A 72,089-nucleotide genomic window follows, 5' to 3' on the forward strand; every position below is an offset into this window, starting at 1 on the left:
GTTAGGCGGGCGGCCGGCCATATCCGCATAAGAGGCCACTTGGGCTTTAATCCCAACATTATGATCATGCATGCAAAAGTGGCAAGAATAAGAAGCATGACAACCTTATTATGGATTGTACGATAGAGCGTATGGAAGACATTACAGCTTACCTTGTTTTGGTCCTTTCAAAGAGAATGAGCAGTGTATATTTTGGTAATCTTTACCTACCGTTATTTTAGCAGGTGCGCATCAAGATATTCCACTTATGAAGTGTTTATGCTACAAGCGTTTTACATGTTTACATCTTTTGTTTTGATATTTATGAAATTTTTGGACAAGTGGAAGGACAAATCTCAAGAAGGTTCCACTTAGGAGAACATTTGTGTGGTTAAGATCACTTTTGTTTTTGAGGACGAAAACTCTTCTCCAAGGGGAGAGTAGTGTGAACACAAGGGTCTTAAGTAGGGCTTGGGCAAGGAGCTACCAGTCCACATGGCATGCATAGTTCATAACGCTTGTATAGAAGGCTACTATAAGTGTAAGGTTGGTTGGAGATTATCAAACATTACCCCTTTGTCCTTACACATATGTTTAGATACGTTTTGCACATGAGTAAGACATCGTTGAGGTGACCGCTAACCAATTCTTCTCTTCTACTTCAAAGCTTAGGAAAAGTTGCAAATTGAGGACGTCATGTACATTTGCGTCAGTTACACAGAAGAGAGAGGAATGGCTTCTCGGCCAAAAAGGCATTGTTGAGCTCCTTTGGAAGAGTAAAACTTTGCCATGCACACACTCTTATGTGAGCGTGTGTGTGTGTGCCTTGGTCTACAGATAGTGAGCGCTAAGCACTTAAAAGCAAATGTAAACGTGTGAGTGTTGTGTAAAAGCAAACGCTTGAGATAATTGAGATGCATATAATATTGGATAAAGCGCCCATCCTGGATATGTGGTGAGACAAAGCGCCTTGTATAAATGGCAAAGGTGGTGGTGGAGAGCAGTGAAAATGCAGCGTGTGTGGAGAATAGCGAGCGATGAGAGAAGCCACGCACGCAGAGATGGATAGCGCAGGTGGAGCTCGTAGCTTGGAGTAGAGAGAGAGAGAGAGAGAGAGAGAGAGAGAGAGAGAGAGAGGTATATCATGCTTGAATGTGCCTGTGTGTGTGGGTTGTAAAGTTCAGCTATGGAGGCCATGGGTAGCAGATGTTTGTGGGCTCCATTGAAGCCTGTTGAAACTTTTCCGAGCTCTTCGAGCAATTCTGTTCAACCCTGCAGCAAGGTGAGCGTGAAGGTGCTTGCCCAAGCTCATACATCAGAATCGCAGCAGGTAGAGATATGTCTCTCGCTACCCCGCATGGATTCTCCTCCTCAAGCTCATCGAAGGTATGCTCTTTCCTCCTTATCTCTTCAATTTTGTGTGTGTTTGCACGCCCGTGTGTGTGAGTGATTTAAAGGGTTTGAATGACGAAAAGTCTACGTCCTCCTGACATCTCAAAACTACAGGTATGATAGTAGCTATACTAATAGTGGCTGCTGGCTACACGAATGCTGTGTGATGATTGTCATGATGATTTTCTGTTTTGTTTATTTTTGGGGGCGGGGCTCGGGGCGGGGAAGACAGAATACTGAGAGGCTTAGTGGGGGGAGTGAGAGAGAAAGAGATAAAGATCATATTTCCGTCGTTTAGAGGCCAAATTGGGCCTATGAGACTAATCAATATATAACGATCATATGGCCTCTGGTATCCAGAAAGTTAAATGAACAAGATTAAAAGAAAGGATGGAGCGTTTCTTTGTCATGCCTTTCCATCAGTGCTGCCATCTGTGTTTGTATGATGTGCAGCCCCTGGAGCCCTGTGCCTGCTTGCAATCGGCCAGTGGTTTTCATTTAAGGTAATGTTTTGTTTTGTTTTTCTTTCTTTTCTACATGCTTCCTGGGAGCTTGTATCCTTTTGCATGACATAAGTCGACCATAGGTCACAATACAAGCGTATGGAAAAAGCCCTACAACGGTTTAAGTGGGAAAAATACCCACACAACCACATGATACAGTTAGTATAAAATGGCACGAAGTCCAACAGGCTGTGGAAAGCCTGCATTAATCTGTTGAATGCTCTACCCACACCCAACAATGCAGTGATAAAAACATAAAGCATCATCTTGTAGCCTCCCATATGCTTCATGGGACTGAGTAGCCCCTAATTGTGTTTGAAGCATGCTTTGTATCCGCCTCATAAGATCTCTATGTTGGATCCCCAAATAAGGTACCATCCTCTTGCACAGCGACACAGACGAGAGTTGTAGGATGAGCCCACTTATCCTCCATGATTGATCCCAAGGGGAGGTACCAAGAATCATGAGACTCTGACCATACAAGCCTCCCCAAGGCGTTATAAAGCTGGCACTCAACCATCCAAAAGAAAAACTGATATGCAATGAAGCTTTGCGCCTCAGCAAGGTCTTCTCTATGACTGCATCTATCACTACTAGCTTTGTCCAAGGGTGGTCAACAATTGTACATTGATGTCTCCTAGGCCAAGTTGGGCCTCTCTCTCTCTCTCTCTCTCTCTCTCTTTTTGATCTCATATGTCACTTTGGCCTTTTGAAGATGTTAACATAACATTTCATTTCATTAACATTTCTCTCTCTCTCTCTCTCTCTCTCTCTCTCTCTCTCTCTCTCTCTCATTATGCCAGAGAGAGCCAGAGACAGATCTGCACTACATATGTCATTGCACAGTGTTCTATGAGATACGGGGGCGTTTCCACTGCTTATTCAGAGAGGGTTTTGGTCCTCTATCTAGGGTCATGAGTTATGAGGATCAGAGATGTCTTGGACTATATCTACTTGAGTTACACAGGTATAGAGACACTTTACTGGGGAGAGCTAGAGAGAGGCAGTCCCAGAGACACATTACAGATTTCTTTTCACTAGATATGGGACAGCCAGAGGAGCAGCCACCACTGCAGAGCTCGTCCCACACTCATTCGACCACTACTGGCACTCTCATCGACCGAGCATTGGAGCTACAGAGATACAGACGACCGCGACTGAGGAGAGGAGCTACACAGCATCGACGGAGACTACAACAGAAGATTCGAGCCATACTCTCTCGACATCCAGAGTGCAGATGAGGATGGATCCTCACCATTTCTTCCATCTTTGTTTCACACACTGTTACATCCAGTTTACCGGGTACCTATTGTATCAGCTGCTACACCCACGTAGTTTTAGATTGTAGTAGTAGTAGTAGTAGTAGTATTTTGTTCCACTTCTAGTTCTTTTCTAGTTCTTTTGTACCCAGACATGGTATTAGATTCACTATTTTGTAACTGATTGGTCTCATAGGTCATTTTGGCCTTTTGAAGACGTTAATATAACATTTCATTTCATTTCATTTCTCTCTCTCTCTCTCTCTCTCTCTCTCTCTCTCTCTCTCTCTCTCTCTCGCTCGGCTAGCCTGTCTCAAAGACGGATAACGGACTTTTTTAGAGCGGACATGGGTCACCCGGAGGAGCAACTACCACAACAGAGCTCACACTCGTTATACCAGAGGCCTGCTGATCGATCGAGCGATCGAGCTAGGGAGATCTAGATGCCCACGGCTGCGGAGGACTACACAGCACCGCTGGAGACTACATCAGAGGATTCGGGTCACTTTGGCTCGACATGCACGCAGACCGGTCAGACTACTGACCATGGAGGAGCTTGATGAGATCCGCCAACGACCGATGATGGGTCTCCTGTGATGTGGCTCTTTTGCGGATTGTACACCCTGCTCTTCTTGCACCACACACATACCCACATTGTGTTATATTAGCCCTCATTCACTACTTTCGAGTCTCGATCCCCCCCCCCTTATTTGCTATTATGATCAAATAATATAAGAAGTGGACGTTCGTCCGCCCTGCGCGCTCATATCCTACACAGTTCCATTTCAGTACCTTTTCTTTTATTTTCGGTACTCTGACATTGTATCAGGTTCACCGCATTGTAACTTTCTGGTCTTATAAGTTATAGGTCATTTTGAGCATCATCGACATCCACTTTGAGTGGCCTTTTGAAGACGTTAATATAACATTTCATTTCATCTATCTCTCTCTCTCTCTCTCTCTCTCTGACTTTGTATCAGATCCACCACCTTGTAACTTTCTGGTCTCATAGGTCACTATGGCCTTTTGAAGACGTTAATATAACATTTCATTTCATTTTTCTCTCTCTCTCTCTCTCTCTCTCTCTCTCTCTCATATGACATTATCAGATCAAAGCTGGCCACACCACCCATGGTATGGAGGCCCTCTTTCAGACAGTATATGTTTCACTTAGAGAATGAGGGAGCTATTGCAGGATAGACTTTCATACAGAGCTTGAGATATCTAGGCAGTTGGAAGAGACAGGTGAGAGCAGATCATGTTATGCATAGATGACAGTGGTTCAGCACACATGGTTTGCATATAGAGTGGCTCCCGCCTCTTCAGTACGACCCAGACTCACCATGTATACACTTCTGAGAGGAACCGGGTCCTCAAACAGGCTCTCTGCAGTTATACGTCCCAAAGACATGGATTACACCTAGACAGCCTTTCGTCGAAGATGAAGTATTATAGAGTGCAATTCATGACTATTCTAGAGGGTGGCTTCGTCCAGCAGCCACAATACATGGACACATAAATACCACATAGTGCTAAAGTGGCGATTAAATAGCTCAAGGTTTCGCCTCTTAGACTAGAGATTGAGGTTGGGAGGGCAGCATAGATTTTCAGAGACCAGAGGACATGCAGGGTATGTGGACGTGGGAGGAGAACAAGGAGCCCCATGCATGCAGACGTCCAGCATATGTGAGCATACGAGGCTGATATGCATCCCTTTTTGTAGGTCAGTCCACACTTTAAGAGTGCTCTTAAGAGTCAATAGACTAGAGACAGCTTGTCCGCTTCTTGGGAGACTCTCCTCCAGTCACCCACACACACCAATGGAGGATGCCAATCACAGGGGATTGCTCTGCTCACAAATTTCTTTAAAAAATCTGGTCAAGCTCCACCCATTGGCACTTGGAGAGGGGTAACATTATAGTAGACAGATTGTTCGACCCCGTAGATGCCCTGGAGCGCCAATATATGAGACTTAGAGAGTACATCACAGGGCCATCCAGGAGGTTTGACTACTACATGAGCAGAACATACAGAGGAAGGGAGACCGTGCTGCTATGCGATGCAGACTCTTCACTCCCTACCCATTTATGCGTGCCAAACTACACCCCTGGTTTGCATATCATGGTTGTACATCCCTATGTATTCCACATCCATTAGTTCCACCCCTCCTCACCCCTCGTATACATTTACACATGTCACACCCCCCTCATGGTTGTTCTTATTTCCAGCACTTTTGTCCATTTTGGTAGACACCCAGAGGACACACACATGTAATGCTGTCCTTCCTTATGATTTCTTGATGCTCTATTGTTAGGCTTCAAGACTGGATTGAGGAGCTTGAGACCTTGAATAAAGAAGGAACTTTAAAGATGAGACAAGTAAGAAGGTTATTTATCTATCTTATCAACAAAAAATATTACTTCTGTGCATTGGAACTTATGGGATTTTTTTTCTGTAACAGGTAAGGCATAAGAAATTTTACGATACATGTAAAAAGCACAAAGCTGTTAATGAAGCTTTCAGATTTACTCGGCTGATTAAAAAGCCTTCTCTTGTTCACTTCAATCAGCTTCTCTCTGTTTGTGCATCGGCAAACAATTTGGATGGTAAAGCATATGTTTTTTGAAAGCTGATTGCAAGTCAGAATTGTTTGAGTCATGAGCTGTGGTAAGTGCCGATGCTTTTTTGATACCAACAGGAGCTTTTGAAGTATTTGAACTCGTGAAAAGGGAGGGTTTGAAGGCTGATTGTGTGCTTTATACCACCTTGATATCAGCATGTGCCAAAGCTGGAAAAGTTGAAAGTATGTTTCAGGCATGTTCATTCACTTAATAATTCCATGCTTTATTCCGCCTTTTAATTGGTGTATGCTGTAGCTGGAAAGGTGAAAAATAGGGCTTTTAAAGCAGCTTATTGAACTAGAGCCATAAAGTTTTGAGTTTTCCTTTTTCTTTGCAAGCATAGCAATTAGTTTCCTTGAAGAGAGGAACATGGGTGTTCATTCAGCGTGGTTGCAAGGGGTGACATGGACAAGAGGATACACCTTGTTCCCTTAACCTTTTAGAATGAAACCACTCAAGTGTAAGGTTAAATGTCTTTGCAGGTATTCCACGAAATGACCAGTAATGGTGTTGAACCAAATGTGCATACGTATGGTGCTCTTATTGATGGTTGTGCACGCGCTGGTCAAGTTGGAAAGGCTTTTGGTGTCTATGGCATTCTGAGATCTAAAGTAAGGGTTTAAAGTAAGGGTCTTTCATATTTCAAGACATTTTCACTTAGATGACTCTTTTATGTTTTGGTTGTTGTGCCACTCATCTTGTTCAAACGTCTGCAGAAGCAGAAACCAGATCAGGTTATTTTTAATTCTCTGATCACTGCATGTGGACAAGCAAGAGCATTGGAACGAGCGTTTGATGTGCTTTCTGAAATGACTTCTGATCCTACAACTGTGAGACCCAACCATGTAACACTTGGTACTTTGATCAAAGCTTGCACACGAGCTGGACGGGTAACGACTCACTGCTCACTGTGGCAGAGAGTTTCTGTAGATAGTTTTGTTTTCTGACTGCTTCTTTACTAGGTTTCTATTTTCTGTGTTGAATGTTCTGTGCAGGTGGAAAAAGCAATGGATGTCTATGCAATGATGGAAAAAGATAAAATTGAAGGTTCTATTGAGGTTTACACAGAGGCTGTCCACGCTTGCAGTAAGATAAACGATCTTGATACTGCCCTTTCAATTTATAAAGATCTGAAGAACAGCTCCATTCGGCCAGATGAGGTAACATAGCGCTTTTCAAAGATAATGCTTCTTTTTCTGAAAGGTAGCATATGGTATTTCATGAGAAACCATGCTACATGAATTAGCACTGGTAGGAAAACATTTGGTGAGAGTTATGGGGAAAGAATGACAATGTTTATGAGCTTTACCCTGATAAATTGTCTGGTAGGCAGTTCTTCACCTTCATTCTCGACAAACATTCTTGACACAGCTGCTGCAACCACATTGATTTTGATTAAGTCTCAATAACTCTTCATATGTAGCATCAGTATCAGTAACTCTATGTACATAGAATGGAACGATCCTTTGGTTTCTTGGCACTGACTTGAGGAATGGAAAAGGGTCTGTGTTGTAGTGTTTCTGGGTTTTCGGGCCTCCCAAGACCCATGAGTTGGTTAGAAGGGGAACTCATAAGTGGGGTAAACAATAACAAGACAATCACCACACAAAAAGTGATATTGGCGGCTCGAAAAGCTCTGAAAATCTTGGGAGGTAGATTATATGCTTTTAGCAGCAATCATATCTTCTTAAACCAAACAAGAACCAAGTTTTCATTAGTTTACGGACCTAATATCAAGGGGCCAGGGTTCGATTTCAATTTTCATCACTGAAATGCAATTATAACAAGAACATGGACTCAAAGAGTGAAGAGAGAACAATCAACATGGCTTCAACATTCTGAACAAAACGAAGCATAAGATGTACAGTTCTGGCACTTTACACACCCCAGAACTTTTTTATCTACCTGTGTGAGACCACATTGAGTGGGAGTTCTCTCTACGGAGGCAAAGAGTTTGATGAAATGGGGGGGAATCTACTGTGGTTGTGCACCCCCATATGCATTGCTTCTGGTCTCCTAGCGAGCATCACAGCAGGGGGAGATAGGCAGCCGACCCTGATGGGCTCCTCATGCTGGTGAAGTCCCACTTACGGTGTTGTCATGCAGTATTGATAAAAGCAATTCTGCTTGTCTAATGTTGAAATAATTATCTCGTGACTAGAGAAGGCTCCCATCCATGGAGCATTGGGGAGGGCTTTGGGAGTTGCTTCCTGTCATCATTGATGCTGACTTTCACGGTCTTTTAATACTCACATATAAAATGCGAACTTGAAATTTGAGAATTTGCATTCATGTGGGGCTATGTGAAGAACCATGTATTCAGTCAAGGTATGCTGAGAACAACATTCACAAAGAGGATTTGTGAATGAGAACCATCATCCATGTTTAGGGTATACCGCAAATACCTTTGGTACCTGATGCTGAAAACAATATGAACGTTTAATATACCTCTGGTATAAGTGGAAGTCTTCTGTGGAGCATACTCATCTGGCTGCTGAGTCCTTGCTCTAAAGAAGTCAGTAATCTCCCTCTGTGAATGTCTCCCATTGCCTGATCTCCTTAAGAGACTCTCCCTGTGTCTGCGCAGCCCTAGGAAAAACAACCCAAGGCATCTCTGATCCTGATATCTCATGACTCTAGCCAATGGCCCAAAGCCCCCTCTGAATAGACAATGAAAGCGGCCTCGTATCTCATAGTATACCCGACAATGACAATTGTAATGTAACTCTGTCTCTGGCTCTATATGACACAACTGGCATATCCTGGCCTCTGCTGGTGCTCTCCTAAATCTGCCAGTCTCAATCTCTAGCTGATGCGATGATGTGTGCATTTGACCAATAGCACATCGTATCCCATAGGATAAATGAGTGTCCATATAGGCAGGTTTGATCACATATCCATCTTCTGTTAGTTGGAGAAGATGCTCTCTATAGAAAGCCATCTTCGTGCCTAGATCCTGTGTCGGTTGTATCCATGTGCTCTTGATATCTAGCCGAATCAAATTGTGACGTATGAGTCCAGTGATCTCTGTCCGTGTGTGAGAGATAGGGATGGTGCATCCAAGGAGCACTGGAACGGAGGCAGTCTATCCATGCTGAAACCATGTGACTGAAACCATGATGTCATCTGCCCATACCAGCATGCTGTGTCCCCCTGTAGCGCTAGCTATTGAGACGACTCAAGGGCTAGCCGAGCATATCTATCTCTGGGAAGGTCCCATAAATTATGCATGAAGGATACTGATCTAGTAAGGGCCTCGACCATGAGAGGGGGGGCAGCTAGCTCGGCTCGAATAATTTCATGTGGCACTGAGGCCTTAGCCCGAATCATCCGAGAGATCATAAAGACTAGAGGCCTCTTCAATGTCTCCATACATCTCCATCCATTAGTGCTACCAGATCTGCCATGGTGGTCCACCGAGGGTCCTTAAATCTGAACCCCATAGGGCATAGCTGAAGTCACTAAAGTGTCAAAAAGCCACAGCTTTGTTCGAGGTTCTTGAAATTGAACCTTCGAACACATCTTCTCCAGTCCTCCTAGGGCTGCATAAGCTCTCGTCAATCTAGTTCCTGTTGCTCTCCTCAATTAAAACACCAGTTCACTGAAGACTACCCCAAGATAGGTGTATGCATCTGTATACTCCACCGTCTCCTCGCCATATGTAAAAGTGGGTACTGGCCTCCTGACCCACTGTGGTGTGGTGTTAAACACCATAACCTTGGTTTTCCCCAGGTTAAGCGACAATCCACTATCATGGGCAAATGTGTACAAAGCATCTAAGTGACATTGCATCCCCTCTGGGGAGCCAGAAATCAGTTTATAACAATAGTGGGATCCATGTACCTGCCAACTGTGCTCCTCTATCACCATCCCTCTCAATGTAGTTAACAACCTCATCCACATACATGCCAAATCGTGTAGGAGATAGCGGGAAGCCCTGTTTCACCCCAATCGTGGAGTGAACCAAATCAGAAATCCCCTCTGGAGTGCGTACATGCCCCACTACTGACTTGTATAGAGCCATGATCCCCCAAATCAACTCTTTGGGTACCCCCATCTCTTGCAATCTAGATACGCATCGATCTAGCTCTGGGCACTGTATCGAGGGCTTTGAGGAAATCCACAAAGAAACAAGAGCCGTCTCCCACGTGATCTCCCCTCCTCAATAGTGGCTTTGAGTGTCGGAATATGATCAAGAGTAGAGAAACCTCTCCTGAAACCCGCCTGTCTTGTTGTCCGTACACCCTCTCTCTCTACCCATCTACTCAACTGCTACTCAAGGATCGATGCTTACAACCGTGCCAATGCGTGTCCAATCATGATAGTGCGGTAGTTCCTAGGCTCCATAGGATCCCCCGACTTGAAGATAGGTACGATAGTAGACAAACTCCAAGTATCAGGTAGGCCCTCGCACATGGCACGGTTGAACATCACCGCTAGAAGCTGTGCAAGCAGATTTCTGGCATGTATGAAATGCTCTGCTACCAGGCCCTCATGATCATATGCTCTCCTGTTGTTCATCCTGTCAATGGCTTTGTTTACCATCTTGGCGGTAAAGAAAGCGCGTGTGGGCATGGCTCTGGTGGATCTTGAAGAGGTGGCTGTCCTGAGACTATGTAGAGGGATGATGCATACCGACCCCATACCTTAGTAGAAGTGATGACTGGTGGGGGAGAGTGCTCATGCCTTGCCTGAATCCTGGCTCAAAAGCAAGTGATATAAATCGTGCCTAGTCGAGCTATAAATGCCCTCTTCTTTCGTTGTACCAAACGCTGAGAAGCAATCCATGATTGCTTGTGAGCAATGACTCCTAGAAGTACCTCCGTCTGATGTTGGGCTATGGTCTCTCTGCACTCCTCGACATGCCAGCTATTTTGGGGTATGCTCCCAGAATGTCGTCGTAGCCCAGGCCCAGTGTGGGTATGCCTCTGCTGCTGCATCTTGTAGTGTCTTTGTCAATATATAAGTGAGCTATCCTAGAGGTCTCCCTGGATCCTCTGTGCATAACCGTGTGTAGATACCATCTAGATAGACAAAATTAGTCTCCGAAGTAAAAGTGTCGGGTATGCGTAGATGTCTATGCCAGTTGAGCTTTCCTAAACTGGAATGAGACGGTAAACGTAAGGAAAGCATGGGCTTGACTGTGAAGTCCTATATAGAGGGTATGAAACTAGGTTGAGCCAAAACGTAATCCACTGTGCTAGCCCCATGTCTATGAGGAAGTGAACCCACTCGACGCTGGAAATCTCTGGAGGCCATTCTAGATGGCAAGTCCATGTGCAATCCCCAAATCTGTCAGATATCCCCAATATCCAATGTGCTCTTCATTCGAACACCTAGCCAATCCCATATCAATGACATCCAATTCTCTCAACATTTCCTCTAAGATATTGTAGAGAAAGCTGTCTGTTGAGACTGGCCCATCCTGGCATTAAAGTCTCCCAAAAGAATGACATCTCCATCTTGAGAGAACTCCCATATGTCCTCATCCAATATCATGTAGGGTGACTTCCCTTCGGGCGATGCATAAACGAGAGGTGTTGGGGGCAAAATAGAATATTGCAATGTAGAATGGCCTCCCCTGTCTTCGCTCTCACTCTAACCCACATATATTTGGCATGCTCATCTCTCCACGAATGAGGGGTTGAAGCTCCTCCCTGAATAGGATTGCCACACCTCCTGACCCCCGTTCTCTATGCGTTGATCTCACATCCTGTCTACAAGTAGTCTCCCAATGATATCTTGACACTCTAGGTAATGTGCCTCCAGGAGTTTGATGCGTTTTCGAGTAAAAAATAATGTCTCTTCTATTAAAGCTATCCTCAAATGCGCCTACATCTAGCTTCATTGATCCATTACAATTTCATGCTGCCATTTTAAGGCTAGTCCCATATGTCTCGCAGCCGCATGCGGTGCGCTTTTCCAACACCACTACTCTCCCTTCTCTGTAGAAAGGAATTTTCCCTTTCTCCCTTGCAGCCTTGATCTCTGGCATCAGCTCTTGCATGTGTGCTACGTGTGTTAGAGTGAGGTCATCAGCCCAAAATTTTGTAGTTTGCTTGAGTGTCAGTCTCTTCTTCAAGAACTCCTTCCAGCTTCCAGCATAGGGAAACGTATAATGAGTGCTCTTTCCTTGGGACTTCCTTTCTCATCACTTCCCTTTTTGGCAACTCTCGAAGCACTATGTGTGTGGGTTCATAAATACCCATGCGCTTCAAGAGCTCTTGCACTTCTTCTTCTACTTTCCAATGTCTTTGAGACCTGTAATGCGCACATGAAGGGCTCTAGTCTTTCTCTTTTTCTTCTCCTCAATTGTCATATTGATGATAGTGGATGTCGTTGCGGCTTAGGCATCTTATCTTTTCCTTTCTTTGCGTCCTCGATCCACTTTTCAGCTTTATCAACCTTCTCCTGTGTTTTGAATAGGTGCTCCGCCCATGAAGAGGTTGTTCGTGCCTTCTGCTCTTCCTCTTCCTGTAGATTTTTCACTTGTTTAATGCTTTCGAGCTCCTTTATGATTAAGGGTTGATTTTCTCTCTCCTTTGCGGCGGTATTTTTGCAAGTTGTGAGGTCTCCCTTAAGTGCTTTGATCAATGCATCCTTTTCATTCATGCGTTCTTGCATTTTTTTATTTTCAGGATTAAAACGTAGCAAGTGCATCCTCTAATCTTTTTTGCATCACGCATTCCATTACATTCACTTCTGCCCTCACATTCGTCTGCATTTCAGCCTTCAATGATGTGTACATCTTGGACTTTAATGAGAATGAGAGAGAGAGAGAGAGAGAGAGAGAGAGAGAGAGAGAGAGAGAGAGAGAGAGAGAGAGAGAGAGAACGAAATGTTATATTAAACGTCTTCAAAAGGGCCAAAATGACCTATGAGACCAAACCGATACAATCTTGGTGGATCTAATCCAATGTCTGGGTACAAAAGTAAAATGAGGTGAAGTAAAGTAAAGTGAAAGACTAAAATCATCATCATCATCAGTGCCTGAGGATGCCACACAGAGAGAGAGAGAGAGAGAGAGAGAGAGAGAGAGAGAGAGAGAGAGAGAGAGAGAGAGAGAGAGAGAGAGAGAGAGAGAGAGAGAGAAATGAAATGTTATATTAACGTCTTCAAAAGGCCAAAATGACCTATGAGACCAAAAGTTACAATGTGGTGGATTTGATACAAAGTCAGAGTAACAAGATGACAAAATGACAAAATGAAATACTATGGAATCCTAAGCTGCTAGGTGTGAACTAAGCAGCTAGCTGGGATAGCTAGATCACAAGAGATCCAGCATCGGTCGCTGGCGGATCTCATCAATCTCCTCCATGGTCAGTAGTCTGACCGGGCGCCGTGCATGTCGGGCCAAAGTGATGCGAATCCTCTGATGCAGCCTCCGTCGATGCTGTTTAGTCCTCCGTAGGCGTGGGCGTCTGGATCTCCCCAGCTCGATCGCTCTGTCGATCAGTGTGCCTCTGGCGTGAGGCGACGAGCTCTGCTATGGTAGTAGCTCCTCTCGGTGTCCAGTGGCAGCTCTAAAGAAGTCTGTGGTCTGTCTCTGAGACTGGCTAGCCTCTCCTCTCATCATCAAGCTCTCTTTGTGTCTGCGCAGCTCGAGCAAAAACAAACCCAGGCATCTCTGATCCTCATACCGCATGACTCTGGAGAGTGGTCCAAAGCCCTCTTTGAACAAGCAATGGAAGCGGTCTCGTATCTCGTAGTAGACGGGGTAGTGGCATGTGTAGTGCTACTCTGTTTCAGGCTCGATGTCACACAGGGCGCATGTCCCGGCTTCTGCTGGTACTCCGTTGTATCTCCCAGTCTCGATCCGTAGCAAGTGTGAAGATGTGCGTATCTGGCCAACAGCACATCGTATCCCATGAGACAAGTGGGTGTGCATGTATCTGGGCCTCCTCACAAAACCATCCTCCGTAAGCTCGAGAAGATGCTCTCTTTAGCAAGCCATCTTCGTGCCCAGCTCCTGTGGTGGTTGTATCCATGTCCTCCTGGTGTCTAGCTGAGTCAGGTCTTGGCGGATGAGCCTGATGATCTCGGACTGTGTAAGAGTGCATCCAGTGAGTACTGGAAGGGAGGGAATCTGTCTATGCTGACCCCATGCGCCTGAAACCATGATGTCATCTCCCCATACCAGCATGCTGTATCTCCCTGCATGGCTAACTGTCGAGAGGACTCAAGTGCAAGGCGGGCATTTCTGTCTCTGGGAAGTTCCCCCATGCGGTGTATGAAGGAGACAGATCTGGTGAGCGCCTCAACCACTAGTGGGGGAGCAGCTAGCTCTCCTCGGGCAATAGCACGCGGTACTGAAGCCTTAGCTCTAATGAGCCGCGAGATCATAGAGACCAGAGGCTTCTCCATGTCCCCCCATCCATCAATGCGGCCTGTCCTCCCATGATGATCTAATGAAGGTCCCCAAATCTTAGCTCCATAAAGCAATGCAGAAGCCACCAAAGTGTCAAAGAGCCAGAGCTTCGTCCGAGGCTCCTGAAACCGAACTTGTGAACACATCCTTTCCAATCTACCCAATGTTGCATGGGCTCTAGTCAATCTAGTCTCTGCTGTTCTCCTCAATGAAAATGCTGGCCCACTAAAAACCACTCCAAGGTAAGTGTAAGCATCTGTATACTCCACTGTCTCTTGGCCATATGTGAATGCGGGCGCTGACCTTCTGATCCACTGTGGGGTGGTATGAAATACCATGACCTTGGTTTTACCAAGGTTGACGGACAAACCACTTTCCAAAGAGAGAGAGAGAGAGAGAGAGAGAGAGAGAGAGAGAGAGAGAGAGAGAGAGAGAGAGAGAGAGAGAGGAAATGAAATGAATTGTTATATTAACGTCTTCCAAAGGCCAAAGTGATCTATGAGACCAGAAAGTTACAATGTGGTGTATCTGATACAAAGTCAGATTAACAAAATATATTAAACTAGGATAACAAAATATAAATACTGCGGAATCCTAAATTATTCCCTCTTATAATTCGTGAGTTCAGACTATTCTGAACTTATGAAGGTATATAAATACTGCGGAATCCTAAATTAAGCTGATAGGTGTGAAAGGTGTAAGGCATGAAATGTGTGAACTAAGTGGTACAATGTGTAGACAATATGGGAGGGAAGTAGAGATCCATCTTCATTTGCACTCTAACGAAGAAAAAGTATGGCTCGAATCCTTTGCCTCTTCTCCATCGGGGTCATCTAGATCTCCCTAGTTCTAATGCTCGGTCTATGAGAATGCCAGTAGTGCGGGCAGACCTCTCCACTGTTGGCTGCTCCTTTGTCTGTTCTTCTGGGTGTACAATATCTAGTGTAAAGAAATCTGTGATCTGTCTCTGGGGTTGTCTCTCTCCAGCTCTCCTAAGTAAAGTTTCTCTATGCCTGTGTAACTCAAGTAGATATAGCCCAAGACATCTTTGATCGTCATAACTCATGACCCTAGATAGAGGCCCAAAACCTTCTCTGAATAGACAATGAAAACAGCCTCGTATCTCATAGTACACTGTGCAATGACATATGTAATGTACCTCTGTCTCTGGCTCTAGATGGCATAAGCGGCATATCCTGCTATCTGCTGGTGTTCCTCTGAATCTGCCAGTCTCAATCTCGAGCTGATGTGAGGACGTGCGTATTTGGCCAATGGCACAACGCAAATCATGAGAAAGATGCATGTCCATATAGCTAGGTCGAATCACAAACCCATCCCCCGTGAGGTGGAGAAGATGCTCTCTATAGAAAGCCATCTTTGTGCCCAACTCCTGTATCGGCTCTATCCATGTCCTCCTCTTGTCCAGCTGGATCAGATCATGACGAATGAGTCTATTAATCTCTGCCCGCGTCAGAGACGTCAAGGGTGCTTGTAGAGAGTATTGAAAAGGAGGCAACTTGTCCATGGTGAAACCAAGTGTCTGAAACCATGATGCCATCTGTGCATCCCAGCATGATGTATCCCCATTAAGAGCTAATTGTCTGGAGGACTCTAGAGCCACCCTGGCATATCTGTCTCTGGTAGTATCCCACAGACTATGTATAAAGGAGACTGATCTGGTAAGCACCTCAATCTCCATAGGGGGGGGCAGCTAATTCCGCTCGAATGATATCATGCGGTACGGAAGCCTTGGCTCTAATCAGCTGAGAGATCATAGATACCAGGGGCTTCTCCATACGCCTCCAACCATCCTGGCCTACAGAAGGTCCCCAAACCTGCGCCCCATATAACATAGTAGAGGCAACCAAAGTATCAAAGAGCCATAACTTTGTCCTAGGTTCCTGGAACTGAACCTGCGAACACATCCTCTCCATTCCTCCCAGAGCCGCACCAGCTCTAGTTAGTCTAGTCTCTACTGCTCTTCTCAAAGAAAATCTCGGCCCAGTAAAGACTACCCCAGGTAAGTGTATGCATCTGTATACTCCACAATCTCCTGACCATATTTGAAAGTAGGTACTGATCTCCTGACCCATTGCGCTGTGGTGTTAAACACCATAACCTTGGTTTTACCTAGGTTTACACACAATCCACTATCCTCTGCAAAACTTCGTAGTGCATCCAAATGTCGTTGCATACCTTCTGGTGAGTCAGATATCAGCACAATATCATCAGCATATAGCAACAATGGGATCCACATCCCTGCCAGCTAGCTGGGCACCCGTATCACCCTCTCTGTCAATGTAATCAGACACCTCATCAACATACATACCAAATAGAGTAGGAGACAATGGGCAGCTTGTCACCAGCGTGTGACTACTATCTATCCTTTTTGTTGATTTCTTTCTTATTATCTATTTACTTTCACTTTATGGAAACACCCCTCAGGAAATCTAACTGCCGTGCATTGCATAGCTAGTGTGGAACTGTCCAGAGGGAGTCCAGGCCTGAGGGCAAGAGAGCACTAAGGTTGGACAAGGACTATGGTTAGTTAAGTGGGGTCATTGACTAGCCAAAGTGGAATCCTTTGCTACAGAGGCTACATTTCAGTTCTGGATGTGGCCACAGTGTACAAAGAGGGTCGGATGACCTAGAAAGATACAACGGCAGCATCTCCTAAAATTTAGGGAACTGCTATTTTGGGACCTAAAAATGTGTTTGCGTCATTACCTCCGGAATGACAAGGGGAACATTTTCTTACTCTGCCGTGAAGTCAATTGGGCAACCGGTTGGGATATTTTTAGGCGGCAACCCCGAAACGGGAAAATGCTTATAAATGTGCCAAGTGGCACCTTCTGGTGCACTTTCCTCATGCAAGAGAAGGGGGTGCTGATTTTTAAGCTGGGAGAGGCTCATTTTCAGATTTTGTCACAGGTTAAGAGCTATGGAGTGCTTGCTTTCCCTCCCATGTACAGTGCGGTGCTAGGAGTGATGCCCTGCACGCTACGCACTGCCCTCTCTCTCCCCTATGGCAGTATGTTATGCCCCTCTAGTGGGCTTTTCATTTGACCAATGTACAGTTGTGTGGGTTCATGCGCGATTGCCGAGGCAAGAGCCTCTTGCACAGGTACTGGATTAGCTAGCAGCTAATCCCCCCGCAGGTACAGGTGAATTCGGAGAGGTTTCACGCCAGAAATCTCGTCCGATTCAAAGGGCAAGTAGCCCTACAGGTGCGGGAGCTTGAGGACTTGCTACGGATGCGACCGGCACGTGAAACGGAGCCCGAAACAGTAAATTACAGCCTGCTGTGTATTTTTGCAGGTTTAGGGTTTTGGCCCTAAACGGACCCTAATACCCCCGGGAGGTTCGGGGACGCGAGGGGACCACTGTGCAGGTGATCTGGCGCATTTTCGGGGCTGAAAACAGAGAATTCAGCGTGCTGCAGATTCTCGCCAGGTTTTGCAAAGTGCCCGTATGCGTCGGGAAAGTCAGTCAATGCGTGGGAATACTGACTGTGAAGGGTTCTAGTACAGTTATGTTGCCGAAATCGGGCTGGAACAGTGGAAATTCAGCCGAGTTTGTGCAGGGCAGCTTGTAGGGATCCACAACGTTTATTCCCTCTATTGAACAATAAAGAAATACTGAAAGGGGCGCCTAAGTTAGGGGCCAATCTGGTGTCGGTCTACTCATACACGTGCAATCTAGCAGCCTGTATCCCTCTCCCCTTTGTTGTGTCTTGAAAGTACAGGTAAAATAGACGACTAATAATGGGTGAAAGCTAAATCAAGGTTTAAAGTAAAGTCTACCGCCCTTTTTGGATTGAACAGGCCGGTTTCACAGCCCTGTTCCACTCCAATAGTAGAGTGAACTAAATCAGATACCCCTTCTGGAGTTCGTACATGTCCCATCACTGATCTGTACAAAGCCATAATTCCCCAAATCACCTCTATGGGCACCCCAATCTCCTGCAGTCTGCGCATCATTTGAGCTCTTGGTACCATGTCAAATGCTTTGCGAAAATCCACAAAGCTACAATAGATCCGTCTCCCATGTGCCCTGCCCTCCTCAATGATAGCCCTGAGTGTCAGAATATGATCAAGAGTGGAGAAACCCCTCCTGAAGCCGGCCTAACCCTTTGATCGTACACCCTCGCCCTCTGCCCAATTACTCAAGTTGCTCTAGAATAGATGCATACAACCGTGCCAATGTGTGTCCAACCATAATAGTGTGGTAGTTCCCAGGCTCTGTAGGGTCACCAACCTTGAAGATGGGCACAATATTAGACAACCTCCAAGTCTCAGGTAATCCCTCACACATGGCACGATTGAACAACACTGCGAGAACCTCCATTAGCATATCCTTGGCATGTATAAAGTGCTCTGCTACTAGACCGTCATGATCATATGCCTTCCCGGTCCTCATCCTGTCGATGGCCCTTTGTACCATCTCAGATGTAAAGAAAGTGCTCGTAGCTTGGCAAGGCTTGGTAGGGTCTGGGAGGGGTTCCTGTCCAAGAACCGTATATAATGATGTCACATATTGGCCCCACACATCAGGTGAAGTAATCACTGGGGGAGGGGAGTGCTCATGGGAGAGTCGCCATGCCTCTCCTGAGTCCCTACTCAAGAACATCTGATATAAGTCTCGCTCCATCTGAGCTAGGTAAGCTCGCTTCTTCCGTCGCACAAGGCGTCGGAAAGCAATCCGAGACAGTCTGTAAGTGATGACTCCTAAAAGAAGATCCCTCTGAAGCTGTTTAACGGACAGTGTCAAGAGAGCATGATCTACTGCTATGCCCACTGGCCTGGCTCCCACTGTGAAATCCTAAATGCAGGGGACAAAGCTCGGTTGTGTCATAACATAATCCACTGTACTAGCCCCATGTCTGTGTGGAAAGCATGTGAAACCGGCTACTTCAGGAAATCGCTGTAAGCCAGTAAGTATGGCTAATCCATGTGTAGTCGTCATTTCCATGAGGTATCTCCCATACTCCGTCTGCTCTCTGTCATCTGAGCATCTATCAAGTCCCAACTCACCCACATCGAGCTCTCTAAGCATCTCATCTGAAGTGTCATAGAAGACTGTCTGCGAGTTGCCCGTTCGGGCATTGAAGTCACAAACGGGAGCGCATAGCAATATAAAATATACTCGGATAAATAAAATTTATCACTTAATATGAAGCCAGAGGATATAGAGAGAAATAAATAGAGAGAGAGATAGAGAGTGAGAAGATCGACACAGTACTGGGGACCAGAAGATGGGCTGGTCCCCCCCCCCCGTAATAGTATCTTTATTACTGAGGAGAAGTCTATACAAGCATTTGAACCGAACGTATTACCACGTTCGTTCTAGAATAAGACTTGATGGTTCCTGGAAGCCTCAGCTTTCGATTCTTAGGGCAAAACCCTATTCCAAGGAACTTCCGTTCCTTATTCCAATTCCTCGAGAATCAAGGTTCTCGCCTCTGGATCTCACCTTCCAGACTCAGGGCATAGCATCCCTGCAACTCTTTTCCAACTCTCTTTCCAGAGTCATCTTCCCGCAGAACAACTCTGCTTTCCCGGACACGAAGTCCTTACTTGGGAATCCCAACTTCCGGATCACAACTTGAGAGACTACCTCTCTCCGATCCGTGGATCTACTTCGCAAACTTGGGTACGAAACCCCTGGGCTGATCTGGCTCTAGTTCCTCAGAGCGCTTTTCTCCTGCAGAGGCTCATGCCTTCCTCTGCTCGTACTCCCTCACGAAGAGGAAGTACACCTGCAATCAAATACTCAAAGATCAGAACATGAAAATCATTACCTTCAAAGTCTCGACGCTCGAAACGCAACTTGATTCTCGCAAAGCAATTCCTCGGAAGAGATCTCTCCATAGAAAATCCTCTCTTCCAATCCTACACACAAAAGAGGTGTGTTCTCGGGTTCCTTCTCGTAAATCAGCCCCGTCTACGACGTTTATGGGCTGAAAACAGAGAAAAACAGCAACTTGTCGCGATGGAAACACGCTTCGTAGGCACTTCGCGAAGAGGGAACTCGCGCACTGAGTCTTGGCGACATCTGGTACACTTGGGGCAGCCATGGCCATCACCGGCAACGTCTTCTTTACGGCTGAAATTTGCAGCAGCATCTCCTCCTTGCAAAGATTGGTCCTCCCCTCTGAGTGAGGGCATGTGATGCTTTTATAGCTCCTAGCCACAGGCACGAATAGCTGCTCGCGTAGAGATCGTGGCTTTTTTTTTTTTTTTTAATAATAATTTTTTCCGTTCTACCAGAAAAAGAGAGAGAGAAAACGTTGGCTGATCTGTTGCCTTATTTATCAGATGGCTGCCCACTTATTAAATGGGCGGCCGGCGTATTTTAAAAATAGTCTGAACCTGCCCAAAAACTCAATAAAACCTTATAAGTTAAAAACAATGCTTTCACAGCACTTCCCAGGCGTCCCTGGATGCAATCACACGCACAATTCCAATGCAAACATAAACTTCCTCGCGGGAAAGTATCTGCTTTCCCGAAAAGCAATCCCGCTTTCTCAAAAAGCATCCGTTTTTCCTCAAAGTTTCCTCTGAACCCATCTTCATTCAAGTGCTTGCTTTTTCCTTGTGCACAATTTTAACACAGTTCGGAATTTCCTCCCGACTATGGATATTCCCTTTCCGATGCACCCGTCACCCACCTTGTGACGCATCAGGAATACCCATCACCTAGTCCTTTCCTACCGAACTTACGGTACAATCTCCTTCACGATGCTCTATGTCACCGATCCTATGACGCATCAGAGATGTCCGTTCCTGGATGGTTGGATACTTCTTCCCGATGCTCCCTGTCACCCATCCGATGTGACGCATCAGAAGTACCCGTTCCTGGTGGCATTACAGATATTCCCTTTCACAATGCTCCCGTCATTATTCTAAATGACGCACTAGGAATATTTCTACAGAATCCGTCTCCCGTGTGAATGTGTAGCGAGTAGGGGCTGCTACTCGTGGCCTGTGTGCTACACTGGACTGGAAGGCGATGGTCATCGACACCAGAGCATGATCCACTTCCACCCCGATCGGTCTGGGCTCAACTGTGAGATCCTGGATACTAGAGATGAGATTCGGCTGTGCCATGACATAGTCTACTGTGCTGGCTCCATGTCTGTGTGGGAAGCATGTAAAACCTCCCGAAGCAGGAAATCTCTGTAGGCCGTTCAAGATGGCCAATCCATGTGCAATGCCCATATCTATCAGGTGTCGCCCATACTCAGTACATTCCACATTGTGTGATAGTCTGGAAAGGCCCGTCTCTACAACATCTAGCTCTCTTAGCATCTCCTCTGAAGTATCATAAAACACTGCCTGGTGATGGGCAGTCCTGGCATTGAAGTCCCCTAGGATGATAATGTCACCGTCCCTAGAGAACTCCCATATGTCATCATCCAAAAGAGAGAAAGGGGACTGTCCTCTGGGTGATGCATAAACTGATGTACTCGGGGGAAAGTAGCAAATAGCTAGATAGAGGTATCTGCCTGTCTCTGCTTTCAGTCTCACCCACATGTACCTAGCCTGCTCGTCCCTGCGGGCTATATGTATCAGTGGCTGCAGATCCTCTCTAAATAACACTGTCACTCCCCTCGAGCCCCGCCCTCTGTGCTCTGAGCATGTCTCCTGTCTGTAGGCCGTCTCCCACCTGTATCCACTGATGTGAGGCATGGATTGCCCTGGGGCCTGGTGTGTCTCAGAGTAAAAGATGATGTCTCTTCCAGTAAAGCTATCCTCAAAGGCACCCACATCAAGACGCATTGATCCATTGCAGTTCCAGGCAGCTACTTTGAGTGTGGTCCCATAAGTCTCGCACCGTCATGTGGAGCGTCGTTCTAGTATTACCACTTTTCCGTCTCGGTAAAAAGCGATCTTGCCTTTTTCCCTTGCCGCTCTAATCTCCGGCATTACTTCCTGCATATGAGCGATCTGCGAAAGGGTGATCATCCCCGAGAAAGATGCCAATCTCTTTAAGAGTTGGTCTTTTCTTCAAGAATGACTTCTTTGCTTCCATGGAGGGAAAAGGGAGGATGAGTGCTCTTTCTTTTGAGGTTTCTCCATGGCTTCCATTTTTCTTTATGTTGCCCACTCTCCATGCCCTTGTGTGCGTCGGCTCATGAATCCCCATCAAGGCTGCGAGTTCTTTTACTTCTTCGTCCACATTGCCTTTGTCTTTAAGACCGCAAATTCTCACATGTAACCCTTCTCGTCTGCTCCTCCTCTAGTGTCTGATTAATGATGTTGTTGGGTGTGGGCGTGGGCGTTATCTCCTTGCCTTTTCCTTTCTTGGCCACCTTGATCCATTTCTCGGCTTCGTCCGCCTTCTGTTGAGTTTTGGTAAGAACATCGACCCAAGAGGTCGTCATTTCTTTATGCTGCTCTTCTCCTTCTTTGATGGGCCGTACTTGCTCCTTGATCGTGTTGATTTCTTCGATTACTGAGGGTTGCAGTTCGCCCTCTTCCAGTGTGTTTCTTGCTCGTGCTTCGGCGAGCTCTTTCTTGAGTGACGTGATCTCTCCTCTTGGGTCGTCACTTGGTCTTCCAGCGTGCTTATCTTGCTCTCTTGGATCAGCACGCGTCCTTCGAGCATGTTTATTGTGCCCTAGAGGTTGCGGTTCATCTTGGTCATGATCTCCGTCATCTCCTCTTTGCATTTTTGAATGGCATCCTCTAGGGGGTCGGCTTTATCGTTCATCTTCCTCATGCTTGATCGCCGTCCGCAAGGGAGTTAGGTGTACGTGTGTACCCACCCCAGCAGCGGGCGCGGCGGCTGGGAGTCACTGGATGTACGTGTGCACCCACACTGGCGGCGATCGCGACGAGTGGTGGAGCGCGAGGCGGTGTGGCCAAGTGCCCTCAATATGCTCAGTTGTGTGTGTGTGTCGAAAACAAAAGTAAAGGAGAGGGGGGGAGGGGGGGTAAAGTATGGTAGAAATGAAATGAAATGTTATATTAAAGTCTTCAAAAGGCCATAATGACCTATGAGGCCCGAAAGTTACAAAGTGGTGGGGGGCGAAAAAAATAAAATAAAAAAATTTTTAAAGACTTCCTACGCGTAGAAGAAGAAAGGGGGACATCCTACGTGTAAAAAAGGGGGGGGGGGGGGGGGGGGGGGGTAAGGGGACGCCATACGCGGGGAGCGGGGGAGTGCGGGTGAGCAGAGGACAACGCGGGTGAGCAGGGGGGAGTGCGGGTGAGCAGGGGATGGGAGCGGGGGGGCGGGGGTGCAAGGACAGCTCGTGAGCGGGGGGGGGGGTAAGGGGACGCCATACGCGGGGAGCGGGGGAGTGCGGGTGAGCAGGGGGGAGTGCGGGTGAGCAGGGGATGGGAGCGGGGGGGCGGGGGTGCAAGGACAGCTCGTGAGCGGGGGGGGGGGGGGGGGGGGAGGTGTTGGGGAGCAGAGGGCGGTGGTGCAGGGTCAGCGCGCGGGTGGGGGGCAGGTGTAGGGGCAGTGGCAGCACGAGAGAGAGAGAGAGAGAGAGAGAGAGAGAGAGAGAGAGAGAGAGAGAGAGAGAGAGAGAGAGAGAGAGAGATGAAATGTTATATTAACGTCTTCAAAAAGGCCAGAGTGACCTATGAGACCAAACTGATACAAAAGTGGTGAATCTGTTACAATGTCTGAAAAGTGTGAAAGTGTGAAAATAAATGCGAAAAACTAAATACAAAGTATTAGATAAACTTCTTAGGAGCATTCTGGGTGTCTGGCTAGAATGCTTCTAATCCTTTGTTGTAGTCGCCTCCGGTGTAGTGTGCTTCTGCATCTCGGTCGTGGTCGTCTCGATTTCCTAAGCTCAATCGCCCTATCAATGAGGGTGCCTTTGGTATGAATGTGGGTACTCCTTTGTGCTCGCTGCTGGCCTCTTGCTTCTCCTTCCATTCCTGCTTCTCTCGATCCGAAGAAATCTGTGATCTGCCTCTGAGGCTGTAGTGCTCTTTGTCTTCTCATTAGATTATCCCTGTGCCGATGTAGTTCCAGTAGGTACAGGCCTAACCACCTTTGATCTTGGTATTGTATGACTGTATCTAGAGGTCCAAAGCCTTCTTTAAATAGGCAATGGAAACGCCCACGTATCTCATAGTATACGGTGCAATGACATACGTAGTGTAATTCTGTCTCTGGCTCCATTCCGCATAACTTGCAAATTCTGCTCTCAGGTGGGATTCCCCTAAATCTGCCAAATTCAATTTCCAGCTGGTGTGAGGATGTACGAATCTGACCAATAGCACATCTCAAACCATGAGACAGGTGGGTATCCATGTAGCTCGGGCAAATCACAAAACCATCTTCAGATAGCTGTAGGAAGTTTTCTTTGTAGTCGGCCATCTTTGTGCCCAATTCTTGTGTAGGGTCTACCCATGTCCTCTTTGTGTCCAACTGTATAAGATCCTGGCAGATGATTTTATTAATCTCCGTTCGTGTGATTGTGAGTGATGGAGCCTCAAGAGAGTATTGGAAGGGGGTAATCTTTCCATATTGAACCCGTGTCTCTGAAACCACGAGGACAGTTGTGCATACCAGCATGATGTATCTCCTTTCATTGCTAATTGTCGAGAGGATTCGAGGGCCAATCTAGTATATCGGAAATTATTTGTATCCCATAAACCATGTATAAAGGACACTGAACTGGTAAGAGCTTCAATTTCAATCGGAGGGGCAGATAGTTCTGCTCGGGTAATCGCGTGTGGTACGGAGGCCTTGGCTCTAATCATTCGGGAAATCATAGATACCAAAGGTCTCTCCATTGACCTCTCCTGATCCATAGATGGTCCCCAAATCTGGACCCCATAAAGCATAGCCGAAGCCACCACAGTATCAAAGAGCCAAAGTTTTGTTCGTGGTTCCTGAAACTGCACTTATGAACACATCCTCTCCAACCCTCCCAAGGCAGCAGAGGCTCTGGACAATCTAGCATCCGCTGCGTTCTTAAGAGTAAACTTGGGTCCTGTAAATACCACACCAAGGTATGTGTATGCATCTGTGTACTCTACTGTATCCTGGCCATATGCAAATGTAGGTGCCGATCTCCTTACCCACTGCGGTGTGGTGTTAAACACCATAACTTTGGTTTTACCCAAATTTACCGACAGTCCGCTGTCCTCCGCGAATTTATGTAATGCATTTAACTGCCTCTGCATTCCATCTGGTGATTCTGCTATCAATACAATATCATCTACATACAACAACAAAGGGATCCATGACATTACAAGTTGAGCACCTCTGTCACCCTCTCTATCAATGTAATCTGATACCTCATCTATTTACATACCAAATAAAGTAGGGGACAGTGGGCATCCTTGCTTTACTCCAACGGTGGAATGAACAATGTCGGAATCCCCTTCTGGAGTACGTACATAACCAGTTACTGACCCGTATAAGGCCATGATCCCCCAGATAATCTCTTTGGGGACCCCTAACTCTTGCATTCTGCGCATCAATCTGGCCCTTGGTACTGTACCAAAAGCTTTCCGAAAATCCACAAAGCAACAATACATCCTTCTCCCACTTGCTCTTCCTTCCTCAATAATGGCTCTGAGCGTAAGAATATGATCTAAAGTGGAATAACCCCTCCTCAATCCAGCTTGTCCTGTTGCCCTTATGCCCTCATTCTCTACCCATCTACTCAATTTTTGTTCCAGAATGGATGCGTACAGTCGGGTCAATGTGTGACCCACCATAATGTACGGTAGTTCCCGGGTATCATAGGATCCCTTGACTTGAAAATAGGTACGATAGTAGATAATTTCCAAGATTCAGGTAATCCTTCACACATGACCCGATTAAACAGATGAGCAAGGACTTCTGAAAGTTGATATCTTGCATGGATCAGATGTTCTGCTACTAAACCCTCATGATCATATGCTCTTCTTGTCTTCATCTTATCAATGGCTTTTTCCACCATTTCCGTAGTAAAGAAAGTACTAGTAGCAGGGCATGGCTCTAGTGGATCTGGTAATGGAGGCTGTCCAGATACCGTATATAATGATGTTACATATTGACCCCAAATCTCAGGAGAAGTAATTGTCAGAGGCGATGAGTGCTCGTGAAATAAACGCCAGGCCTCATGTGAGCTCTGACTCAGGAAGAGCTGATATAAGTCCTTCTCCAGTTTGGCTAAAAATGCCCTTTTCTTGCGACGTACTATACGCCGAAGAGCAATCCGAGACTGCTTATATGTGATGATCGCAAGTGTAAGCTCTTTCTGGACCTGGGTTCTCGTCTCTCTGCATTCCTCGTCGTACCAACTGTTTTGAGGCATGTTCCCGGATCCTCTCTTCTGATCAGGCTGAGTATGTGGGTATGCCTCTTGTGCTGCTCCATGTAGTATCTCTGTTAGCTGAGAAGTAATCTCCTCTACAGTATATATTGGCTCAGTTGCCCACATCCTATTATAGATCTTTTCCACATAGACTGAATGAGTCTCTGGCGTGAAAGTATATCTTGTGTGTGTCTTCTTCCTTTGTACTTGAGAGGCATTGTATTGGAAGGATATTGATAAGGTCAAGAGAGCATGATCCACTGCAATCCCAATCGGTCTGGGTCCCACCTTAAAGTCCTCGATACTAGAAATAAAGCTGGGTGAAGTCATGACATAATCCATTGTACTGGCCCCATGCCTGTGCGGGAAGCATGTAAATCCCCCAGATAAAGGGAAATTCTCTAGACCATTAAGTATGGCCAAACCATGTGTAGTTGCCATTTCCATGAGATGTCTCCCATATTCAGTGTGTTCTTTATCCTGTGAGTTTCTAGTAAGCCCCTCCTGTGATAAATCCACTTCTCTGAGCATTTCCTCAGAAGTATCATAGAATACTGCTTGAGAGTTGGCCGTTCGGGCATTAAAGTCTCCTAAGAGAACGATGTCTCCATCTCTAGAGAACTCCCATATGTCGTTATTCAATATGGAGAAAGGGGACTGTCCTTTAGGTGAGGAGTAGACTGATGTACTTGGAGGGAAGTAGCATATAGCGATATGTAGAAATCTACCTGTCTCGGCTCTCATTCTCACCCACATATATACCTTGCTTGTTCATCTTTCCTGATAATCTGTAGTAGTGGTTTCAGCTCCTCTTTAAATAAGACTGCTACTCCTCCTGAACCCCGGCTACCTCGTTGAGATCTCTTGTCTGGTCGACCAGCTGTTTCCCATAAATACCCCTTCACATGTGGCATAAGCTGTCCCGGTATCTGGTGTGTCTCTGAGTAGAAAACTATGTCTCTGTCCCTAAAGCTATCTTCAAAGGCACCTACATCTAGCCTATATGATCCATTACAATTCCACGCCGCTATCCGGAGCGTTGCCCCATAGGTCTCGCACCGTAATGATGAGCGCTTTTCCAGAACCACTAAATTCTTTCCTTATTTCTATATTCGGGAAGCGGAGAATAAGTGCCCTATCCTTTACGTTTCCCTTCTCGTCGATTCCTTTCTTGCCCACTCTCCATGCACTTGTGTGAGTAGGCTCTGTGATGCCCATGCGTTGTAGCAGTTCCCTCACTTCTTCATCTACATTCTCTTTGTCTTTGACTCCTGTGACCCGCACATGGAGAGCCCAATTCTTCCTTTTCTGCTCTTCCACGATGGTCATATTAATAATGGTGGAGGTAGGTGTGGTCTCAGGCATCTGGGCCTTCCCTTTCTTCGCATCCTCAATCCATTTCTCTGCTTCATTTCTCTGCTTCATCAACCTTTTCTTGTGTCTTAACAAGACGTTCCGCCCATGAAGATGTCGTTTTCGATTTCTGTTCATCTCCTTCCCGTAGAGCTTTCATCTGATCCTTCATGTCCTCGAGCTCCTTCAACACCGAAGGTTGGTCGTCTCCCTTCTCCTTAGTTGCAGATTTGCAAGCCGCAAGTTCTCCTTTTTAACTCCTCGATTATTGCATCTTTTTCCCCCATGTGCTTTTCCATATTCGTTCTCCATGCTTCAAAACTTGCTACTGCCTCATCGAGTTTCTTTTGCATAATTCATTCTGTTACATTTACTTCGGCCTTGATTAGGTTTCGTAATTCCGTTTTCACGATCTGAATTTCCTCATTCTGTACCCCCCGGATCTCTCTCCTTAGTTCTCTCATCATGTCTCCATACATGGAGTTCTTGTAGCTCTCAGCGTTCGCTACATTTCCTTCCTGATGTCATCCCTCATATAGTTTAGCTCTGATTTGAGCATCGCCTGGACCTTCTCCATCAGTAGCTCATCATGTATCCTGGAGGTTTTCCCAACTCGTAAGGATCTTGGTGATAGTACAGTATCTCTGTTTCTCCGTTTGAAAGTAGCCGTCGTTTTTTTTGGGTGGTGTAGCTATCTACACCCGGCCCTTCCCCTTCGGTAGGCGGATCCATCGATCCCGCCCCACAAATGTGGGGTAGGGTACTAGGGTGAGGGACTGAGAATAAGGCAAACTTAAAAGTTTATTGTAAAGCTTAAAAACCTTTAAACTTTAAAAGTTTATTTCAAAGCTTAAAAACCTTTACTTTAACGTAGGAGATGGGAACGCGTAGATGGAGAGGGCTTGTGTGCAAGAGTCGCTCGCTGTCCTTCCTGCACGCTGCTCTTCCCTCAGCCACAGCTCGTTGCCTTGCTACCCTCACGCTGCTCTTCCCTCACACCACAGCTCACTGCCCTGCTGCAGAGAGAGAGAGAGAGAGAGAGAGACGATCTGAGGAGGCTTGTTGTCTCCTGTGCATTTGTGCGCGCAGAGACCCAGTGCATTCGCGCGTAGGAGAGTTCAGGTCACGCGTAGCGCGTAGCTCAGTTCGCGCGTAGGAGAGGTCGGCGTAGGAGAGCTCAGCTCGCTGCCCTGCTCAGAGAGAGAGAGAGAGAGAGAGAGAGAGAGAGAGAGAGAGAGAGAGAGAGAGAGAGAGAGAGAGAGAGAGAGAGAGAGAGAGAGAGAGAGAGAGAGAGAGAGAGAGAGAGAGAGATGAAATGAAATGAAATGAAATGAAATAAAATATTATATTAACGTCTTCAAAAGGCCAAAATGACCTATGAGACGAGAGCGGTACAATGTGGTGAATCTGATACAAAGTCAGAGTAACAAAATGATAAAATAAAGATACTATGGAATCCTAAACTGGTAGCTGTGCACTAAGCAGCTAGCTGGGATAGCTAAAATCACAAGTCACAAGAGATCCAGCATCGGTCGCTGGCAGATCTCATCAATCTCCTCCATGGTCCAGCAGCCTGATCGGGTGTCGTGCATGTCAGGTCAAAGTGATCCGACTCCTCTTATGTAGCCTCCGTCAATGCTATGTAGTACTCCGTAGTCGTGGGGTCTCGATCTCCCAGCTCAGTCGCTCGATTGATCAGTGTGCCTCTGGTGTGAGGCGACAAGATCTGCCGTGGTAGTAGCTTCTTCGGGTGTCCAGTGTCTGGTCTAGAGAAGTCTATGATGTGTCTCTGAAACTGGCTGACCTCTCCTCTCATCAGGCTCTCTCTTTGTCTGCGTAGCTTGAGCAGAAACAAACCCAGGCATCTGTGATCCTCGTACCTCATGACTTTGGAGAGTGGTCCAAAGCCCTCTCTGAACAAGCAGTGGAAGCGGCCTCGTATCTCGTAGTAGACGGGCAGTGACATGTGTAGTGTAACTCTGTCTCAGGCTCCATGTCACATAGGGTGCATGTCCTGGCCTCTGCTGGTACTCCGCTGTATCTCCCAATCTCGATCCGCAGTTGGTGTGAAGATGTGCGTATCTGGCCAATAGCACACCGTATCCCATGAGACAAGTGGGTGTCCATGTATCTGGGCCTCGTTAGAAAACCGTCCGCCGTAAGCTGGAGAAGATGCTCTTTGTAGAAAGCCATGTTCCTGCCCAGCTCCTGTGTTGGCTGTATCCACGTCCTTCTGGTGTCTAGCTGAGTTAGGTCCTGGCAGATGAGCCCGGTGATCTCGGACTGTGTAAGAGTCAGAGAGGGTGCATCCAGTAAGTACTGGAAGGAGGGCAATTTGTCTATACTGAACCCATGCGCCTGGAACCATGATGTCATCTCCCCATACCAACATGCTGTATCTCCTTGCATGGTGGAACCATGATGTCATCTCCCCATACCAACATGCTGTATCTCCTTGCATGGCTAAGGGTCGAGAGGACTCAAGTGCAAGGCGGACGTATCTGTCCCTGGGAAGTTTCCACATGCGGTGTATGAAGGAGACGGATCTTGTGAGCGCCTCAACCACTAGTGGGGGGGCAGCTAGCTCTGCTCGGATAATGGCACGTGGTACTGAAGCCTTGGATCTAATGAGCCGCGAGATCATAGAGACTAGAGGTTTCTCCATGTCCCCCTATCCATCAGTGCAACCTGTCCTCCCGTGATGCCCCCATATCTCAGCTCCATAGAGCAATGCCGAAGCCACCAAAGTGTCAAAGAGCCAGAGCTTCCTCCGAGGCTCCTGAAATCGAACCTATGAACACATCCTCTCCAATCTCCCCAATGCTGAATGGGCTATGGTCAATCTAGTCTCTACTCTCCTTAATGAAAATGCTGGTCCACTAAAAACCACTCCAAGGTAAGGGTAAGCATCTGTATATTCCACTATTTCCTGGCCATGTGTGAATGTGGGCGCTGACCTCCTGATCCATTGTGGGGTGGTATTAAATACCTTGTGTTGCTAAATTGGCTTTATCTGACATAAAAATAATTCTAATTGAATTATTGGATTTAAAAGTGAGAGGGTTTTCTCACTTGGAACACCAGGAAAAATAATTCTAAATGAATTATTGGAATTTTAAGTGAGAGGGTTTTTCTCACTGGAGACATCCGAGTACAGAGTATTCCTAGTGCGTCATTCAAAGTAATGACGGGAGCATTGTGAACGGGAATATCTGTAAGGCCACCAAGAACGAGTACTTCTGATGCGTCACATCGGATGGGTGACAGGGAGCGTCGGGAAGAAGTATTCGACCATCCGGGAACGGACATCTCTGATGCGTCATAGGATGGGTGACATAGAGCATTGTGAAGGGGATTGTACCGTAAGTTCGGTAGGAAAGAACTAGGTGATGGGTATTCCTGATGCGTCACAAGGTGGGTGACAGGTGCATCAGAAAGGGGATATCCATAGTCGAGAGGAAATCGGAACTGGAAAAGAGGAATACGCGTAAAGACGCAAGCACAAGAATAAAGATGGGTTCTGAGGAGCTTTCTTAAAAAGCGGAATATTTTAAAGAGTTTTCCTGGAAGAGCAGACGCTGTCCCGCGAGGAATCTATGTTTGCATTGCATTCGTGCACGTGGTTGCATCCAGGGACGGCTGGGAAGTGTTGTGAAAAGCATTGTTTTAAACTTATAAGGTTTTATTGAGTTTTTGGGCAGGTTCATACTAATTTTAAAATATGCCGGCCGTCCACTTAATAAGTGGGCAGCCACTTAGAAAATAAAGCAACAAAACCAGCCAGCAAATTCTCTCTCTCTATTTCGGGTAGAACATTAAAAAAAAAACAAAAAAAAACGTAAAAACAAATTGAAAAAAAAAAAACGGCCGCGATCTCTATGCAAGTAGCTATTCGTGGCGTGGTCAAGGAGCTATAAAAGCACCACATGCCCTCACTGAAAAGGAGTTGCCAGCGCCAACAAGAGAAGACTCTGCCGCCAGAAGACGCGAGAGATCGCGAGACTACGAAGCACGGAAGTCGCTTTTCCCGCGTAAGAGCGATAGGTATCTATTGTGGATTCGCCATACAAATTGTTGTCGTGTGTTTGCGTGTGTGTTTGCAGGTACTTCATCGCGAAGGAGAAGCAAGAAGGCTTCGGCCTACGCTTGGGAATTCCGGGAACGGAATTTGGAAATTGTTTGCGGAGTCTCGACTCTGAGTACAGACGGAAAAAGGATTGAGAGCTCGTCTCTCGGATTTCCCTTACGGGAAGGAACGACCATCGAGTCAGAGAATTAGAACGGAGGGGTTTTCTCCGGTTCTTGTGCTTGTAAAAAGATTCTCCCTAATAAAGGATTCTCTTTAAGGGGGGGGACCAGCCCATCTTCTGGTCCCCAGTACTATGTCGATCTTCTCACTCTCTCTCTCTCTCTCTATCTATTTCTCTCTATCCTTTGGCTTCAGTAATAAGTGATAAATCCTATTTATCCGACTGTATTTTATATTGTTATGCGCTCCCGTTTGTGACACCTTGACCTTGGTTTTACCAAGGTTGACAGACAAGCGACTTTCATGGGCTTAAGAATTATACATACTTTTGAGTACATGGGAAAACACACGAAGATGCAGACCTATGCCAAGGAACTGGATGAGAGTTTGTTATACTCTCTTGAGCGCCTTTTTGTGCGCAAGGAAATCACGAGAATCTCTATTTGAGATGTGCTCGGTAGAAGGACTTTCAGTCTCTACGGAGTAGAGGTTTACTGATAGTCGTTGATCATTGAGTACGCTATGTGCTTTTACCATTACAGTAGCAACTTTTGGTTGCGGTATATGTTTCTCCATGAGCAGGTCCAAGTAGCATTTACACGTTGCTGGAATAAATTCGAACTATTATGCTCGTAAGAATATAGCTTGCCAACCGTTTCAAAATGGTAAGAATTACATATGGGAGAACATCCCTGAGAATCAAAGAAGGTTCGCTCTATTGTGAACCGGGTTTGAACGTACGTTCAGAAAATGCTATGGCTAGAATCCTATGCCTGAGATTTTGCAAGTCGTCATTGATGCTCGCAAGGTGAATCATTTTTGATGATTTTGTAAGGAAGAGACGCTAATGGGCGTCACGAAATCACTGCTGGTGGTAACAACTCGCAGGAGGAAAAGATTGGAAGGAAGTGCCGTCGTGCACAAAGAATCTTCGGATTGGAACCGTCCGCCTACGTTGAGCGACGGCCCGGAACAAGAACCTTCTTTAAGGTGATCGCAAACTTTGTTTGTGAAAGAAAGACATCGAGCTTAATGCTCTATGACTTGGGCATTCCCTATGTGGGAGGACACAAGAGATTTAATGCCCTCTGGACTAACAGCGCAGGATTATGCGCAAGGACAAATACCTAGATTGATTTCTAAGAAGATTATTCTCTCGAATTTGAGAAGACGGAATCAAGTTAACATAGTCTCGGATTGTTGGAATTAGGGTTGCAGAGAAAAACACACAGCTTGGAGAAGACAAAAGAAGCTCAAGGCACACAATAGAGAGTGTGTTACTTAGTGTGCAATGGAAAGATAGATAGCCCTAGAGTGATGGGCGTATATACAATGCACGGGGGAAAAAACCTCCTAAAGAGGGAAAAAATGCCCCGGCGGTCCTAGTGTGTTCAGATACATCACTACCACATGTATATGGTAACAAATCCCCCCTGGAGTGATGCAGTGAACGAGAGCTGGCACATGAGTAAAGGGAAGTGTCAGTCCACAAAGGGGAGTAAGCCCAAAGCTTTGCGGAAAGCTTCAAGCTTCTCACGAGACAATGCCTTTGTGAAAAGATCTGCAAGGTTGTCCTGTGTTGGCACATAAGCCAAGCTGACCTCTCCTGCTGAGAGCCTCTCCCTGCCGTAGTGGTAATGCACCTCAATGTGCTTTGTGCGAGCATGAAAAACTGGGTTCCTCGCAACTGCAATGCGCTCTGACTGTCAGTGTAGATAGTGTTGGCAGTGTCCTGTCCAACACCCAAATCAGCCATAAGGCGTCTCAGCCATACACACTCAACCGTAGCTGTGAAGACTGCCCTGTACTCAGCCTCACAACTCGAAGTGGCCACAGTAGGTTGCTTCTTGCTCAACCATGATATACATGAACTGCCAAGCATGAAACAAAAACCACTTGTGGACACTCGCGTGTCAAAACAACCAGCCCAATCTGAGTCCGAAAAAGCATGTAAGTCTGGCGATAATGATCCCCCCTTGGGATAAAACAAGCCAAGATGTAAAGTGCCACTAAGGTAGCGGAAAATCCTCTTGACAGCCTGCCAATGCTTAGACCCTGGGCTATGTATAAATCTGCTGACGTGTGAGACTGCAAATGGAATATCCGGCCTCGTGTTGCATACATAAATGAGGCAGCCAACAGCAGTTTGGTAAAGAGTGACATCAGCTGGATCACCAGCATCAAGTAGACTCAACTTCAAACCTGTTTCCATGGGAGTGGCAATAGGTTTGCAATCCTCAAGTCCAAACTTACATGGCAATGTCTCTATGTAACTTTTCTGACATAAGGCAATACCACCATCACACTGCTTAAACTGTATACCCGAGTAATGATGCAACAGCCCGAAATCTTTCATCTTGAAAGTAGCATTCAAATCAGCCTTCAATTCAGCAATATGTCTCTCATTTGGTCCAGTGATCAACAAATCATCGACATAAAGAACCACAATGAGAAGTACATCACCCTCACGCTTTACATACAATGTGCTTTCTGTTGGACTGTTACGAAAGCCTCGTTTAACCAAATGAGTGTCAGCTTTCTCATACCAAGCACAAGGAGATTGCTTCAACCCATACAAAGCCTTCTTACATCTGCACACTTTGTCCTCTTGTCCTTTTATGACAAAACCGCGAGGCTGCGTTACATAAACTTCCTCAAATATGTCACCATTCAAGAAAGCAGTAACAATGTCTGACTGATGTACATCCCAACCAAAATGAGATGCCAATGCACATAGAAAATGCACAGTAGTCATACGACAAGTGCGAGCAAAAGTCTCTTCATAATCTATGCCTTTTTGCTGCTCATAACCCTTTGCAACAAGTCGAGCCTTATGGCAATCGATCTCACCATCCGGCTTGCGTTTCAACTTGTAAACCCACTTTGTACCAATGGCCTTTTTGCCATGAGGCAAATCACATAAAGTCCATGTGTCATTTTCTATAAGTGCATCATATTCTGATTGCATGGCAGCCATCCAATTTTTTGAATTTTGTGCTTCATCAAAAGATAGAGGCTCCTCAACATCATGTAAGCAAGACACAACCAAAGCATAACAATCTGATGCATAACACGCATGGCGAGAGCCTGAACGAGTACGACTAGACAAAGGTGCATCCAATTTATTGTCACGCAAAGTGTGCACCAGCCATTTTGGCTTACCTCTAGCCTGCTCATTTTCAGCCCTTTCCTCATCAAGTACATCATGTACATCTGCATTAGTAATAGGCTCATCTAAAACATTTTCAAAAACCCCCGTAGGCTGTACATTTGCCTCATTGGAACTTACATTCGTATTTCCACCACTGAAAAGAGGCAACAAAGTGTCATAAATGTCCTGTGAGCTTACATTACTGTCTCTAGTACATGACAGCAAGGGCTGAACAGAATCTTCCACAAACACTACATCCCGAGAAACCAGAATACGTTTTGTTTGCGGAATATACAAGCTGTAACCTTTGCTTTCAGCACTATAACCAACAAAAATACATTTGACAGCCTTATCATCCAATTTTCTGTGCTGCACTTGTGGCACCAAAGCATATGCCAAACAGCCAAAAACACGCATGTGCTCAATAGAAGGCTTTCTATCATGCCATGCTTCATATGGAGTAATAGACTGCAAAGCTTTCGTAGGACACCTGTTAAGTACATAAGTGGCACACATGATGGCCTCAAGCCAGAAAGAATGAGGCAAAGCTTGACTTTTGACCGTACATCGTGCCATTTCCGTCAGTGACCTGCTTTTCCTCTCAGCAGCACCATTTTGCTGAGGTGTATAAGGCACTGTACATTGGTGTTTTATCCCACGACTAGCCAGAAATGCATTAAATTCATGAGACATATACACCCCCCCTCGATCGGAACGGAGGGTGCCCACAGTACATTTCGAGACATTTTCAGCCATAGCCAAAAATTGTTTGAAGCACATAAAAACTTCGGACTTCCCTTTAAGCGGAAATACCCATGCATGCCTGGAGTAATCATCAATGAAAGTCACGAAGTACAGGTAATTGCCCAAGGACGGAGTTTGCATGGGCCCACAAACATCACTATGCACAAGCTGCAACCTGCATGTGGCCCGAACTGAACCATCCTTTGGAAATTTAGAACGCTACATCTTACCCAAAATACAACCTTCACAAACATGTTTGATAGGTGCTTCAAGAGGCGGCAAAGAAGCAACCATATGAGATTTCTGCAAACGCAGCAAACTGGCAAAATTCAGATGACCAAAACGTGCATGCCAAAGTTTTGCATCTGAAATAGCCCTTGAATCTGCAACAGCATTTGCAAAATTTTGTCCACACTTGTCATACAAAGTGAGCTTATACAGCCCACGGCACAAAAGCCCAGATGCAACAATTTCATCACCAAAACTGAGATCATGAACTGTACATCTGTCATCCACAAATTTGACTACAAGTCCAAGTCTAGCAAGTGCGGATACAGACAAGAGATTCTTCTTGATCCCAGGTACATAAAGTTCATCAACAAGTGTCAAGGAACTGCCATTAGCAGCAGTGAGCACAATCTTTCCAACTCCCTGAACTGGATAGGAGGCGTTGTTGGCACAAGTGACTGAATTCCCATGAGGGACAGACTCGAGAGAGGTGAACAATTCACGATGTGAGGTAATGTGCTTTGTAGCACCACTGTTGAAATACCACATATGTGAATCTGCAGCAACTGACAAGCATGCATCATGGACATTAGGATTGTAAGTGCACTCTGCGCTAAAAGCCCATTCTGCATCAACATCAGCAACACAGTCTCCTTTCACAAAAGACTCAACAATGGCTGCATTTGTAGTGGAGCCAGCATTTGCAGTGGAACCACCCTCTTTCTTCTTAGCCTCTTTGGCCTTCAACTTAGGACACGACTTGATCAAGTGATCATTGGATTTACAATAATGGCAACGCATCTTCTTTTTGCCCTTATCACCAGAATTGCCAGACGAAGTACTGCCAGTAGAAGCATTAGGAACAGAATTTTTGCCACTCGCAGCAGAACCATAAGAAGTGGCTGCATTACTGTTACCACCCTTTCTTTGAGAAGCAATAAAAGCCTGTTCAACTACACGCTGCCTAGTCCTGTTTTTTCTAGAAAGCGACTCTTGCAACAGCAATGTGCATAATGCATCAAACTTGACAACTTCAGGATTTCCTTGGGTCATGAGTCTCCAAGTACTAGCAAAAGTCTGGTAGGAATCTGGTAAGGCATCAAGAACAATCTGCACAAGGGAACTGTCTGAAATGACTTCACCTGCAGAAATAAGCTGCTCATTGATATCCTTGACACTAGCAAGTCCTCATGCATAATCTTGGACTCCAGCTCTTTACGCAGCAAAGCAATTTTAGCCTCATTGCGGCTTGCATAAAGACCTGCTAGAATATCCCAAGCTTGTTTTGCAGATTTTGCTGAACGGATGTGAGGAACAATGGTGCGCTTCACAGAAAACGCAATCAATGCATGAGCCTGCGCATCCTGAACATCCCAACGAGCTTGTTCTGCCGTAGGCAAAACAACTCTAACAACTGCAATCCTTGCAGCAAGACCTGCAACATCCTCAACATCGCCTACATCCTCAGAACCAGGACGTACATCAATGCCCTGCACAATGTTCCAGACACCCTTTGACACAAGAACATGTTGCATCATATAAGCCCACATAGGGTAGTTGTCTCTATCCAGCCTGTCCTCAGCAGCAAACATCTTGAACACATCTGTGTTGTTGTTGTCAGCCATGGTAAATGCTGCACCTGATGTGAAAACTGCCTGAAAATAGGAGAAACAGAGCGGGAACAACCTGTGCTATATAGCACAAACCGTAGAAGACTATAAGGCACCTGTTATGCAGACAACGGCACTGACAGAAATTCTGCACAAAATGATGAAATAGCTTGTGCAATACTGCCTGTAGTGGAAACGGAGGCCGAAATGAGCCCAAATCAAAATTCTGAGCAGACCAAGCTCTTTGAGCTTACCCAAAATTTTTGTCGACCTGCGAACGCTCGCCAAAGCTCACTGAAATCCGAGAAAGTGAGCAGGCGTGTGCTGGAGCAGCTGGCGACTAAGCCCGGGAGGACGTGACCTGCTCTGATACCAATTGTTGGAATTAGGGTTGCAGAGAAACACACACAGCTTGGAGAAGACAAAGGAAGCTCAAGGCACACAATAGAGAGTGTGTTTCTTAGTGTGCAATGGAAAGATAGATAGACCTAGAGTGATGGGCGTATATACAATGCACGGGGGGAAAAACCTCCTAAAGAGGGAAAAAATGCTGCGGCGGTCCTAGTGTTTTCACACGCATCACTACCACATGTATATGGTAACACGGATAAGGAAACTTTGGATCAGAACAATTGGCCTACCCAAAGCAAAGGCCCGGAATAAGAACTTACTTTGGTAAGGTGACACACTTTTGTCTGCCACAAGAAGATCCACATGAGCTTAATGCTCTCGACATGCCCTATGCGGGAGGACAGAAGAAGTTTAATATCTTCAGGACTACTAGCGCAAGGTTATGCGCAAGGATATAGACCTAAATTGATTTTTAGGAGGATTATTTTTCTCGGGATTGAGAAGGTGAAATTGAGTTAACAGATTCTCGGAAAGACGCGAATGACGAGTTCTTACATGGCTCGTAAGTTTGATGAATGGTGAAGGATATCCTCGAGATACTAGAGGAAGGACATGAACCGGTAAGGTAAGTATTGAATTATGATTTTTTTTTCTTTAATTTACTTATAAGTTCTCTACTGAGAAAGGACCAGCTTAACTCACCATTGAGCAAGATTTGGATTTTTTTCCGGTTTCTCCCCGGCAGTTCAGTTGGACCTCTACAGTTGAGGACAACTGTTTATAAGTGAGAGGGATGTTGCTAAATTAGCTTTATCTGACATAAAAATAATTCTAATTGAATTATTTTATTTAAAAGTGAGAGGGTTTTCTCGCTTGGAACACCAGGAAAAATAATTCTAAATGAATTATTGGAATTTTAAGTGAGAGGGTTTTTCTCACTGGAGACATCCGAGTACAGAGTATTCCTAGTGCGTCATTCAAAGTAATGACGGGAGCATTGTGAACGGGAATATCTGTAAGGCCACCAAGAACGGGTACTTCTGATGCTCGGATGGGTGACAGGGAGCGTCGGGAAGAAGTATTCGACCATCCGGGAACGGACATCTCTGATGCGTCATAGGATGGGTGACATAGAGCATTGTGAAGGGGATTGTACCGTAAGTTCGGTAGGAAAGGACTAGGTGATGGGTATTCCTGATGCGTCACAAGGTGGGTGACAGGTGCATCAGAAAGGGGATATCCATAGTTGAGAGGAAATCCGAACTGGAAAAGAGGAATACGCGTAAAGACGCAAGCACAAGAATAAAGATGGGTTCTGAGGAGCTTTCTTAAAAAGCGGAATATTTTAAAGAGTTTTCCTGGAAGAGCAGACGCTGTCCCGCGAGGAATCTATGTTTGCATTGCATTCGTGCACGTGGTTGCATCCAGGGACGGCTGGGAAGTGTTGTGAAAAGCATTGTTTTAAACTTATAAGGTTTTATTGAGTTTTTGGGCAAGTTCATACTAATTTTAAAATATGCCGGCCGTCCACTTAATAAGTGGGCAGCCACTTAGAAAATAAAGCAACAAAACCAGCCAGCGAATTCTCTCTCCCTATTTCGGGTAGAACAGGAAAAAAAAAAAAAAAAACGAAAAAAAAAAATTGAAAAAAAAAAAACGGCCGCGATCTCTATGCGAGCAGCTATTCGTGCCGTGGTCAAGGAGCTATAAAAGCACCACATGCCCTCACTGAAAAGGAGTTGCCAGCGCCAGCAAGAGAAGACTCTGTCGTCAGAAGACGCGAGAGATCGCGAGACTACGAAGCACGGAAGTCGCTTTTCCCGCGCAAGAGCGCAGGTATCTATTGTGGATTCGCCATACGAATTGTTGTGGTGTGTTTGCAGGTACTTCATCGCGAAGGAGAAGCAAGAAGGCTTCCGCCTACGCTTGGGAATTCCGGGAACGGAATTTGGAAATTGTTTGCGGAGTCTCTACTCTGAGTACAGACGGAAAAAGGATTGAGAGCTCGTCTCTCGGATTTCCTTACGGGAAGGAACGACCATCGAGTCAGAGAATTAGAACGGAGGGGTTTTCTCCGGTTTTTGTGCTTGTAAAAAGATTCTCCCTAATAAAGGATTCTCTTTAAGGGGGGGGACCAGCCCATCTTTTGGTCCCCAGTACTGTGTCGATCTTCTCACTCTCTCTCTCTCTCTATCTATTTCTCTCTATCCTCTGGCTTCAGTAATAAGTGATAAATCCTATTTATCCGAATGTATTTTATATTGTTATGCGCTCCCGTTTGTGACACCTTGACCTTGGTTTTACCAAGGTTGACAGACAAGCCACTTTCATGGGCAAACCTATGCAAAGCATCCAAGTGACGTTGCATCCCCTTCGGAGAGTCAGAGATCAGTACAATATCATCAGCATATAACAATAGTGGAATCCATGTCCCTACCAGCGGTGCACCTCTATCACCATCTCTCTCAATGTAGTCAGAAACCTCATCCACATACATACCAAATAGAGTAGGAGAGAGCGGGCAGCCGTGCTTCACTCCAATAGTGGAATGAACCGGTGTAGATAGACCCTCTGAGGTGTGTATGTACCCTACTACTGATCTATACAATGCCATGATCCCCCAAATGAGCTCTGTGGGTACTCCCATCTCCTGTAATATGTGCATCAATCTAGCTCTGGGTATTGTGTCAAATGCCTTGCGGAAGTCCACAAAGCTACAATAGATCTGTCTCCCATGGGATTTGGCCTCCTCGATGATGGCCCTGAGTGTCAAGATATGGTCAAGAGTAGAAAAACCTCTCTTGAACCTTGCCTGCCCAGCTGCACGCATTCCCTCCCTCTCTACCCATCTACTCAGCTGCTGCTCAAGAATGGATGCGTACAACCGTGCCAATGTGTGTCCAATCATGATAGTGCGATAATTTCGAGGCTCCATAGGGTGTGCTGATTTGAAGATAGGTACAATCGTAGATAGGCTCCAAGTATCAGGCAAGCCCCACACATGGCATAATGAATGTCCGAGCATGTCGGACATCGAGCGTTGTCAAGACAAAAGATGTATTGCATCGGTCACTGAAGAGTATTGTCAATGTCGGTGCTGGTAAATAGTCGCAGTGGACATCTCGCATGCCGTGCTAGAATAGTCGTGATTCTCTGATGGAGCCTCCGTTTATGTCGTGGTGGCCCTCGTAGACGTGGGTGTCTAGCTCTTCCAAGCTCAATGGCTCTATCAGTCTTTTGTGAAGCTCAATGGCTCAATGACTTTGAAGTCTTCTGTGAAGCTTGCTCATTTGACTATTGAGTCTATGCTCTGAAGAAGTCAGTGATTTCCCTCTGTGAATGTCTCCCACTGTCTAATCTCTCTCCTTGTGTTTGTGCAGCTCTAGCAAAAACAACCTGAGGCATCTGTGATCGTGATATCTCATGACTTTAGGAAGTGGTCCAAAGCCCTCTTTGAATAGACAATGAAAGTGGCCTCGTATCTCATAGTACTCTGGACAATGACATATGTGATGTAAGTCTATCTCTGGCTCTCAACTCGCACATCCTGGCCTCTGTTGGTACTCTCCTAAATCTGCCAGTCTCAATCTATAGTTGGTGCGATGATGTGTGCATCTGACCAATAGCACATCTTATCCCATGGGATAAGTGAGTGTCCTTATAGGCATGTTTGATCATATTCATCCTCTGTGTGCTAGAGAAGATGCTCTCTGTAGAAAGCCATCTTCGTGCCAAGCTCTCGTGTCGGCTCCATCCATGTCATCCTAGTGTCTAGTTGAATCAAATCCTGTCTGATGAGGCGAGTAATCTCGGTCTGTGTGAGGGACAAGGAGGGTGCATCCAGCGAGTACTAGAAGGGGGGTAGTCTGTCCATACTAAATCCATGTAGCTGAAACCAGAATGTCATCTGTGCATACCAACAAGGTGTGCCCCTTTTTGAGGCATGCTATTGAGAGAAGAATCCAAAGCTAGGCGAGCATATCTATCTTTGGGGAGATCCCAAATATTGTGTACAAAAGAGATGGATCTGGTCAGTGCCTCTATGACCAGCTAGAGCAGCAAGCTCTGCATGAATTATATCATGTGGTATAGAGGCCTTGGCCCTAATCATCCGGGAAATCATAGAGACCAATTGCCATCACTATATGCACCCCATGTTAACTCTTCTCTATCATTTGGCAATGAATAAAGAGATTGTGGGACTCTCCTTACCTTCCGAACAACAACTTGAAGGCCAAGCGTTGGTTGGTGATTCTTTTATGTTTTTCAAGGCGGACAAAGAAAATTTGGACAAATCCATGCAAGCATGGTCTCTTTATGCACTTGCTTCGGTCTCTACATAAACATGTGCAAGCTTGCCCTTATTAGCTGCACATAGGAGAATTTGTAGGCCTTGGCGTGGCAGGGACATGTGGTGCACAAACATACTGTGTTTAGGCACTTTGCCTATCTAGTGGGTGTGGATGTTATTGTCAACTAGTTGCTATCTTGGACCTCTTGCAAGATCATGGATAAGTTTGTTTGTTGGAAATCATAGGTATGATCTTTTCATGTATGCCTAAAGTAGCTCAAGTAATCATACTCCCTATGCTTTCGTATCTCATGGCTTTGCTGCCTTGGAATTCTTAAGCAATTTTGAGAATCACTCAACAGATTCGTTTCACGCTTTGGAAGAAAATTTAAGCTAGGGATGGCTTGGGTCTCATGAGAGCACTTATCCACCCTTCAAAGAACGGGTTGGGCGACAATTTCGGATGTATGGACACATATGATAGCCAGGCATTGGAGCCTTCTTCAGGATATGTGTGTTGATTGCATGCAACCATGGGTTTCTGTTGTTTGAGTATATCGTATGTTAAACATGTTTCCCACATGGTAGGACTCTGATGGAGGCACCATGGTGGCTTATTGTAAATGCAAATCAGCGATTCAAGTTAAAGTAGTAGTCTTTTCTCATGTGCGTGGTGCATTCATGGCCAGAGGTATTGAAGCTTGCTTACTGGAATCCATCATCTTGTAGAGAGGCAGAAAAGTGTCTACAATTTGAGGTGCTTACCGCCTCTAGAATTATTATTTGGCCTAGCACCTCTAGAATTATTACTTGGCTTGGCAAAGAGCACATTTGCCAATAGTTCAAACGTATGGCAAGGCTTGGGATTGTTTACCTCTCTGATATTATGTTGTCACAATGCAGCCAACTTCTCTCTTTTTGTAGAGTGCAATTTCGATATCATGTCCCTCATGGATATCAAGGTATTCAGTTGTGGCTTCGTGGTTGCGTTTCTTCTTTTCATGTGCTCCCTACCTTACTCGTTGATCAACCTTGGCAAGATTGGGAAGTCAAAGGCAAAAAGCCCATTACTGATGCTTTTGCAAATTATGTCTACCACCCTCTTATGGCTGACGAGTCAAGAAAATGTGCTGCTTGGTGGAAAGAGGTATTGTTTTGAGGCTGGCATACTCAACTTTCTTAGAATGGAAAGGACTTTCTTCCGCGGGCTATGGTGGGAGGGCTTGCATTGGGAGCGATTTTGTGCTATCGTCGTCTTTCCGATGACAAAAAACACGAGGAGAGAGGGAGAGGTCGACCTCCAGCAAAAGCACTGAGAAAGGGCTGAACTCTTGAGTGCTGGCAGATCTGAATTGAATGTGAGACAGAGGGCTTCCTTTAAAGGGGTTTTGGATCTAGAGCACTGCAAGTCACCATCAAACTTGTGTGAGAGAGCCAGACCTTGAGTTTCGTAGGTCACTAGGTGCACTAATTGTGAGGAAAAGCAGCCCTTGAGATAAGTGCACTAGCCTTGTTCTCAAAGTGTGTGGCTCCAAACCTGAAAGTGCATGCCTTCTCCTTCAAATTGCACAAATGTGTACATGTGCGAACGCATAGTTTTACAGTACTGTGAGGTGTGTATCTCCCAGCCTAGTGATTCATTTGACTTTCGAATTAGACCACGGTGTTCCATTCACCCTAGGCTACATTCTGGTGTTGCCAGATGCCCACCAAGGCGTAAAAACACCCATCAAACACGTGCACAAAACATTTATGAAAAAGGGTTCCAAGAGGAAAAAACCTCTCTACTGGAATTGTTTGACATGGAGGTCCTGTGAACATGCTCACAAAATTACCAATACTTAATCCCTTAGACTCGATAACCTTGGCTCCAAAGTCAATGTTCACATGGCACATAGAGCCATGTGCACGTGACAACACCGCCCCCCCACCCCCGTCGCCCTTCGCGATTGGGTGCAATTCACATCGCAGCCTCGCCTCCTCGGTCCTCTTTGGCCCCTCGTCACCCGCCCCCTTTGCTTAGCAGGTTTTGTGCGCACACACTGCACAGTCACATCCTTCACCGCTTCCTCCCATGTGCACACACACTTTCTCTTCTTCACGCCTTTGCTCACACATGCTGCCCTTCTTGCACTTTATGCACTCACTTGCACTCCTCCATTCGAGCGCCCTCCATCGTTTTGCAAGAGCTACAGACATGGATGAAAGACTTCGCCTCGCCACTATAAAGAGACTTTAATGAAGCACCCACACTCGGCCATGTCGAGTCCACCACCATTCGACTCTCTCTTTCTCTGGAGGAGAAAACAGGTGTAGTAGCTGAGGTTAATCGCCTCTAAGTGACCTCAAGGCGTCTGCAAGATTGTTGGTGTGCACCTTAGCAGAGGGGAAGTTCAAGACTTGGTGCAAGCTGGCCTCCTCGCATAGGTGGGCAACATTATCGGTGTGCAGATTGTGTGCCGTAGCTAGCTGGTACCAGCTTGATTTTGAGAGTCAAGGCATGATAGCCACGGTGCTGCAGATGAGCCCTTTGGCACATTCGCGATGATAGTGCCCTGTTTTGTTGACATAACAGGCTACAACCGAGGAGGTAGGCTTCCTGGTTTTTGTCTGTTTCCCTAGCCTGCCATGGGATTATCTACACCTGCTACCCCAGCTTGTAGATTTCATCAGTACCTATATTGAGTCTCCCTGGACTGCTGCTTTAGTGTGCCAGCAGAGATCACCACTGCTTGAGTTCTTGTATGTCTCGATAATGAGTGGTGGGTGTGTCTGGCAGCGAGCTGAGTACTCGTAAATGGCCCCTGCAGCAACAAAGATTAAGTTGGGGCAGCTACATTGATGAGGAAGGTAGGTAAGTAATTGATGAGAAACTTCAACAGGGTTTTGCAGTTCTCTTAAATTGTTTTGTGGGGGCAGTTTTGCTTCATTTTGGGGGAGGGAGTGTGAATGTTTGCAGAAAGTTTGAGTGGGAAGGCGAACAATTGTTAAATTAGCTAGGGAGGAGTGTATATACTACGCTGGTGCAAGTTTCAACCATAGTAATCTTTATCGAGCGTTTCTATGCACAGGTATTCTTCAGTGCTTTGATAGATGTCGCTGGACATGCTGGAAAGCTTGACTCCTGCTTTATGTTTTTGAATGAGATGAAGGAGTTCAAACTTAGGGCGGGAAAGGTTGTCTACAGTTCACTTATGGGTGCTTGCTCCAATGTGAGTTTGAAGCTTCTGATAATATACATCGACTGCTTGGTCTCTACCATCTGAAAATACTGACTCTTCAAGGCATAGTTTTGTCTTGCTAATGGTGTTTTCCATGTTCAGACAGGTGATTGGAAAATGGCTCTTCAAGTGTACAGGGACATGCAGAATGCTTGTTTGTCTCCTACTATTGATACAATGAATGCTCTTCTTACGGCTCTTTGTAAGTTATCTTAACTGCAGGTTGTTGGGACGTAGGGCTACAGGTGGTCATTTTTGCTTGAGGTTTCCTTGTGAATTGCAGTGTGGGAAGCTTTAGATTGGTGAATTTGGGGCCCATGGATGTTATTTTATGTATTTTGTAGGTTTTAACGCAACATTTTTCAAATGAATTGTTTTAGGTGGTAGTGAGCAGCTAGAGGAGGCCAAGAGAGTTGTACAGGATATGAGACAAACTGGGTACACTTTGAATCAAATAACATATACGGTTCTGTTTAAAGCATGTAAACAGTAAGTCTCACAGAGACCTGGCATTCCTTCTCTGAAGAATATTTACTTGTGCTTTTATGCTTATTGTAATTTGATTGCATCATCTTCCAGGCTAAGTGATATCGATTTTGCCTTTGATCTACACAAGTGTGCAACCTCAAAGGGAATTATTCCGTCTGTTGAAATATGTGAAAGCATAATCGGTATGTTGTTAATGCAGATTTTTTTGCTCGTCTTGTTTTTTTGTGCCGTCAGTGACAAGTTCAAGCTATGACTGATTATTTTTGGCAACTTTGCTCTTTGAGCGAAAACTTTTTCTTCTTGTTTGCCTCTTTTCTCAGCTTAGTGATCGTGGTGTCAATGCAGGCCTATGTTTGCGACAGGTTTGGACCCTTACTCGGGGCCCCACTCCCACAACAAGTGTCGGCACTGTGGAAAGCGTCTCTTTTTGTGGAAGATGGTACTGAGAAAAACACCAGAAACATTTTTCTATTCCTGAACTTTGGTTGACACAGTGGTTAATTTTAAACTTTTGGCCCGTAGATTACCTTCTGGTTTCTGCTTCATGCTAAAATATGTAGGCCTCCATTTTGTTTTTGGCATGAGCAGCCCGTAAAGTGTGGGCTTGGTTCCTACAGATGTGTCAGACAATTGTGGCCTCAATATCTGCGACTAATGCACATGAACAAAGCTCACATGAAAATTGTTATGAAAAGGAAATTTTTCTGATGGGTAATAGCTGATGAATTAGATGAGAGGTGTTAAACAACATAACTGTATCCATTTATGACCACTAGTTAAAATGATTCGCCCAACCGGTGATACAATCTGGGCAAAATGGGTGCATCCATAGGGCTCACTCTCTATGGTTCATGACAGATAGTCTTTCATGGAGTGATCTTTGCTGGTGACAAAGCTGGATGAATTTCCTGGGAGTCTTCTTATATGCTGGATGTGAAGGAGTCTAGAACCAGGGTCTCTAAGGAGCTGGGAGGGTCTTTGGGTTTCCAAAAGCTTAAGGCATTCCAAATTACCAACTCTAGAGTTGTGGTCTCGGTCCAACTCTTCTAGGGATGCCTCTGGAACAAAGACCACATGTACTAGAGATAGGGAGGAGCCCTATGCTAATCAAAAGAGGTCTCCAAAGACTCTAGATGTTGGATAGTGTGTTTATCTAAGGATACTAAAAGCTTGACGACTATTTGAATTGGAAAGCATTATAACCTTTCGGTAAGGCTTTGTGGTCGTTTCTTCATCACATAAAATATAATCTTAGATGTCTATCGATTAACTTTTCCTTCCCATGTTGCTATGCATCCAGTATTTCATGTCAGCCACCCTAAAGGAAAAGAGTTTGGTGTGCCTATCAAGGAGATGTTTGGGAAGATGTCCGAAGTGAGTTTGTTCATCTTGAGCTTGAGATAGGTTTGGATCAACGCACCTGCCATATTCGGCATGGTGCCTTGGCGAGTATTTGATCAAGTGGAAGGGTAAATATGAAATTAGAGTCTGTTAGAGCTTTGAAATCTCAGTTTGTCCACTTCATTGATGAGGACATCAATGATTTTAAAGTGGGGAAGTATGTTATAACCACATCATCAGAGAGGCCACCTAGTCAAGGACACCAGCGGATGGGTGACCAGTGTTTGGTGGAAGGTTAGTATAAACATGGCCAATGTGGCATGACCACCTATCAAAGGAGGTCAAGCCTTATTCGCGAGGGACTACTATCACTAAAGAGTGTTAGTGGAGAGCCCATGAGGCTAGGCAGAGCAAGCTCACCCCAAGCAGCTGAGGCTGGGTAGTATGGTATGCACAGGCTTGTAGGTAGACGTTACCCAGCTAGAGGGTGTTTCCGGATGGTAGTTATGGTCTAGTTTTTTGTGTGCACATTGTTGCGCGCAGTTTGGACATGCGGCTTTTTGTAAATTTTTACATCTGAGCATGACGATGTGTGTATATAAGTGAGAATTGAGTGATAATCAAGTAGCGGGGCTGCTTACTATCAAAATTTTGCAGGTTTTGGGTTGTGGTGCCTCCCTCGTGCTCTTTGATGCCAGCTTTTTCCCTCAATTAGCCTTTTGTATGTGTAATCATGCTAGGAGAGCCTTCTGGTTGTGCCAATGTTTCACATAGTTGTGTGCGATGTGGGATTTTGTCATGTTCAACACTTTTGTTGGAGAGATTTTAAAGGAATTTTCAAACTTTAAAGCATTCCTTTTGGACTTGTGGTTTTATAGTTACGGTCTATTCTCTGCTCCTGCATGATATGGCAGCCTACAGGCAATTTTATTTGAAGAAAGTTGTGGAAGCCTACAAGTTCTGAGGGGTATGTACAATTTGAAATTTTAGGTTTCTGGTGTTGAATTGTGGAAGATGAAACTCGTCTTCAAGGGCATTGGTTGGTGTGTGCTGGAAATCCATGCCAAGGCAGGTGCTTTTGTGCTTCCATGGTCATCTCTTGGGTGGGCGTTTGCTAGTAAAGTTCCCAAGGGATCACATGTTTTCGTGTTGAGGGTTTTGGGAGGTTCTTTTGATGTGTTTTGTGGTGCGAAATTCTAGTGTAATTGCTCATTGTTGGGAGGTATTTTTGCTAAATTGGCTATTTCCATTTTGTTCCGAGTAATTTCAACTTGATGAAATTAGAACTATTTACATTTTTGCACGTTAGAGCCATTAAGTTAATAACTATAGATCTACGAGATTGAGTAAGCCATTAGGACGAACATCTTTGTTGTGTCATTTGTGGGTGACATAGAGCATCGCTATGGAGCAAGCTTGGTGAATGAGAGACCGAGTAGTGGATATTTCCGGATGTGTCACATGATGGGTGATGGGAGCTTTAGTTAGAGGATACTCCACAACCTGGGTAGGAAATCCGAATTGAGGATGAGTTACGCTTGCAAGCACTTGAATGAAGATGGGTTTTGAGTAGCTTTGAGGATTAGCAATTGCTCTCTGAAAAGCAAGTAACTTTTTGGGTCTGCTTTCCCCTTAAAAGAGTCTATGTTGGCATTGCATCCGTGCATGAGACTGCATCCAATGACGCCTGGATGCATTGCATCCGTGCATGAGACTGCATCTAGGGACGCCTAGGTTGTGTTTTTGTAAGCATAATTTTCAGCTTACAACTTTTATTAAGTTGTTAACAGGTTCAGACCATTTTTAAAGGCTGCCAGTTGCCAGGGAAAAATGCTAGGTTGCTGATTCAATGATCAAAAGGCTAGGCTGCTGATGTGCTGAAAAAGTCACAGAGGGCTGAAATTCACCTTCCTCTAGTCCACTGATTGCTTTGACAACAAGCTCCCGTTTGAGTGCTGAGACTTCTTCTTTGAGTGTCTGTGATTCCACCTTAAGTGCTTGTATCTCTGCGTTTAGGTTCTCTTTCTCCTTCTTCCATTGTGCGCCTTCGTCGAAGACCATCTGAAGCAAGTTGGCCTTCTCCTTCCACCATCCTTCCATCTCTGTTTTCCATTCCCTTCATTTCCCTTTCCATTGCTTGTTCGTGAAGATGAAGGTGGCCTTTGCTTGCGGCTTGCAAGTAGGTGAAACATTCATGGCTTCCGTGTCTTGTGAAGGTGGAGCAGGGGAGATGGTTTCCATGGCAGGAAAAATTGGCAAGAACAACTAGTACAACTAGTGGCTGCCTATGCAGCGGCAACAGGCACGCAGATGAACTGATAAACAACTTGGCACCCTCAGCTTGGCTAGCGAAATTTATAGCAGGACGACAGTGGCATGCTAGGGCTGGACCAGCAAAGCAGTGGCACTTGTGTGGGCTGGGGCAGCACAGCAGGGGCGCCACGCAAGGCTTCTAGCAGCACAGCAGTGGCGCGTGGGCTAGGACAGCACAGCAGCATAGAGATGGGGCGAGGAGTGCCCTAAGAGCCCACGTTCTGCTGCCCTGGTGCCATGAGACCTGCGTGCGCTGCTGCTGTTGCGTGCTGAGAGAGAGAGAGAGAGAGAGAGAGAGAGAGAGAGAGAGAGAGAGAGAAATGAAATGAAATGAAATGTTATATTAACGTCTTCAAAAGGCTATAGTGACCTATGAGACCAGAAAGTTACAAGGTGGTGGATCTGATACAAAGTCAGAGTAACAAACTAACAATAGTACAAAACAAAGATATATACTATGGGATAGAGAGAGAGAGAGAGAGAGAGAGAGAGAGAGAGAGAGAGAGAGTTTTATATCATGAATTTGGTGTTGTGAATTTACATTAGAAGTGTGATGTTCTGCAGCACATCATGGGCCTTGTCTGTTTATCGAAGGGCAGTTACATCAGGTGTAGCTCCAACGATGAAGATGTTCTCACAACTGTTGGGGTGTCTACGCTTGCCAAAAACAGTTGATGACAGTGCCTTGCGCAACTACTCATTTGCCAAGCATAGCAGCTGTGATATGCAACCATCACTAATTGATGGGTTTGGTGTCTATGATCCTCGTGCCTTGGCTCTATTTGAGGTATTTTTTGCTTCCTTATGGGCAAAGTTCAATGTCTGTGTACACGTGATAATTTTTTTCTTCTGGTTTGTTGCCTTACATTGTGATCATCTTCTGAAAATACAACATAATGTCTTGTTAATTCCAATTTCTTTCATGTCATTACTTGTCTGTTGGCAGTTTTTGTTAGGAGCTCATTTCAAAAAAAAAATTTGAGGAGCTCATTTCTAAGATCAATGCTGACTTAGCTTTTGCATGCATGATTGGAACAGTGGTACCTAGGCCTACATGACTGGAAATGTCAATTCCATGAGTTTATTAACTTATTTTGCAATGCTCACATAACTCTGAGATTGCCTAGTCCAGCAAATGGCTGTATTCAATCAAGCCAGAAGCTACAATTATGTAGCTGCCCAGGTGTCCTCTTAATGCTCAAATTTAACTAATTGCATTTCAGGAGGCTGCAGCTCTTGGCCTTGCTCCTAACTTCTCCTACACAGGCGGTCCAATAGTGGTTGACACTTCAGTGATGCCAGTTTTTGTTGCAGAGGTAATGAACATTGTCGGCAAACATTTGAGTGGATCCTTTTCTTGTGAACTGCTGGGTTTGTAAGGGAGAGCCAATTACATTTCTGCTTGATGGTTTGATGACAATTGTGCAGGTCTGTTTGCTGACAATCTTTAAGGGTTTAAAACATAGAGTTGCTGCAGGTTGTTTTCTAGTCTGAGCTATGTGATTTTGGTGAAGCGTTTGGGCAGTTCAGTTCATATTTGACCCGTGATATATGCATTTCTAGGTGCTAGGATACCTTCAATAAAAGTCATACTTGGAGTTACCCGTTCGGAGTTGAGCATCCCTGATTCCAAACAGGAAGAGGTCCCTCTTCTTTCTAGGTAATTTGTCACTGGTCTTTGTAGGTTTGGCTATGCTGCTCTTTTGGATTACTTCCCTTTCAATGGAGCCGCGTAAGATAGCTTCCTCTTTTATTGAACTAAATGCTTCTGACAGGACGAGTCAAGCTGTTACCGGTTTATTCAGAATGCTTAAGTTGAACTTCTATGGGCATGAGAGCTCTGGATTATTAAGAGTCTCAGCCTCTGCAATCAAAGAGTGGTTACAACCAAAACCTGAATGGTTGCAAGTGTCACCTTTAGCAACAGGGCCTCGGCACTCTTCCCTTGCCCAGAGAATTGTAGAGCAACAACGCATGCTGCGGTATATGAGACCATCCATGTGGTCCCCACCCACATCGCCGCAGGATTCTCCTAAGCACTCGCCATCAAATCTGTCCTATTTGCCAATAAATGAAGAATGTGTTTCCATTCACCATCCGGCCTCCAATGGCGTGCATGTTTTAGACTCAACAAAGCCAGAAGCGACGTTAGGAATGCCATCTGCAATGGAAGAGATTCTGAGTATTTAATGAGGAAGGGTATTCCCACAATTGCGTGGTGCTCAATTTTGCCTATTCAGGCCATCATTCTTTGTATGTAACAGCCTCTCTGGATAGAGGTGGGTGCTTACCATGTGAATGCACGTAAATATTTGTATCTAGATCCTGCCAGCAGCAGTAAGCTTGTTCTCTCCTCCTCGTCATTAGAACTGAAAACCTATCTTCAAAGGGGGTATGTGGGTCAGCTTGTTACATGAATGTACATAGGCTTGTTAGCAATGTTCTTGACTGTTTATACATCCATCACTCCCATGCCCATGTACCTTAATTCCGCTTGGAGGGGTTGTTCAAGCTTCAGTAATTGTTTAAGATTCCAGAACAGATAAACAATGTCGGCCCATTGCTCTCAGAGTTCTCATGTTTATCATAGTTAAAAGCTTGGATATGCACAAGCTATGGACTGCTGTTTTTTTTCTTGATTTTCGAAGAATCGGTCTGCTTTTAGTCTTACTGAACAGCTAAGGATACTTTTTAATCCAGAAAAGTACCATTGGTATTGAAATAATAGCTGCATGGGAGGTCAATGAAGCAGAATAACAGAAGTGAAGATGGTAGTGAAGATACATGGTGCTTAAGAGAAGGAGCCAGTTATGGTACTGCTTGATTGGATGAAATAAGTGGTTACTGTCATTAAGTGCTGCTTGAAATGTTATCAATTAGTTATTCGGGGGAGAAATTGCCTGGAAAAAGATGCTGTGTAAGGCCTAGCAGATTTGGCCAGTCGATGGTGGCTTTTGGGGTTTGGATCCAAGCTCTTCTTGCCTTGCAAATTGCCACTTTACTCATATATGTGCTCACTATGTGTGTCATGGGGGCCTTTATATTGAGTGAAAATTAAAGATTTTATGGGTTATCTAGCCTAGGGTTTTGATTCCTTGATGACCAAGGGGGGGAAATCCAGTGGGAAAAATGTGCCCTTGGTATACATGCCCGGTGTAGGGTCCTTTTGTGAATGTCTCTTGAAAGAAGGGTTGTAGTTGTAAGGTGGAATGATTGTCAAGGGCCTTAAATGGCTAGGCAGCCAATTGGGTAACAAACTTCGAGGTCTGAGTTTAGTGCTTACTATCTGAAAGTGGTGCTTGGATTTTTGGGATTTTTTTTTTTTTAAATGGAGTGTCAAGACATTGTAGCTAAAAGTCCAGCTTAATGCTTTCCATTTTTTTAGAAAGAGGGTTCTCTCTCTTTAGCCATTATCTTGAATAGATTGTGTCCTCCAATTGGTTGCCATTACCAAAGATTTAAAACCATATTTTGGCGAGTGGTTGGGCAATTTAACTCTGTGCCTAAGTTCGGCAAAAGTAACAATGGCCAATGGAAATATTTCTTTGCTTCAAGCTTCTCGCCCAAGATAAGATCCCACCATAACTCTCCAAAGCAGCACTTTCCCTTGGAAGGAATTATTACAATGTTAAAAACAGTGAAAAGAGATTTTTGTTTTGTTTTCGGAGTCGGGTAGGGCACGCCCGGCCGCTCTCATACACCAAAAAAGTATACAAGAAGAATGACCAAGACTATGCACCCAGAAACTGAAGGCAAACGCTTTTGTCAAGTGGAAAGAGGTCTCTTCCACCAAGATGCAAACCATTTTTTTTTCCTACAACAGACAATGATATACCTCATTAGCTAATTGTTTCTTGCTAAGCAAAACCCAATCGTTACAAGCATGAACATATTCAATTGGATGGAGTTGCCCTTAAGTTTGGACACTCGTTTGCAATCATGTCCTAAGAAGCCAATAACTTCTAGATAGATGAATCTATGACGTGCAAGACGAAAATATAGCATTAAACCTTTCAAAAATCAATGTGTTAGATAGTCGCACTATAACCAACCTAGCCATGTGATAGTATTGCCTTCTACTATAGGAGGACTTCTCTTGCTAAGAAATGAATTGACACTTCAGCCATAAGAAAATTTGCTTCTTAACGAAGATCTCAAGGTCTCCATGTGGTGAATCTAAGTACTTCTTTCCATGACTTGACCAAACGATGCAAAATGGTGAAGCTAAAACAAGCACAAATTGTGAAGCATTCAAACCATCCCACCAAGAAGCTACCATGTATAATACCAATGTTCTCAAGGAACGTGATTGCCATATCAATCCATGGTTGACACATGGCTTGAAATAGGGTCCATTTGCACACAAGAAGATGTAACCACACATCCTTTAAGGTTATACCATCCAAACGTTTAGGACATGTGATATGTGATTGAGAGATCCAAAACAAGCATGGTAGGTTAGCACATTTTTTCCAAGGCAAGAGAGGCAAGAAAAAGGAAAGCATGGAGAGCATTATCACTTGTGCCACGTTTAGTCTAACATGAAATGGGCATGCTCAAGACTTCCAATAAAAAAACTTGTCCCCTATGCCGCATGAAATCCAGCCAAGTAATTGTTTATTGGAAACATTAACACCAATAGGATATCCCAAGTGGTGTATGATGATATTCTTTTGTATTACACAACCATGTTAGCCATACTATTCTGACTCTCTCCGTACATATGATAAGAAAAGACGTTTGTGTATTTAAGTGCAATCCAAATGCTTTTGCAAACAAAGACAGCGAACATGAAGGAATCATCAGCTTAAGATCTACCGAAAAATTTCTTGCATGTGGGTAAAATAAGCCCGATTGTTTGGCCTTCTTGAGCCAAATGTGCAAAAAGTGTAAGCATGGGATGAGTCATCAAAGCAAAGAGCAGAGGGCTATCAATGGACAACCTTGCTACAGACAACACACAAGGGTCAAAGGTTCCATGACTCCACCATACATGACCATACAATACTAAGAACCATCTTTCGCAAGATCTAACTATATCATGACCATTTCTTGCTTAGTTACATGTGCATATTCTATCTGTATTTGAAAATTAAGGATACTAGGCAGATATTGTGCCCCTTTAGGAATCCATACTGAGCAAGATGGATGAGATCATGTAGTGCCTTATGTAATTGATTATCCAAACTTTTGCAATTATCTTATACACGTAAACCATCAAAGAGATTGGTCTCCAATGTTTCATATTAGAGGACGAAGGCACCTTTGGTAAAAGGTTAATCACTTAGGACCGTTAGGGCATTTTTTTCCCCCACTAAGAGGGCTTTTTTCCTCTATGCTTTGTATATACACATACCACTCTAGGGCTATCTAATCTTGTGTTTGCACACGTCACGTCTAGTCTTTAGCACCCCTTGTTCACTTTCTCCAATTTGGGTGAGCTTTGGAGAGTTTGGCAAGTCGATAAATACTTTGGGCAAGCTCGTAGGGCTTGGTGTGCTCAGAGTTTGATTCGAGCTCATGATTCGGGCTCATTTCATCCTCTGTTTCGAGTACTGCAAGTATTGTAGAGGCAATTTTGTCCTTTTGTGTAGTCTTCTGTGGTTTGTGCTATATAGCACAAATAATTTCCCTTCAATTTCTACACAATTTGGCATTTTTTGCATCAGGTCCAGTCTTTTGCTATGCTGAGAGTAATGATGTTTTCAAGATGTTGTTTGTTGATGACAAATTGGATGGAAACAACTTTCCATTGTGGTCTTATATGATGCAGCATATACTTGTTTCCAAGGGTGTATGGAACATTTTTAAAAGTTTCAATATACGCCCAAGTTCTATGGATTCAAGTTTTGTGGACAATGTTACAGGTTCTAGCAATTCTAGTCCCAATGCTCGTAATGCTTTACATACAACTGAATAGACCTATTAAGATAGTAGAGATACACAGTCACATGCATTGATTATGCTATGTGTCAAGCACGTCAAAACTCCTCATATCTGTTGAGCAAAAAAAGAAAAATAGGCTTGGGATATTCTAGCTAGATTGTGTGTTGGTCACAATGAGGCAATCTTACTTGCGCAAACAGCTAGAATAAAAAATCATGCATGAGGAAGATGAAATGGACATTTATCTTGTTGGAATCAAAGATATCAACAATGATTGCTACAGGTAAAGTCTTTCCCGACCATTTACTTATGTGGACCGTTTTTGATGCATTACTAGATCATATCTTACATTCGCTTCAACTTTGAGACTTGTTACACAAGGCAATGTTAATGTTGTCAAGTTTGATGGCTTGGTGAGTTTTCTATTACAAGAGGCTATGTCAAGGAGAAATAGGGCTCAACAAGGTGCTGCTAATCAGGCTTTTGTTGCTACACAAAGAAGAGGTAGCAATAACAATGCTGCTACTTTCAATGTTCCTTCTTCAGGTAGCAAACCATTCATAACAAATGCCTCCCATAGCAACAATGTATTTGGTAAATTTGCCAACCATTGCAAAATCTATAAATTTTGTTGTTGATGCAAAATGGGCTTTTAGTGTGGAATGTCAATGTGACCCTTGTGCCCATGACACATGCATGATTGAGGCTGCAGATTCACATTTGTGGTATTTTAACAGTGGTGCTATAAAGTACAATACATCTCATGGTGACTTGTTGCTATGGGAGGCATTTGTTACGAATGGGATATTGTCACTTGTGTCAACAATGCCTCTTATCCAATTCAGGGAGATTGTACTCATTGCAGTTAAAGGTAGTTCCTTTACACTTTCTGACGTACTCTTTGTGCCTGGAATCAAGAAGAAATTATCTTTAGTTTTTGCACAAGACTTGGTCTTGTTGTAAATCAGGTCATTGTCTCGTGGGCTATACAAGTTCAATTCTTATGACGTGTGAAAAACTTTACAAATGCAGTTGAAGACTTTTGGAGTTGTTTCATATGAAAAACTATGGCATGCACATTTTAGACATCTTAATTTTGCCAATTTGATGGGTTTGCAAAAATATGCTATGATTGCCTCATTGCCCCCTTTGGAGGCACCACCTAGCATGTTTGTGAAGGCTGTATTTTGGAGAAAATACAACATTCTAAGTTTTTAAAATATGGTTTAGTGTAGACTACTCGCAACTTGCAGCTTGTTTAGAGTGATGTTTGCGGCCTAATGCACACTCCTTCTTTTAGCAATAATTTTGTACTTTGTGACTTTCATTGATAATTACTTTTGGTATACATGTGTATATCCACTTGAGGCTAAATTTGAAGTGTTTATGTGCTTAAAATATTTTTTTTTGTTGACTAAAAATGTATGTGGTTGTACAATGGGCACCCCCTGTTCTAATTGAACGGAGGGACTATATGTCAAAAGAATTTGATGCATTTTTGGTTTGTCGTGGGATAAAAGACTAATGTTTAGTGCCTTATACACCTCAAAAAAACGGTGTTGTTGAAAGGAAAAACAAGTCACTTATGTAGTTGGCATGATGCACGGTCAAAAGCCAAGCTTTACCACATGCTATTTGGCTACAAGATGTTATGTGTACTGCCTACATACTTAAAATAAGTATCCCACCAAAGCTTTGCATTCTAGACTCCATATGAAGCATGGCATGATAAGAAGCCATCCATTGATCACTTACTTATTTTTGGTTGATTGGCTTATTCTCTAGTGCCGCAACAACAACGATGGAAATTGGATGGTAAGGCTATCAAATGTATCTTTGTTGGTTACAGTGCTGAAAGCAGGGGTTACATGTTATATCATCCATTGTTAAAACGTATCTTTATGTTTTTTGGAAGATGCAGTTCATCCCTTGTTGTCATGTGCTAAAAAGATAGGTGCAAGATCATCTAACATTTTTGATACCTTGTTGCCTCTTTTCAATGGTGGGAATACAAATGTAAGACCAAATGAGGCAAATATTTAGCCCACACAAGTTTCAAGTAATGTTATAGAGCATCCTATTTTTGATGCAGATGTAAATGATGCACTTGCTACCGATGAAATAGAAGAGGCTAGAGGTGTGCAAAATGACTGATGCATACTTTGTGTGACAATATATTGTATGCACCGTTATCCAATTGTACTCGTTTTGGTTCTCATCATGCTTCTTGTGCATCGCATTGTTATGCTTTGGCTGTGTCAAATATGTGTGATGAGCTTAAACCTCTTACGTATGATGAAGCAAAAAAATTAGAGAATTGGATGGCTTTTATGCAAAGATGAATATGAGGCACTTGTGAAGAACAAATTTGGTCTTTATGTGACTTGCCTCTTGGAAATAAGGCCATCGGTACAAAGCGGGTTTATAAGTTGCAACATAAGCCGGATAGTAGTATTGAGCGCTATGAACCAAGGCTTGTTGAAAAAGACTACTTTTTGGAATGATGACTTGTATAAGGAATGTCTGTACTGCTACCTCATGGTTTTGTCAAGAAAGAGATGGAAAAAAGGTGTGTAAATGTAATAAATCATTGTATGGTTTGAAGAAATCTTCTCATGCTTGGTATGAGAAAATACACAACCATTTGACTGCATGTGGCTTTTGAAATAGTCCATCTAAGAGCACTTTGTATGTAAAACATACCGATGATGTATATCTTGTCATTTTTGTGTATGTGGATGATTTATTGCTCACTGGTGTGAGTGTAGCACATATCGTTGAATTTAAGGATGATTTGAATGCCACATTTGAGACATCAGATTTGGGTCTTTTGCATCATTATTTGGGCATTCAGTTTAAGAAATGCGATGAGTATAATGGCATTATTCTAGGCAAAGTATGTGCAAACTGTGCTAAGAAGATTTGGAATTAAAGATTGCAAGCCACTTGCACTCCAATGGAGACATGTTTGAAGTGAAATCTACATGATACTAAAGATCCTGCACATGTTACCCTCTACCAAATAGATGTTGGTTGTCTCATTTATGTATGCATTACAAGGACGGATATTTAGTTTTCGGTCTCGCAAGTGAGAAGTTTTTAGAAGCCAAGGTCTAAGCATAAGCAGACATTTAAGAGGATCTTTTTCTATTTGAGTGGCAGTATATATTTTGGGTTGTTTTATCCCAAGGTGAGATCATCGTTGCTAGATTTACATGCTTATTTTGACTCAGATTGGGCTCCTTGCTATAACACAAGAGTGTCCATGAGTAGAATTTATTTCATGTTGGACAGTTCATGCATATCTTGGTTGAGCAAGAAGCAACCTTCTGTGGCCACCTCTAGTTGTGACGCCTACATGGCATCTTTCATTGCTATGGTTGAGTATGTGTGGCTATGATGCCTTATGATTGATTTGGGAGTTGGTTGGCACTCTCATCTACAGTGACTGTCAGAGTGCATTGATAGTTCCAAGGAACCCAATCATTCATACTCGCACAAAGCACATCAATGTGCATTATCATCGTGTCACAGAGACACTCTCAGTTGAAGGGATCAACTTGGTTTATAACAACATAGGAAAACCTTGTGGATCTGTTCAAAAATGCTTTGCCTCGTGATAAGTTTGAAGCTTTTTGCAAAGCTTTGGGCTTGCTTCCCTTTGTGGGTTGGTCATGTCCATAGGGCATGGCGCTTCCCTATACCTTGCCCTATACTCTGAGTGCTAGCTCTCGTTCATTGCATCAATACCAAGGGGCATTTGTTGCCATGTATATGAAAGTGATGTATGTGAACACACTTAGGACTTCCACGGCACTTTTTTCCCACACTATATATGTTAGTGATGTATGTGAACACACTTGGGGCCACCACAACACTTTTTACCTCACTAGAGAGTTTCTTTCCCCATGCTTTGTAGGTATGCCCATCTAGTCTTGTATACACTTAGTAATATACTCTCATTGTGTGCCTTGAGCTTCTTCTTCATCTCCGAGCTGTGTGTGCATTCCTACAACCCTAACTCCAAAAAGAATTGTCAAAGGTTTTTGAGATTTCTCTAACATTTTGCAAAACGTCTTCAATAATGCCATTTCAGCTTGGAATTTTGTTGTTGGGTAGATGATGAAGCATACAAGCAGCTTCCTCTTCAGTATTGTTTCCAACTAGAGTAAGAGAAGAGTCCAAAGAGACTTCACATTTCACTAGCGCCATTATGTTCTCACATGCTTTATAAACATCATGAGACAACACCTCAAAGGAGGCTAACAATCTCACCATAGAAATGCGAGCATAAGTTGATGATGCTTTGAGTATTAGTAATCAATTCACCTTGAGGATTGAGGATTTTCTAATGTGACAATGTCTTGTCTAGTGTATGAAGGATGAAGCTGAGCCTTAACTAGATGAGTTTGGAAATTATTATCGTTCAAGACTTCATGTTGCAAAAGCATCTTCAGTCGTACATAACCAATCGCTTGTTATTTAGTGACTCAATGAGATAGCCACGTGATTCATGTAATGGTCATTCACACCCGTAGTGCTAGCATGGGATTGTAAAGATTCCAAGAAGGATTGCAAAAAAATAATTCTTGTTTCCTTTTTGCAACATGGTGCATGTTGTATTGTTGTGTCATGTGTTGTATTCTAAATAGAAAAAATCAGATATTCCTTATGAATCCACATTGACCATGAAATTGTCAATCAATTGAAGCATCTAGCATTGAAAGAAATGTGAAGAAACAGCTTGGCAATTTAAGAAAAAAAAAAGTTCTACAAAGTGATGCATGATTTCCTATACAAGTGGAAAATGGTCTGAAACTACATGTTGCCTCTCCATAGTCTCATGCAAAATTTCAAGTAAGAAAAGGAGCATCGTGCATGATATACAGGTTGTCCAATCCGATCCAAGTACTATGATATTATGTAGATTAGAATGTAAACCTTTCATCATCAAGTTGTAACCAAGACCACAAGTCCATTTTTTTAACCATGGATACAAAAGAGTCACAAAAGAGTCCCAAGCGTATCTTTCTGGATCATCCATGATAGAGTGAGCCGAGTTGGTCTGCAAAAGGGAAACTACTCAAATCTCCATAAAAAACCCTACTTTTCCCAATAAGGATTTTTTTAGATCTTGCCATAGAAAGCAACGAGCTCTCACTAAATGAGGATTATATACACCAACTAACCATAACAAATGATCTTTATAATGACTTTCTACGACAAGAAAACTACCATGGATATTTTGATGTACAAGAGAAGGCTGAAAATTATTATTAATCACTATCCCTTATCAAAGCATGTTGCTTGTTCTCTACAACACAAAGAACATCGCATTTGTTAGAGACATTGTTTTACCGCATAAAACTTGTTGATTTTGATGTGAACAAATTCCTCACATTCCTTGAGCAATCTTCATGAAAAATGAAGAACATCTTAGATTATATTTGAAAGGCAAGCCATCGTGTGATTGTTTTCTGCATGTTTTGTAGCCAGCACTCCACAAACTTCGCCTTATAATCTCCTAAAACAAGAAAAGCATTTTGTAAGCGCATCAAAGAAAATGCTCGATTATATGAAGAAGGATCAGACTAATTAACTCAACCTTGACCAAGGAGTGCACATGCTAGAGACATTATGTGATATGATATATGTTTCAAACTCATAAAGAAATGTTCACTTTTAGTTCACTTTGGCTATCTTGAGAATTTTTTAAATTAGAGGAGTGTTTTGGGAATTGACACTTCAGGGTATTTCAATAATTTTGCCTTTTGTAAATTATCAGGATATTTAGTATTTTGACACATATCAAGGTATTTCAGTAATTTTGATACTTATCAGGTTAGGGTGTTTCAATAAATTTGATACATTTTAGGGTATTTCAATAATTTTTTCTTTTCAGGGTATTTCAATAATTTTGACACATTTCAAGGTATTTCAATAATTTTTCCTTTTTAGGGTATTTTAGTAATTTTTCCTCTTGTAATTTATCTTGCATTTGTAATAAGCAAAATTGTAACATGTATGTCTAACCCTTTTTTTGGGCATTCAAAGGCATTCTTTTTCACACAACCTCACTCAACCTTTTGTGCTCATACAAAGGTTCACTTTTTGTGTACTCTTTTTTCTTGTTAAGAATCTGTTTGTACAATCACTCACATTTGTAAATTGTGGAAAAAAAAATATGTTTGTTGCATTATGGTTGTGAGTTGATAATTGTTGTCGGTGATGCTTTTCTTACAATGTGAGGAGTCATGAAGGCCTATTGAAGTTCAGGGGGGATGAGAGTCGTCGACATTTTGACCAGTTGACCTAATTATGAGTAGGCAAGGTGCAAAAGATAAAGAGAAAGGAGGACAAATCTTGTAGGCTTTCCCAAAAAGATGAAGGGGTAGGGAATAGTCCCCCATTGACCATTTTCGATTTTCAGAGCGGCTGCATGGCGATTAGTTGGGAGCCGGAGCCATGGTGGGAGCCTTGAAAACAAGGAATGGTGAGTAGGGGACCATTCCCAACCTACAAAAATCCAAGGGAGGGGGTTCGATTGATTGCATGAGGACAAAAGATACGGGATTTGTGATTGGCTCCATGAAAAAGATTATTCTGATTGCTAGCATGGCAAACAATCAAACAGTGACGTGTGACTTTCAAGATTCCGTGTGCTATTGTGTTAGCACAACAGAGGTTTTTGTGTGTTGATGTGTTAGAAAACAAAGCATGTAGACTATACTAATCTCTGAATGTTTCGAATGTTGAGTTGGCAAGGATTGGTAGCATACAGGTCCAGATTATGGCTTTTAGTTGACATTAGATGAATGGCCCAAATGTATGGCCCCATGACCCTAGAATTTGACGGATAAGTAAAAAGCTTTAGTGTAAATCAATTGAAACAATCAAAATCCATGTTGAGTTATTCTTGGAAACTTGCAGCATTAAATTTAATCAAGATTGGTAGAAATGTAGTGTGGCGGAATCTCATAAATAACGGACTAGAATTGATACAATCTATCCAACTTTGTCTATTACCCAATGTTTAAAGACTGGTAGAAATCCAATGTCAAAGTATTCTTCCACTACCTCTGCATGTAGCCATTGTTCATGCCTGCATCATTGGCTAGAAGGATAATAGGAAGAGGAAGGTACATTTGTCAAAAGGAAAAGTTTGACTCGAGTAATAATCCAACTGCCATGTTTGCCAATCTACTTGCATGTGTTAGTACTCTTATTTCTTCAATCTATATGGAGGTTGAATGGAGGGTTGTTTCAAATGCTTAAATAGCTTAACACCAAAATGGAGCAGACACAAGTCACTATGTCAGAAGAATATCTCAATGGTTTTAAGTATGGCACCCAAATTCCGGCTTTGTGTGAGAGTGCCGATAATGGTGGCATCCATATATGGTTGGGTATGCTTATGTATCGTGTTTCATGGCTCCCCTGTAAAAAGCCAATTTTTGGGTTGTTGTGTTTTGATGGTTTGGTCCGCTACGTTACCTTATGGTCCGTGGGTGCTCTTGCTCAAATTGTGGGTAGATCACGTGATGTAATTTTTTTGATATTCTTAATATAGTATCACTCACATTTGTGAGTTTTGCATTTTTTTTTAAATGGTGCCCAAATTGGAAAAGCGATCATTTTGGGGTATTATATCCATCAATTCTTATACAGTTATTATATTGAAAATTGAAATGTTCCCATTGAAGAGGTACTTAACATTGTTAATCCAATTCTAGGATTAGATCTTCTAGCGTAAGTACTTGCACTAAAATGGGGGATAGATAGTTAGATGATCCTTAATAGACTCAATTTGATGATCCTCATATAAAGAGCAAGATACTTTGTGCATCCTTGCTCAAAGTTGGTAGAACTTTATGTGTCTTGCCAAGTGAATGCCCAATGTAATCCTAGTTATTATTTTATCTTTTAGGTATTCATTCTATCTATTTGACATGATTCTGGGTAGGGCAATTTATGTTGACTAATATATAAGCACACTCAAGTCCCCATTGTAAAATTATTAATTCATTGCCAGGGTTGACTGGTTCAACAACTCAAACTCTCTCTCTCTCTCTCTCTCTCTCTCTCTCTCTCTCTCTCTCTCTCTCTCTCTCTCTCTCTCTCTCGCATTATCTCCCTAGCTCTGTGCTTCCACATCATCGGCTTTGGTAATCCTAGCACTTGAAATTGGGTTATTCAAGTTGGAGATTGATTGAAACAGAGACAAAGGCTTAGTGCCTACCGTGACTTAAAAGTGACCTAAAAAATTCACAATACTTCTTTTTGAAGTTGTATTTCGAATGAAAATTTTGACATATTGGGCAAATGGGCATTAATAGAAGCAAGGCTCATTTTTATTTTTATTTTTCCAAACTCACAATTGTGTGTGATTGTATTATATTGCCACACAAAGCAAGGCTTATTTCTAGCAAGTGTGTTGAATGCCAAAGTGCTACCTGTCTAGGAGAGCATGAGATCATGGTTTTCTACACATTCCACGGTGGGGTGGACATAATTTCCATTTGGGATGCATTGTTGCAACTTGCATGGGTTAGAGGGAATCTAAGTTGTTTGATTGACTTGACTTAGCACTACCTACAGAGCATTGGAGGGGGGAGAATGGATTCAGGGCCCCTAACAATCTTGGTTGACAATATCAATAATCTTACATACTCAAGATCTTTGGTAGACGCAAATGAGTTTACTTGCTTCAGATTTCATGTCCAATGTATTTACACATCAAAGGACGCTTGGAAATTTTTGAACAGCTTTATAGCACAAGTATAGAAGCAAAGAAAATAGAGATCCAAACGGAGTTGAAAATAGAGATGCACTGGTGTATGTTGGAGATCCATCACAGGATGATGATTTGATTACTAAGAGTGTTTTGAAGGAGAAGAGAATTAGAGTCCTTACCTACTATGAGCTATGTAGGTGAAAGATTTTCAATTTTTGGTATGTAGAAAAAAACTATGCAAGGTATTTAGGGGGACAAAGTTCTGGGGAGCCCACCCATCCCAATATTGACACTTAACACAAGTGCTTAATTGAAAGATTGCCCAAACTATGCTAGCCATTTAGAACCCAAAACCTTAAGGTGTTGGGGTCTTCCAGTGTATCAAATTTGATGCACAAGGCCACTTCGCTAGCCAATGAGTCTTACAATTCACATATGCTAGCCACTTTGCCTATCAAGAAAATTTTGTGGCATTATGAATCTCAAGAAAAGTTTCCTAATCAAAAGAAAGAATAGAAGAAGCTCTATCTGACAAGAGGGACACAAAAAAAGGACCATCATGGTTGTGGGTGGTTTGTGGCATTACTAATCTCAAGACAAGTTTGCTAACTAAAAGAAAGAATAAAAGAAGCTCTATCCATGTGGCTAACCCAAGGGTGGTATATGGGACGTGGTTGAGGGAGAGGGACAAGGAAAAAGATATGCATGTCCAACAATACTAGTAGTGTTTCCATTATAGCAAAATTTGGCTAAATTCGTCGAGGATGCAGATGGGAAATTTGTGGGGGTGATTGAGGGGGTTGTAAATAGAAGAAAAAGGTGTTGCTAGGGTGCCTCCAATCCAACTAAGGTAAAAACTGATTATGCCAAAAGCACAGCTAGGTGAATTTATTGCTAATAATGAGGTACGTCTTTCAAAGTAATAATTGGAAAGTTCTCATAATAGCTTGGAAAGAGATTATAAGAGGCACAAAAGGCAGTAGTTTGGTGTAAAATTGAAAAATAGGGTAGAGCAAGCAAATGACAGCATAGAAGAGGTAATTTGGCATTTCTCGTGGTTGTGTAACGTGCTTGATGGTTGTCTCAACTATCGATGGTGAGATTTCATGTATTTGGCCTTGTTAGCCTCTTATCAAAGAGCTATATTTAAGCATGTGAGGTTGGAGGAATGACAAGGTGCTACAAGTTGTGGCAACATGGTAGTAGCCTACTTGTGTGTATAATATATGATAGAGTAGAGGGTAGTGTACAAAGGTACTCTTGGCATTCTTTTCAGAATTTATAGCTACATTGCCAAAATCATAGGTTTCCAAATAGGAACCTACCTTGGGCAAAAGTGTGGCTTCTAATTATAAATTGATGACTTTCTCTATGGGTGAAGTGTTGGCTTTCGTTGCTCATTTAAGGGATTTGCATAGCAACCAAGAGCAAAGAGAAAATAATTTAGGTTAAAAAGCAAACACTTCAATGTTTATGGTTGATTTACTATAAGTGTGACAATTTTTTCTTGACTTCTTCATTAGCAGGAATCTATAGAGATGTCTTTTTTGGAAGAATTGTTTAAAATGAATTAAAGATTAGAGAAAATTACAATCACCCCTAAGGGAGGATAGGGCCATCCTGGCTGGGAAAGAACAACCCAAAAGGGGGTGGTGATACAAAGGGAAAATTCATAAGGAGAGAAGGGAGCAATAACTTAGAATCAAATACATCCTTGAGGGTTCATATAGGGAGAAATTACATGCCTCCACCTTTGCCATTTAAGGGCTTTTTTAAGGTCTTTGACTTCCATGCTTGATGTAGTAGTGACCATACCGCAAATCTCTTTCATAACTCCAAAGAAGTTGATAGACAAGAGTAGAACGGATGGAGAATGAGCAAGACCAAATAAGCTTTATTCCTTTCCGTCCAAATCTACCATAAAAGAGTACCCCTAAGGAAAATCCATAACACATCCATAAGGCTACATTCCCCCAATAGAAGAGATTTCCAATTCATCATTGAGACATCTACACTGCAGACTTTTTGAAGCTTAGCTTTGAACATCTCGTTAAATTTACAGTGAACAAACATATGGAACAAAGATTCTTCATGTATTTTACACCTAGGACAGGTTCCATCTTAAAACCCAATTATTTTAGCTTTGGTACTTGTCCAAACTCCTTGATGAAGAATTAACCACATGAGACAGCTGTGTTTTATGGCTAGAGGGCAAGGCCAAATACACTTAAATATGTATTCCCATTGTTTGGCATTCCAGGATAACTTCCATTTAAGATTGAGCTTCCTAATAGGATTATATCCATTATGGAATCTACATCTTTGGATAAATAAATATTCTTATAGATCTGAGAAACTGAGATAGGCATTCCTCTCGCACATCTTTGAAATCTGTCTTGAAACCTTTGACAACTATATGAGACTAAAGTTGCACACCCTTGGGAGATTTGGAATTTCTGACTGATCTCTTCTATAGTAAGCCATTTTCGTTCCTTGTACACATCTTTCCAAAATGTGATTCCCTGATTTGAAAGATTTGTGAGCCCTCCTGGATAATTGCCAGCTTTCTACTTGACCAAACAATTCAAATCAGATGGAATCTTGCAGCCATAATTAAGAAGAAAATTCCCAGATTGTGGGAGGATTCTAACTATTCTTGTAATCATTCTAAGCCTTCTAGAACCCACAGACAAATAGAGACCCTCTAAGGATGAAGTTAACATCAGAAATTAAAATTTCTTGCAAAGAAAGCCCAGACCACACTCTGTATCCTTTTAGATGTAAGTGATGACTTTCCTTTTGATTAGTACAACCCAAAAATTAGAAGAGGATGATCCCCTCATGATCCATTTATTGGCCAACTTGTTTGAGAGGTGTTGTAGATTGAGAATCCCCAAACCTCCCAACTCCTTGGGTCTACATCAAGTTTCCCAAGAGACTTTAGGAATATTTTTAATCTCTTCTGATCCTCCCACAGAGATCTTCTTGCCAAAGTGAATACTTTGTTCAATTGGTACTATGAAGGAGACCAGCAAAACAACAAAGAAGATAATAAGTAGTGATTCAACACAAAAACTCTTGGAGAAATGTTGGGCTAATGGTTCTACCAAGAGAAAAGCTTTTTTATGAATCTTTCCAATACCTAACTCCATTTGTGATTAAAGGAAACATTAAAACCCATTGGAATACCCATCAATCTGAAAATTTATCCATCTTCTTTATTTAGAAATGCTCCATCTAGGATTGAGGTGCTAGGGGTATCCATTGAACTAGATGCAATGTGGCTCTGTATGGTTTGACCTTTACTGGTTGCTAATTCAGGAGCACTCAATTGCTCGACTAGCATGGATGCTAACATAGGGGCCTTTGCCTTTAGCTCTCTTTGTTGCTCTGCCTTGTGTAAGCTTTTGATTTCCTTTTTCCTAGCTGCTAGGATATATCGATCGGCCTTTTGCACTTTGGCAAGGCTTCTACCATCAGGCAATATAACCTCGGAGGGGAATAGCTCTAAAGAGTCAGGGAGTGCAGTGAATGGAGTATTCACATGCACACTCTCCAAGAGCATGGGGTCTACATTGGTCATGAATGGTGACTTTACTTCCCCACCCCCTCATTTACATCGCTAGCTCCATGTTTGGAGCGAGTGGCTCTATTAAAAGTCTCTTTCAAGCGGCTAAGCACACTCGGCCCAGACTGTGGACCCAGAGCATGCATGTCTTGGCTTGAACTATCAGGAGTGGGCGTCGAGTAACCTTCCATGATGTCGTAGTCAGAGGAAGAGTCACTAGATGCAATATGTGGGTCCTGAGTGGTACTACCTTGGGTTCCCGCTGAGGGCCTAGAGCCTAATGTGGAGGAATAATGGGCGCCAGTACATAAACGGAGAACGTTGTCTATGTTCTATTGTCCTACCTACAACTTATCTCAACATGGAGAGCTTGAGTTCTAGGTCCACCACTTGTCGAAGTTAATGTAAAAGTGACTCAAGGTTCACAACTTGTGAAAGCAAGGATCCATTGAGGAATACAATCCACTTGGCTATGTTTCCTTACTTTATTGCATGTGACATTCAAGCATGGTCCACTTCTAATCTAGAACTTCTTAATTTGAGGCATGGGGCATACATAAAATATGTAGCATATGCTCTATTGCCTCATAGGAAGGTTGGTTTCAAGGTGCACTTATCCAGGCTAGCCTATCTTGGAGAAATGATGGAGCTTGCTTCTCTCCTTGTTTCAATTGGGACTAGCTTGGACAAGTGGTGGACCTTTGCTTCTCTCTATGTTTCAATAGAGTTAGCTTGGACAAGTGGTGACCTTGGAACAAAACCCCCATGTAAAACATATCATGGGTATTCCAAGTGATTAGAAAGATTACCATTTAAGATATTACCTTATAGGTTGGACAACTGGAGCCTAGCTTGGAGAAATGGTGGACCTTTGATTCTCTCCATGTTTCAATGGAGCCTATCTTGGAGAAATGGTGGAGCTTGCTTCTGTCCATGTTTCAATGGAGCCTAGCTTGGACAATTGGTGGACCTTTGCTTCTCTCTATGTGTCAATAGAGTTAGCTTAGACACATGGTGGGTCTTCAAACTAAACCAACTACTATCAATGTTTCCTAGCTTGGACAAGTGGTAGAGTGTTTCTCCTCTCTATGTTTCAATGGAGCTTAGCTTGGACAAGTGTTGGACCTTAAAACAAAAACTCCATGTACAACATAGCATGGATTTTCTAGATTTCAATGGAGTCTAGCTTTAACAAATGGTGGAGCTTGCCTTCATCCATGTTTCAATGAAACTAGTTTGGACAAGTGGTGGACCTTGTAACAAACCCCCCCATGTACAACATATCATTGGTTTTCTAAGTGATGGGAAGTAATACCATTCGAGATATAAACTTATAGCTTGGATAAGTAGTTGACCTTAAAACCAAATTCATCATAATACAATGAAATACAGATCAGCCAATTCCTAAATCTTGAGACCAAACCTCCCATTCTATTAGAGATAATATATTGGATAAGTGGTGGACCTTCTATTATTTTCCCATGCTTAGTTTAGACAACCGGTACACTTTGCAGCTCTAAAGGTTGGATGAGTGGTGGAGCCTTGTTTCTATCCATGTTTTAATGGATCCTAGCTTGGACAAGTGGTGGACCTTGGAAAAAAGCTTCCATGTACAACATATATGAGGTTTTCCATGTTTTTAATGGAACCTCTTGGACAAATGGTGAAGCTTGCTTCTCTCCATGTTGATTTTGGAACTACCTTAGACAAGTGGTCGAGCTTTGCTTTTCTACTCTTCATAATACAATGAAGTATAGGCTGGTTACATGGTGAATCTTAAGGCCAAACCTCCCATTTTACTAGAGATGATAGGTTGGATAAGTGGATCAACCATTTCTCCATGACTATATTAGACAATTAGTAGACCTAGCATCTCTCTATGTTGTCTAGAGATGAGCTTGGACAAGTGATGGGCCCTGCTTCTTGCTTCCCTTGGTTTACTAGTTTGAAGACTCCTTATATATACTTTTTTAGATCTAGCTTGAACAAGTGGTGGACCTTGTATCCACAATCTTAATCCATTACAAAAAAGTATATGAAAAAATAACTTAGGAATCTGGGTTTGAAGGTCAAGCAATTAGGTTCCAAATGCACATAATAATATATTTTCCACCCATAAGAAAAGAAAGTTAAATATGTTATTTCATACCAAATTGACAAAGGTAACGTCCAAGAATTCTAGCTTTGCATCTTATTAGATCTAAACCTTCATCAAGGTGACATGCATGTATACATCAACTTTCAAGCCATTCAAGAATACATGCACTTAGATTCCATAGTTTTCTTTTCAAAGTCTTTTAGGTTCTAAAACTCTTTTACATAAAGGATGTAATGATAAAATTCTTGAAGCAAACATTTGTGCCCAAGAAAAAGATCCCTCTCACATATTTAAAGTCCATGAATTCTCTAATCCACACTTACAAGTTTTATTTTGACATCAAACATCAATTCTCTCCTAGTTATAAATAAATGCAACCTCGATATGAATTGACAAAAAATGAATTTCTTTTACTATATGATCCAACATAGGCCCCAATCAAATAAAAAATGAGTCCCCAAAAATTTGGGTGCACTCTAGCAATACATTAGAGTCCCCTCACAATAGGATGCACTCCAATAGTACATTGAAGTCCCCTTAGAGTAGGGTGCACTCCATTGAAGTGTTTAAAAAATTGACACACCTTTGTTTTTTTTTAAAAAGGCTATATCAAATTATACAAATGTTGAAAGATGCACACTAAAATAAAGAAAGCATCTTATGGCCATATTTATTCAATGCTTTCGTGTTGACAAGTACACACCAAGGACATAATTTCTTAGAACCACTGTACTGATTTACAATTGTGTTGTATGTATAGACTCTCTTATCTCTTGCATACAACCATCCTACCAACCATGGAATTATTGTTCTCTGCAAGAAGTTTTGAAGTTGCTCGGAAGTTTGCCTCCACATCTTTGGAAATATAAGATATGTCCCCGGCATGTTCCACATCACCCTATATGGAGTGTCATCAAAAATTAAGGTATTGTTTGCATCCACATTCTCAAATATCTTCCAAATATCACTCAAATTTTTGTGATAAACCCTTGTAAATCCTAACATGATATTTGGATTTAGGCAATTTGTGTTACTCATAAACACCTTGAACTTGGTATACTGCTCAGGAAAACATTTTTGTGTGATGCGTTGCACCCTTGTTAAGTTATAGCAACTCCATATCCATAGCTCAAAGTATTCAGCACAAAAATCCAAAAAACTTTGTGCGCCTGGTCGCACCACATGATAAACTTCATCTTTATCCTCCACAAGTCGCATGTGTTGAGCCCAAGCTGGCATAGAATCTTCGTGTTTCATTTCAATTGTCTTGAGAAGTAACCCCTCTAGATCCAAGATAAGTACTCTTTTGATGTCCTTGAAAGCAAGTGGTAGGTGATAAGGAGGTGGTTGATTTCCTTGTACAAGGTCTTGGATGAGGTTGGATGGGTAATTCAATAGTTTTCTTCAATTTATGCCAGCATATAGCCAATCCATTTTTCTGTAATGATTCTGAAATTAAAGAACAATAACACTTAATTCAAACACAACAATAGACATGAGTTTTACATTGTCTACCCTAAGGTTGTATTAGATACCAAAATCCATCTATGATCTACTCATTAATAGAAAGAAAGTCAAATTAAAATCCTGACTCTTTTTTATGCTACACTCTCTCTTAGTCTCAATACCATGGAGTTCAACTAAACTTAAGTCAACTAATAACTACTACTTGTTGTTAAAGGTATGCTTGAAGTGCATAAGGCTTAACCAATGCTCTAGTGTAGAATGGGTATTTAGGTCTCAAGGTCTACCACTTATCCAAGCAAAGATCCATTTAGATATGGAAACCCAATTTTTCTTAATATAATGATATAGAGTGGACAAGTGATGAATCCTGAGACCAAACCACTCATGCTACTCGGGATCATAGGTTGGACAAGTGGTGGACCTTGAATGTAAAACCCCCGTGTACAGAGTATCATGGGTTTTGGATATTTCAATGGAGCCTAGCATCTTGGAGACATGGTGGAGCTTACTTCTCTCCATGTTTCAATGGAGCTTATCTTGGATAAATGGTGGAGCATCATTCTCTCCATGTTTCAATGGAGCTTATCTTGGATAAA

The 72,089-nt window shown here is 43.4% G+C and overlaps 1 protein-coding gene across 2 annotated transcripts; it reads left to right on the top strand.

Annotated features, from left to right (window-relative positions):
• Positions 1 to 898: 898 nt before the first annotated feature.
• MRL1 (Pentatricopeptide repeat (PPR) superfamily protein) lies at positions 899 to 52,410 on the top strand. Of its 2 annotated transcripts, none has more exons than XM_086507276.1 (18): positions 899 to 1,053; positions 1,164 to 1,365; positions 5,448 to 5,511; positions 5,595 to 5,739; positions 5,832 to 5,947; positions 6,237 to 6,365; positions 6,471 to 6,644; positions 6,750 to 6,914; positions 45,448 to 45,588; positions 45,700 to 45,799; positions 45,978 to 46,086; positions 46,177 to 46,268; positions 46,432 to 46,525; positions 50,305 to 50,527; positions 50,964 to 51,056; positions 51,169 to 51,217; positions 51,304 to 51,400; positions 51,516 to 52,410. In XM_086507276.1, the coding sequence occupies exons 1-18, from the start codon at positions 1,017 to 1,019 to the stop codon at positions 51,928 to 51,930; spliced, it is 2,445 nt and encodes an 814-aa protein (XP_086363402.1). In that variant the 5' UTR covers positions 899 to 1,016; the 3' UTR covers positions 51,931 to 52,410. The 2 variants fall into 2 exon arrangements, with proteins under 2 accessions (XP_086363402.1, XP_086363403.1); XM_086507277.1 differs by having other exon boundaries at positions 916 to 1,053; positions 1,159 to 1,365.
• Positions 52,411 to 72,089: the final 19,679 nt, after the last annotated feature.

This window comes from Adiantum capillus-veneris, chromosome 30 (assembly GCF_014529385.1).
Source record: "Adiantum capillus-veneris isolate H3 chromosome 30, ASM1452938v2, whole genome shotgun sequence".
Lineage (NCBI taxonomy): Eukaryota > Viridiplantae > Streptophyta > Polypodiopsida > Polypodiales > Pteridaceae > Adiantum > Adiantum capillus-veneris.

Excerpts from the sequence above, each read along its gene's own strand:
- MRL1 (XM_086507276.1), top strand. The coding sequence starts at position 1,017 with ATGAGAGAAGCCACGCACGCAGAGATGGATAGCGCAG. Across the intron at positions 1,054-1,163 it reads CGCAGAGATGGATAGCGCAG|CTATGGAGGCCATGGGTAGC; the intron begins GTGGAGCTCGTA and ends TGTAAAGTTCAG. Across the intron at positions 46,087-46,176 it reads CTGTTTAAAGCATGTAAACA|GCTAAGTGATATCGATTTTG; the intron begins GTAAGTCTCACA and ends ATCATCTTCCAG.